General features: G+C 37.4%; 4 protein-coding genes across 4 annotated transcripts; 1 reads left to right on the top strand and 3 right to left on the bottom strand.

Annotated features, from left to right (window-relative positions):
• Positions 1-18,502: 18,502 nt before the first annotated feature.
• Positions 18,503-21,150, bottom strand: LOC110698260. The gene is made up of 2 exons (XM_021875657.1): positions 20,119-21,150; positions 18,503-19,945 (listed from the first exon to the last, which is right to left on the bottom strand). Exons 1-2 carry the CDS (start codon positions 21,148-21,150, stop codon positions 18,503-18,505), a joined length of 2,475 nt encoding a protein of 824 aa, XP_021731349.1.
• Positions 21,151-47,821: 26,671 nt separating this feature from the next.
• Positions 47,822-50,947, top strand: LOC110698104 (zinc finger CCCH domain-containing protein 48-like). The gene is made up of 8 exons (XM_021875506.1): positions 47,822-49,161; positions 49,259-49,354; positions 49,465-49,554; positions 49,671-49,772; positions 49,897-50,163; positions 50,291-50,350; positions 50,502-50,599; positions 50,694-50,947. The coding sequence occupies exons 1-8, from the start codon at positions 48,625-48,627 to the stop codon at positions 50,845-50,847; spliced, it is 1,404 nt and encodes a 467-aa protein (XP_021731198.1). The 5' UTR covers positions 47,822-48,624; the 3' UTR covers positions 50,848-50,947.
• Positions 50,948-51,798: 851 nt separating this feature from the next.
• Positions 51,799-53,512, bottom strand: LOC110698206 (CASP-like protein 4B1). The gene is made up of 3 exons (XM_021875606.1): positions 53,214-53,512; positions 52,603-52,738; positions 51,799-52,187 (listed from the first exon to the last, which is right to left on the bottom strand). Exons 1-3 carry the CDS (start codon positions 53,462-53,464, stop codon positions 51,999-52,001), a joined length of 576 nt encoding a protein of 191 aa, XP_021731298.1. The 5' UTR covers positions 53,465-53,512; the 3' UTR covers positions 51,799-51,998.
• Positions 53,513-54,071: 559 nt separating this feature from the next.
• Positions 54,072-57,886, bottom strand: LOC110698205 (CASP-like protein 4B3). The gene is made up of 3 exons (XM_021875605.1): positions 57,466-57,886; positions 56,461-56,596; positions 54,072-54,364 (listed from the first exon to the last, which is right to left on the bottom strand). Exons 1-3 carry the CDS (start codon positions 57,840-57,842, stop codon positions 54,176-54,178), a joined length of 702 nt encoding a protein of 233 aa, XP_021731297.1. The 5' UTR covers positions 57,843-57,886; the 3' UTR covers positions 54,072-54,175.
• Between the last annotated feature and the right edge of the window lie 14,203 nt (positions 57,887-72,089).

Raw genomic sequence — 72,089 nt, 5'->3', positions numbered from 1 at the left:
CTGTTGAATCGACCAGACTGCCGATCTTAGGAAGCGGATAACTGTCCTTGGGACATGCCTTGTTGAGATCTGTGTAATCAACACACATCCGCCAGGTACCATTCGACTTCTTTACATGCACAACATTCGCCACCCAGTCGGGGAAATTACATGGCCGAATGAACCCAGCATCCAACAACTTTTTTACTTCGACAGTTGCCGCCTGACTTCTTTCCTCGCTGTGATTTATTTTCTTTTGCCGGATAGGCTTCTTTTTAGGATCCACGGCGAGTTTGTGGACAGCGAGATCAGGGCTGACGCCTGGCATCTCTTTCACTTCAAAGGCAAAAATGTCTTTGAATTCTTTTAGCAGAAGGTGTAAGTCTGCACCTAACTTAGCAAAGGCAACCGTCCCAACCTTCACAGTTCACTCCGAACGGCTGTCGTCCAGAGGTATATCAATATGTTCACCAGCCGGTTGGGGACGGAGCTCATCTGACCGTTCACCGGTCAGTGATTGCTATTTTTTCTCCTTCTTCACCTCCACCAGTATAGGTGCCTTTCTTTTCTTTCCGGCTGCTGGTGGGGCTGGTGCTTGATCGGCCTCCTTGACGTTGTCAAGGTCTATTGGCTCCTGGCCGCCTGGGGCCACGGTATCTCTGACGGCTGAAAGATAGCACTCCCGGGCCGTCTTCTGATCCCCATTCAAGGAACCAACAGAGCCGTCATCCCTCTCATACTTGAGGAGCATGAGGGAAGGGATGATTACAGCCTTGGATTCGTTGAGGGTTGGCCGGCCCAAGATAATGTTGTAGGCGGTCATCTCCTCAATGACTAAAAACTTGACGACCAGATGTCGCCCTTTTCCTTTCTCACCCAGCCGGATGGGTAGATCGACTCTTCCGGCTGGGTAAACCATCCCCCCCAAACCAATTAGGGGGTGGGTGACCGAATGCAAGATGCTTTCATTATATTTCAGCTTCTGCAAGCACCGAAGGCTGATGATGTTTGATGAGCTGTCGGTATCAATAAGGATCCGTCCGACCAGTTGGTTGGCTACCTTACATTCAATGACGACCGGGTCATCATGTGGGCGGCGAACACTGCCCCTATCCTTCTCAGTTATCAGAACATCCGAGAAGGAGGAGCTTGCAGACGCCTGCCCATCATCATCTTTGTCCATCTTTCAAAGATGGCTCTTGGTGCCCCGGATGGTAGGGCCACTGCATGAGAACCCGCCTGCTATTGTGTAGACCGGCTCCTTGTCGGTATCCGAGCTACTAGCAGGCTGGGGGTAGTCTTAGAGGACTGACCCTTATTCTTCTTCTTAGCCCCGGCTGGGGACTTAGAAATATAGGACTTCAACATCTCCTTGTCAGCCAGACGGTCCAACGTCCGTTGAAGGCTGAAGCAGTCGTTGGTGTCATGGCCGACTTCCTCATGGTATTGGCAAAATTTATTTTTGTTCCTTGATTGAATGAAACTTTTCATTGAATTCGGCTTCTCTAGGGACAGCCGGTCCTTAATCTCCATGAGGATGGAGTTGCAGTCCTTGTTAAACTCGTACTTTGGGACGTACGGTTTAAATTCTTTCTTCTTCTTCTGGGACGGCTGGTCAGAATCACTTACCGCCCAAATTTCTTTTCTTTTCTTGCGATCTTCTATCTTTTTAGCCGGCTGAGCAGGCCGGTTGTCTTTCTGCTAGACTTCTTAGAGTCCGACTGGCTACCAGGCGAGTAGAGGTCGGTAGCTTGAATGTAGCTTTTCGCCTCCCTCAGGGCTGCCTGTAGGGTGAAAGCCCCTTTTTTGACTAGGTCGAACTTAAAGGTCGACCCGTCTCTCATACCTTTGAAAAAGTCTGTAAAAGCTACCTCATCAGACAGTCCCTGAATCTGAATTCTGATCAGATTGAACCGCCTGACATATGAGCACAACCCTTTTATCTCTCCCTGCTTAACAGTGCTCAAATCAAGGCTTGTTTTCTTAGCAGGGATGTTCATTGAGAAGTTGGAAGCAAACAGGAAGGCAAGCTTCCTGAAACTATCGATGGACCCGGCTGGCAGATTACCAAACCATTGTTGGGCAATGCCCTTCAATGTAGTCGGGAAGCACCGACACCAGGTGACATCATCCAACCCTTGCAGATACATGAGGTTGGTGTAAGCCATGAGGTGGTCTTCCGGATTGGTGGTACCATCATAGGTACGAACCAAACATTCTTAACCTTGGCCGGCTAGGCCGCCTCGGTTATCTCCCGGGTGAACGCAGAAGGCTGTTTACCCAGGCGCAGCAGACGAAGCTGCCAGTCCAATGGCTGGACATTTGGATATGCCGCCTGACCTCCAAAGAGAGCCGGCTGCATGAAGTGAGGAGGATACTGTCCGTAAGCCTGGGTAGGCACGTACGGTACAACTCCAATCATATGAGGGCCAGAATGGACGGTATTACCGCCTGTCTGGCTCTCATGCAAGGAGGGCTCACTCCCTGCAGAAATGTTGTTGAAACTGTCTGGAAAGTTCGACGTTGAAGCCGACTCAGACAGCGATTGGTTTCTCTTCTGGTTGATGATCTCTCGGGCATCGAGAATTGATTTTTTGCTTCCCACCGGCTGCTGAGTTCGGCGGGTGTTGTTGTTCCTCTTAGGAAGGAGAATTTTTGACCAATCAATGGTCCCGGCTGCCTTCTCCTTTGGATGAGGAGTGGGCTGCTGGTCTCTGACTGACTTCCCTTTCTCTGGAGCAGTCTTCTTCGCCGACTGACCTTTACTTGGGCCAGCCCGGCTTTGGGTGATCAGCTCTTTAATTTCACCCTTGAAACTTGTCATGAATCTCATGAGTTCGTCTCGGGTGACAGGTGCTGATCCAGCGGCCGTTTGGGTTTCCCCTTCCGGCTGCCCAGAGGGTCGGGTTGTACCCGCCTGGGAGGCACCCCGCTTCAGAGTGTCTCTGGGCCGGATGCACTTGGTTCTGAAAGAGCCGTCATCGGCTGTAAAGGTTTCGACCTGAGGATCTTCATCCTCCTGGTCTGTAAAGACTTCTGGGTCATCGCCCAAACGGTTAGGGGGTAGCACAGACTCTTGAACCATCTTCAAGGTACTCTCCCCACAGACGACGCCAAATGTTTTGGGTGTTTTTGTCCCTTGGGAGAGTTACATCACGAAGTCTGATCCGGCTGAGCTGTACCTGCAAAATAACGGAGACTCCGGGTGGTTGGAGCTCCGCCTCCGACGGTCAAGTTAGTAACTTGAAATGGAATAAAGAGAACGGAAATTTAGGTGGGTATCTGCTCGGATTCCAAGCTCAGGTCTTTTTCTGATGTAAGAAAATAAAGGTGTAATAAATGATTGAATGTGTCCCCAAAATGGAGAAATATCTCCCTATTTATAGGGTCGTTGGAGAGTGTGCCCCTACCTAGGTCACTTGACCTAGATTTTAGTGGGCTGCGCCGTTTTACGGCGCTCCTAGGAATTTGGGCCCTTAAAGGCCGCCATTTCAGAGGCATATCTGAGGGCGCCAAGTGTCAAGAGGATGTTGAGCCACATGGGCCATCCTGAGCTCGACACATGGCGACCTCTCATTAGTCCACGTGTCTAGGGTAAAAATACCCTAAACAAGAATCATTAGAGATGAATTGTATGAATTGGGGCTTCAACTAGCTCAAAACTCTAAGCGGGTGACGGGTGGTCTAACCATACTAGAGAAGAATTTGGTAGTCGTATCAGGAATACCATACACAATAAGAGATTTTGTTCCCAGATCAACCATGTTTCTTGTATATTGATTTCTCCTTCTTCTACCTCTTTGTCTTCTTGTAGTAGCTTCGATCTCAAAATCAAAAGGTGTTAAATCATCTGAACCTGAACTTCGAGTTTGCATGCAATAAAGACCTGAAACGGGAGATCAAATACACAAGGGAAAATAGTCGGAGAAACAAAATATATGCTTAGTAAAAACGAATTGAATCACGAATAACTAGAATGAACCGTTAGTCCCCGACAATGACGCTGAAATTTGATAGGCGTGTCACGTACCTAAAAAAATAACTAAACTAGTTAGGTACGCGACACGCTTAGAGCTGTCAAAAGATGACTCAACCAGAAATACCGACCCAACCCCGATTAATAACCGACCCGTCTGACACGACCTGAAACCAACCCTAAACTCGAGTATTTAAGATCCAAACCCGAACATGAACCGACCTGAAGATGACCCGGCCCGAACGTTACCCGTAAATTATTGACCTAAACCGAACCCGACCTAAACCAAAATTGACCCAAACCCGTTTTAACCTGTGAAAACCCGAATTTAACATGACATGTTCCTAACCCGACCCAAATTTAACCTGACCTATTATTAACCTAACTCGAAATTCAACCAGACCTGTTACAAACCCGACCAAAAATCAACCCGACTCGTTATTGACCCGACCTTTATTTAACCCGTCTTGTTATTGACCCGACCCGAAACTTACTGGAAATAATATGAACTTATAATGTATATATATCTAATCTAAACTTTTACTTGAACTTATTAGCTCGAATTTAAACTTCTCTGAAATTATTTCTCGTATAATAAATGAAGAATTGATAATGATTAAACGTGAACGTCATTACATGAACTGTTAACAAACCAATCCAAAAAATGTAACTGAACCCGATATTACCCGACCTGATATCTACCTTAAACCCAGATTAACCTAATGTTTTGATACACGAATCCAAACATGACCCAAATTGATTATTATAACCCACAAATTATTCCGAGAATGATAAGAGTTGGAAAGGACCGACCTGATTATAACCCAAAAATTATTGACTTGAATCGAACCCGAGAATGACTTGACTTGGAAATGACCCGACCTGATTATAACCCGCAAATTATTGACTTGCCAACTTGAACCCGAGAATGACCCGACTTGGAAATGACCCAGCCTGATTATAACCCGCAAATTATTGACTTGAACTGAAGCTGACTCAAACCCGAGAATGACCCGACCTGATTCTAACCCGCAAATTATTAATTTGAACCAAACTCGACTCGAACCCGAGATCGACCCTAACCCGTTTTAACCCTAATTAAACCCGACCTATTATTCACCCGACCCGAATGTAACCTGACCTAAACCTGACCCAAACTCGATAAGATGTAAGACTCGACGTGACCCGACTCAAGCATGACCCAACACGAACCCGACCCGCATAGGTTACGGTATTAACCCGAATTGACCTGACCCATTCTTACCCGACCCAAACCCGACCCCTTTACACGAATTGACATCTTTAGACATGCCTATCAAATTTTAGTGCGACACACCTGTTTCTAGTTAATTACTGATAATAAAACCAATAACCCTAGTAAAGAAGAATTTTAAAATAATTGAATTGGAAATTGGGAATCAAATAACACATCAATCCATATTAGGGTTCAACCTAACCCTAGATTATGAGACTACTCACACATGATGATAAATAACAAGGCAAATAATTAAAGAAAACATAATAAAAATAGAAAATTAAAGAGATTAAAGATGAAAGAGAAATACTTGAAATTGAATTAAGATGAATGCTTCAATGGATTTCGTGTTCTCTCACTAAACAACGTAGAATAGAAAAATGCTATGAAAATTATTAAATGCTTTAAAATAGAGTTAAAACCACTATTATTTATACATTCCTAAAAACAAACATTGAATAATAAAAATTAAATTATCTTTTGTACGCAGACGTACACGACCATGTGCTACCGGGTACACGACCGTGTAGCTAGCCTCTACTTGATCTCATATTTCATCATGTATGTGCACGGTCGTGTAGCTAAGGTATACATGACCGTGTAGACAGACTTCATATGGAGATGGCATCACACGACCGTGTAGCTCCTGGTACAAGACCATGTAGCAAACAGTCGTACATGGAAAATATCACATGATCGTGTAGTTAGATCGAGGTGCATGACCATGTAGTATTTTCATCATCTTCACTCTAACATACGACTTCTTATGACTTGTAAATCATCTTATGAAGTTCACCGTTCCATCTCAAAATGTCATAGCATATTCATCATCAGTCCAAATACTCTATTTCATCCTGAAATCACAACATAACAACCAAATAAACATAATAGAAGAAATCGAGTCCAACTTGAATAAAACGTACGGAAACACGAACTATATGTTGAAATTCTATGGTAAACGCATTCCAAATAACCTAAAAATAATGGTATAAGCACTAGTAGAAAAAAGTAAATGGGAAGTCCCAAATGGCAAGCGGTTTTCGAATTCTGCTTCCAAAAATACCTACAAAAATAATAATTTTGAAACAAGCAAATGGCAAGCAGTTTTGCGTGAACCGCTTGCCAAAATTATAAATGGCAAGCGGTTTGAACATTGAACCGTTTGCCATTTGCTAAAAAAACATTAAGAAATTAAACCCCCATCTCACATTCTCACGCGACGCCTCTTCTTCTCTCTCCTCTTTCCCCTCATTTTCACGATTAAGTACTCCTTCTCTCTGCTTTCATTTTCATGCTCTCTATCCCCTCCATCACGCCTCACTTCTCTCTCCTCTCTCCCCCTCCATCTCCTTCTGTTTCTTCTCTCATCTCCTTTCTCAGCCTCACCACAACAACGGCAGCGACGATTTCTCAGCCTCACCACAACAACGATGAGCGACGAGTGTGAAGAAGGCGATAGGGTTCATATCTTTCGGCTCGACGTTAGGGTTTAGATCGTTGGTTCTCAGGCCAGATCTCGCTTTAATTTCCGATATTTCAAAGTTTGTGGATCGTAATGTAGGTAAGAATTTAGATCTAATTCATTCTAATTTTGCAAAACTTTTGTTGTTTTAATTTAAGATATGAAATTAGGTCAAATATTGTTGTTTATTTTTTCAAATTATTGTTTGGATTAGTGCTCTCTTTTTTTTTTTTTTTTTAGGTGCTGTGTTGGATTCAGATTGCGGTGATGGCGTCAATCCTGGAGGTTCAAACCCTAAATGGCTGATGATGCGTCAATTTTGGAGTTTGGTTTGCTTTGGTGTGGTGGAGGTTAAGAAAGTGAGGTGAAGGATAGGGAATAGGCTGTGGAAGGGCTGATTTTATTACTTGTATTTATTTATTTTAATATTTTTTTGATGGAAATGTAATATTACAACAATAAATTAATGAAAATATTAATGTTTTTACACATGTTTTGTTTGTGTATCAATTTAAGTGTAAAAAACCCAATTTTTTTAAAAAAATTTTTATAGTCGTAATGGGCAGCGGTTTAGCGCTAAAATCGCCGCCCTTTCACTATGGCAACCGGTTCTAAACCGCTTGGCATTTAAAAGGCCAATGGCAAGCCCCCCAAGTGCATGCGGTTCAAAACCGCTTCCCATTAGGAGGTTTGAACCGCTTGCCATTTAGTATTTTCTACTAGTGAATATCGACTTATCAGAATACGTGGGAGTGGTTGTGGTTTGCTATAGCAAGAAATATGTTGTACTCTTAATACTCCGAGTTGTACTTTTTTTAAGCAGAAAGTGAAAGCCAACATTAGATGCTTCATACGAGTGTGAAATATTGGGTTTTCGAGTAATGTGTAGCACTCAAATTATCACAATCGATAGATGGAATCTAATTTAGCCTGACATAAAGCTCGGAGAGTAGTGAATGAAGCCATAACACCTCAGCGGTGGAAATTTGGGGGGTATTATCACATTTATGAACTTAAACAATATACAATGTGAAGATCCTTTTTTTCTTAAAAAAAAATAATAATAACAGTTTTAGTTTGTAGATTTTTTTTAAGAAAAAAATCAAAAATAAAAAATAATCTAGCAGTGTACTATACTTCATATTTATAATATATATTACATTAGCTAGCAAAAGTTACAAAACAGAAACTGATCAGAGATGAAGCTACTACAATTAGCTCTAGTTGAGTTTCAACACAGTTAGTTAATTATAATTACATTAGCTTAGATTCCTTGCAACGTAGGCATATGGATTGTAATTTTTTTTTTGTTTTACATTAATTTATTATTATAAAAAGAATTAAATTTTTTTATAAAAATAAATTAACTTGAATTTTAAACCTATGTTGTGACAAAAACATCAATATTGGTACTACACAATGCTATCTTTGTAACACACCCTACCAACTAATAATAATACATAAAAATTAAACGAAAATAATCCATATTTATAATTATAACAACATTGTGAAAGTATAAACCTAAATCGAAGGCATTACCATCACACTTGACAACTTGTTAAGTGTTAAGGCTTACATGCACTATCCCAATTATACACTCAATAAATCTAAGTGAGCTTCGTATACAACTTTACAAACTTGTTAAAAAACACTAGTTGAAACACTTGAGCTCCTTTAGGTACAATCGTCTGATCAACCTTGTTTAACAATTTGACTGCTAACCATTAAGGACAAATTTCAAAATATATCGTTGCAATGCCACCATAAGAAAAAGACATAACCGTAAACACATGCAGCAAAACAAGTGTAGCAAAACAAATTAAACAACACACACGTCAGCAAAAAGTTAAGTAATCACCACATATCAAAATATATGTTAAATAATAAAATAACTAATATAACCAGTACACTTAATTTAACAATGTAGTTTAAAGCTACATTACACACACATATATATGCCTCAAGGGTAAATTCAACACAATACTCAATATATAACCTTTATTATAAAGTTCAACGTACCTCAACTCATATACTCCCTATGTGTTTTAATAAGTATTATAGTTTGACCGACACATAGTTTTAGACAATTTAATTGACTTAAATAAAATAAGAGGTGAGTGGGGTAGTTGAATGTTTAAAAAAATTGTATAAGATAGGTAGTAGAGTTAATAATTTATTAAAAAGTAATGAATGTGAGAGAAAAAAATATTATAAAAAATTAGTAATGGGTTTGGGAGGGGACCATTATAGGAGAAAGATATAATATTTAAATGTAGCTTTTTGCCAAAAAAAAGTAACTTTAAACACCTAAAAATGTCTCCCCAAAACCAAACCCGATGATGAACAACCTTTCACCGTCATTATTGGTTGGGTTGAGTATTTAATCTTTGGAGTGCTTAAATCCATATTAATCCCAATACATTTCTTAAAACAACCCAATTCCTAGCCCATTTCCTCAAACCATAACTTATTTTCCTCTTTTCGTGGCTTTAAACCCAAAATAATTCATTTCGTGTCTTTTAAAATCATTCATTTTGTGTCCTTTTTATAAAAATGTTTTGAGCAGTTTATTTTGGACCATAATATTGGTCCAATTATTAAATAATTGGATGGGGCTTGAAAAGAGCTTTCCAACGATATATTATAAGCACAAATCCGAATTATAACGAATAAGTTATGGTCAAAATACTATACTGAGTCTAAACTGAACCTAAGCCCACCTTACCTACAACCCAATGATCATGCGGGGGATCTAAAGGAATTAATTCCATTCCTAAACCAATTAGGATTAATTGGAAGCTTCTATTAGTTTCTAAAAGATCTTAATTATCCTTTTTAAAAAGATAAGATTAAAGAGTTTGAATTTGAATAAAACTCCTCTTTTTGACAATCCTAATTTTACTCAAATTGAAAGACGTTCAAAGATAGTTAGATATTATTTTCGTGCCTCATATAATTTATCTAAATCTTTTATGTTTATATATCCCTTGAAATTGTCTTTCCAATGATATATTATAATGTTAATTCCGAGCTATAAAGAAAAAGATATGATTGAAATACCAAACTCTATCCAAAACTGACACCGTCTCACTATTTCAGCCATATCTTTTATTATACAAAATATTTTAATCTGATTCTAATTGGTTTAGAAATAAGACTTCAAAATCTTTCCAACGAAATATTATTTATCTTATTCCAATTTCTGGATAAAAGATATGATAAAAACAAAAACCGCAAAAACTGTTGTCTGTCGCAAGAGTTTATTCCGATTCGGATTCGATCTTTTCTTGATTCTTCGACCCTTCTTTTTCATTATAAATAGAGGTTATCACCCATTTTTCAATCATCAACAAGCTTGGTCATCAAAACATTCTCACTTCCTCTCTTATACACCAAAAATCACTCACTCTCTCTCTCTCTCTCTCCCTACACCAAAAATCATTCTCTTCTCACTCTTTAACCTAATTTCTAGCCTCCCTATTCTCTCATAATACTTCCCTTAAGCACTCCAAGGAGTCCATACTCGACCCGAAGTTCCTTCCTTAAATCAAGGTGTGAAAGGTACCAATAACTGAGGGTTTGGACCAAATCAACTCTACTATATATATTTATATAATTTAATTTCTATTTGATTTATATTTTTTTATTGAAGTGACTAACAATTTATTCATGATGTAGCAATTTAAAGGAACGCGCGGAATGTGAGTAATTAATTAATTTAATTACTTATTTTTATTCTTGTTGGTAGTATCATGATTAGGTTTATTTATATGTGATTTGACTAACCCTATTATTGTTAAATTGCTTCCGATATTAATGTTTATTCTAGTATTATTTAGTGATCACCATATTGCATGTTTAAAGGGAATATGTAATTGAAAATCCGCCTAATAAGATAATACCGGTTTAGGTTCCTTTTTAATCTTGTTATTTAATTGAAGTGATCACTAATAATTAGAATTATATGTTGCATTGATATTCAACCAATTTAGCTTAATAATAGTTTGGAGCAAATTGAATTTTTGTTTGTATACCTTTGAGATCACATGAATGCTTTTCACAATAAGAATCGAGTAGAGGCCAACAAGGGCGAAAGTGACTCCATGACTCACTTCGTATCATCATCCCCGATTCTCCTTTCATGGTTGCGAACCATATGGAGTTAGTAATCTCATGGATTATGAATGGGGTGTAACCTTCACGGGTCAATCGTTGTTCCTTCGTTGTCCCTTAATCGTGGTTGCCTTTAATGATCCGTGAACGGTTTACAAGTTCCTTAAAAACTTGTTGGCGGCTCCCTACTTTCCTTGTCCCTAATCGTAATGTCAATTCCCACTTCCTATGAGTGCCAAGCATATTCACCACATGCTTTAATGTAGGCGCACTTTAAACGACGCCTACAATTTGACGAATCCATTGGCCTTGGGAGGATTGTTGGTTATTTATCGATTTGAGTGATCGGTATTTAATTAAGATGAGTGGATGAGACTTGAAAAATTCTTGAATTGTATTCCTGCGATTTAATTGGCATTATCACATATGCATATGCATTTTAGCTTACCTATTTTACCACAATAGTACGTGTTCTACGTATGGGGCTAGCCCGGGGGATTTAAGCTCTATCAACCCGAAAACGTTCATGACAATAAGGGTTCATTCGAGTTTTTAAATCCACCCAAACCATGGAGTTGAGTTCGAAATCATCACGAACTCGTGGAGTCGCCCGTTGGCATACACCCTCAAGGGAAGCTGCCTTGCTAACGCGTCCAAACTCTTAACCATGGTATCCTTTGACACCCAAATAAGCTTGACCATAGTCGAACATAGAACTTGACTTTAGGTTGCGAACTTCATTGCATCATGCGTGACAATGTGCTTATGTGTGCATTTTTTTATTGAATTTTTTTTCCTTATATAACCCTTGTTTTATTAGAGTCGAGTCATAGGTTTTTTTTTTTTAATTTTTATTTTGAGTCAACCTGGATTTTTATTCCCGTATCCTGCATAAGAGTCAACTTGTTTTGCTCATAGCCGGAGTTCTAGAAAGAGTTACGTGTTGTTCCACCTATGGATCTGTAGCCCCAAGTTTTATATTTCATTTGGCGTTGGTTTTGTCCCAATCAGAATCACAGATACAAAGTTATAACCAATATACTACAACCTGTTCAGTTTTGGTGTCTTGTTAGTGTCTAACCTTCTTTTTTTTTTTTTTTTTTTTTGTAATTTTCTTTGTATCTTTTCGTGTCAAGCTAGTCTTAGCCAAGTCCTTTAATTCGTGTCAACTTGTTCAACATAGGATTATAATTTTTTATATATATATTTATTTATTTATTTATTTATACCCTTGAGTCCTAACTCTTCTAAAATTCCACTCGTCTTCCTAGTTTCTTGTGATTATTGTGCAAACCTTTACATGTGATCTTTGGTTGTGTTTGATCTTATTTATGACTAAAGATTGCCAATGAACCGTTTTCACCTAGTAAATAGCATAAACATTAAAATTGGACAAAATTAATCAAGTTAGTTTGTCTTTTAGTCTTCTGTGCTATTTGGTCATTGGGTCCTTTGTTTTTCACAACGTCCTCATGTGTAGCCATGCGATCATACCAAGAGTCTTAATAAACTCACCTAATCACACATGTTGAGTCGTTGCACACATTTAATCTTCGAGTAATGCACTATATTGTTTATGATCGTATACTAGGACCATGCATGCGTCGTTTTCTGTCGTAATAGGAATGAGTGGAGTATTTCTCATTGGTTTTAAAAATTCTTTCATACACTCTTCCTTTCCAATCCGAGTATTGAGTCATTGCATTAAGTGAGCTCATTTTGTTCCATAGTACTTGAGTTCAAGAATCACTAGGCAAGAGTTGGATGAATAAGGGGAACGTCATTCCTTCCTTCTTTTCTTCCAATCAAAGCATCAGCAATAGCAAACTTCTTGTCCCTCCTGGCGGTAACAAGTTATTCATAAGCAATCATGAAGACAAAGCACAAAACAAGTTTTGCATACAAGATTTCATGTTTTTTTTCTTCTTTTGTTTCTACCCTTTCCCCTAATAATTAAGTCTTGCATAGGTTCTCCTTATCCTTATGTCTATATGCCATGTTCCATCAATGATCATTCATTTCTGTTGTTTTAATGAATACTACAAGAAGGGGGGTTTGAATTGTAGTATGAGAATTTAGCCAAACTTTTTGCGGAATTAAACTTAAGTTAGCTAAAGGAACTGAGTGATTAACTAAAGGAACTAAAGAATGCAAGAGAGATTTTACGTGGAAAACTCCTTGGCCCTAACAAGGAGAAAAACCACGACCACTTGGGATTTTGAGAAAAGAATCTTCACTATAATAGGGCAAATGATCCTATTACAAGCTAAAGACTCAAACTCAAGTTCCTCTACGAACTTGAGACCCTGAGGAACAAGTCACCCAACTTGTTACTCTTCTCTTCTCTTTCTCTCTTCTCACTTCTCTGTTCTCTCTTCTCTTTCTCTTCTCTTTCTCTTCTCTCTCTCTCTTCTCTTTCTCATACACAAACTTTCACTCGAACTTCCCCATTCCCAATTACAACTTGAAAGAAAAACAAACTCTAGTATAAGAACATTTAGAACACTCTAATAGACTTGTATGGAATTGGACTCTTAACTCGAATAAAAGATGAAAACTTATGTGAGCAAAGGGGTAAGTTTTTCTATCTTAAATCAACAACTATTTATAGACCAAAATTTGTTTAGGAAAAACTTCTTTGTGCAGCAAATCCATTACGCCACTTCTCATACCCACTAAGAAGATCATGTCCCTAAAATTAAGGGACCATGAACACCTCAATGTGCAAGACCATGTCTAGAAGAAGAACATGGGAGAGTAGGCCGCAAGTTTAGAGAAAACGTGGAGATTTTATTTTGTCAAAAAATATTTTCCGAAAATCAGAAAAAGAAAATAAAATCTTTTTAATTTAAGAAAAAGATAAAATTTAAATTGCAACAGTTTTCCTAAAAACTAGCATGCACAATATTTTATCCTAAGACCAATTCCATACTGATTTTTCGAGTGTAACTAACTTTCTTATACTTACATAAATCCTAAGATATATAAAATATTTAGTCTTCATGTTTCTCTGATGAAGCTTCTACTCCGAGGCTTCTGTTCCTTGGAAGGAACTTCTCTTCTCCAGTCTTCATTTCTGAAGCGCCAGTTCCTGTGAGGGAACTATTCTCTATGGCTAGCTCTGCTTCTGGCCTTCTTGTTCCGCATGGTATTTTTACAAGACACTTCATTCTCCTAGTCTTCGTAACTGAGTACACACTTAAACAATCAAGCTCTTATTAGTTTGTAAGTAAGTGAGGTTGTGTCATCATCAAAATCATTAAGTCCAACAATATTCCCCCTTTTTGATGATGAAAAACAAACCAAACTTACTTACTAGGAAATAGAGATAAACCATTTTATTCCTAAAGAAAGGAAATGCAAAAATAAAATATAAAGCAAAATGGAAACTAAAGGTTAAGGAAATAAAAACAATGCATAAATAAATAACTTAAGAAAAACTGAAAAACTTGAAAAAAACTTGTATATACATTATACCTGCTTGTAGAGATTAGGCAGCTTTGAAGACTTCGAACAGAGACCATAGAATGATTAAGTTTCCTTGATAGTTTTCATCCTTTTCCCCCTTTTGGCATTATCAAAAATTAACACACAAGTATATAGTATACCATAACACAGCACCATCTAGTGGTTTAGTGTTAAGACAAGAAGCATGCATAGAGAGAAAACATTCACAAAGCATATAGGCAAAAGCATTATAGACATTCATCATCAAAAACCGATTTAAAAACATCGGCCAATGTACCAAATTTGCAAGTTCAACAAAAGAAATTAAAGTGCCCAAAATATTACAAACCAAATTTAAAAATTGTTTCCCAAAAGCAAATAAACAGAAGTTTCATCAACATAAAAAGGCTGCAAGGAAAGAGAGATTAGGAAGCAGTGCTCTGGTCATCATCAACAGCAAGATCCTCTAGCTTCTTGCTGATTTGAGACACAATGTCCCTCACTGTGGACTGTCTCCCTTGTTCTGAGCTCGTGACCAGTTTCTTCAGATCAGCATCAAGAGTTAGCACACTTTTCTTCAGTTCCCCTATCTTCACCTTTGTGTGCTCTTGTTCCTTCAGCACCCTCTGGAGCATCTCCTTCAACTCCTTCACATCCTCGTTGGGAACCTTAGGTGGGGAACTAAATGCTGCAAAACCTGAAGTAGATGCATACTTGCCCGAAGTAGGAGAGGTGGTAAATTTCTGCAGTTCCTCCTGTACCCCAGTTATATCAATGTAGATAGGTGCTGGGGCCTCCTTTTTCTTCATCAACCTCAAACTCTTCCTCTTCTTTCTTCCCCCTGTCTCAATAACCTCTTCCACCTGCCTTTCCTCTACCTCCTCTTGTTCCTGCAACTCCTGAACAACATTCCCTATGGCCTCTCCTGCCTGATCTTCTCCTACTTCCCCCTCAACTAGTCCACCTACTTCTCTTGGCCTCTTATCTTCCTACACAACTTCAAAATACCCATCTACAACTTTCATCTTATGGTTTTCAAGGAAAATGGGTTGTATATATTCGGTGTTTTTGAGGGGCAGGGGTTCTTTGTCAGCAAAGGAAATGCCAAAACTTTCAAACACATAAATAGGCAGGTTACCATATCCAACCTTCCAACCTTTAGGAACACAATGAGACAGGTTTTGGATCATGATAGATGGGAAATTTATTTGGATATTTTTGGCTAGACAGTAAATTAAGACAGAGTCAAGCTTGTTGGCACTATCTCTCTTTTGAGAACGAGGGATTATGTCATTGAACACAAATTTCAGCAGGATTTTGTCAAGAGGGGTTAGGTCATTGTGGTTTATGTAGGTTTCCTCCGGGTCTCCTCCTAAATACTCCACTATTTCATCAATATTAGCATCAGGAATCGGGTTCTTTATCACATTATTTTTGAAATAAATATCATATCCAGTATTAGGAACATCAAATAGTTCAGCCAGATACATAGCATCAAACTCAATAGCCTTCCCATACACACAGCAGTGAATAGTACCCTTAGAGTACTTAAAGCTTTTGCAAAAATCTCTCATAGCATCAACATACAAACTTCGATTAAAACACTCACCCAACAGATTCACCCAATTTTGAGCTTCAAACAAATCCAACAATTCATAAAGCTTAACAGATTTACACCAAGGTAAATTAAGTGCCAAACCTGTCACGAAGTGGTCACTGATTTTCTCCTGCTTCTTCATAGAGGCAGGCTTGTCTCGATAGTTGACACCCATCTCCGAAACGCTTTCCTCCTCTTCTTGCATGTCCTCGATTTTTCTTTTTCGGGAAGAATTGGACTCAGTAGGAGATTCCTTCTTTTGAGGCTCAGGATTTTGAGTTTCGGGGATGATTTCCATGGTGATTTCTGGAATAGGGTTTGTGTGTTCTTCGGATTTAGTTTGGGTTTTTGGTGAGACAGACATTGGTGAGAAATTTTGATCAGAGTGATGAGAGAGAGGGTAATTTTTGAGTGGTGTAAATTTTGGTAAGGCTGACATGTTTTTATGGTGGAGGTAACTTGAGGGAGTGAATAAGTGAGGTGTCGTTTGAGAGGTGAGGTGAATTTAGTTGATTAGACACTCCTATTTAATGCTTAGGGTAACGCAAACCGTGTTTCAAGAGAGTAATGGATGTGGGCAACTTTTTGAACAAAAGATAATGATGAATTTTGATATATTCATCTGAATTTAGTGTTTAGAGAAAAAAATGGAATTTTGAAGATCAGATAAACACAATAATTTTATCTTTTGAATTCAATAAATAAACCACTTGCAAATACAACTTGATACACGGAACAATTCAACAAGGCTCATGCAATCAATTTTGGATTTCTAATATCTATGACTTTCAAATTTACATGCCTTTAGTAAATGTTACTCTTGCTCACAACTTGCCTTAACTATGTAATTAAACATATAACACTTGTGCACAGTATACAATAGTTTAAGCATGTCAGTTTGAGTTCCATACCTGAGGGAACTTGATGCATTTTTCTTAGTATAACTTAATCATCCCAAGTTGCATTCTCATCTTCTCATGCCTTTCTCTATTCAAGGGTTTTGTTAATATATCTGCAATTTGATTGTCAGTTTAACAGAAATCTAATTTAATCAAACCCTTTTCAACATTATCCTTAAGGAAATGATGCCTTATATGAATATGCTTAACTCTTGAATGATGGACTGGATCTTTAGATATGCAAATTACACTAGTGTTATCACAGTAGATAGTAATGCAATTAAATTTAATACCAAAGTCACGTAACTGTTGTTTTATCCAGAGGACTTGAGAGCAACAAGTAGCTGCTGCTACATACTCAACCTCTGCAGTAGACAATGCAACAATATTTTGTTTCTTGGAACCCCAAGAAACTAGACAAGAGCCAAGGAACTGAACCATACCTGAGGTGCTTTTCCTATTAACTAGGTCACCTGCATAGTCAGCATCTGTGAATCCTCTAAGCATAAAGTCATCACTTCTAGGATAGAATAGACACAGGTCATCTGTTCCTTTGAGGTATCTCAAAATTCTCTTAACAGCCGTTAGATGTGATTCTTTAGGATTAGACTGAAATCTAGCACACAATCCAACACTAAAGGAAATGTCAGGCCTACTGGCTGTTAGATATAACAATGAACCAATCATACCTCTGTAAGTGGTTTGATCCACACTTGTTCCTTGTGGATCCTCATCAAGTCTTGTTGTTGTTCCCATAGGTGTATGATTTGTCTTGGCATTTTCCATGTTGTACTTCTTCAGAAGTTCCTTGACATACTTCTGTTGGTGAATCATTATTCCTTCAGCTGTTTGCTTTATTTGAAGTCCAAGGAAGAAATTCAATTCACCCATCATGCTCATCTCAAATTCACCACCCATTAGCTCAGCAAAGTACTTGCACAAACCATTGTTAGTAGCACCAAATATAATATCATCTACATAGATCTGCACAACTAACAAATCAGTTCCTCGAGATTTAAGAAAAAGAGTTTTGTCTACTTTTCCTCTTTTGAAATCATTTTTCAGTAGGAACTTTGAAAGCCTTTCATACCAGGCTCTTGGAGCTTGTTTAAGCCCGTAGAGAGCTTTATCAAGCTTAAAAACATGATTTGGAAATTTAGGATTTTCGAAACCTGGAGGTTGTTCAACAAACACCTCCTCATTTATGAAACCATTTAGAAAAGAACATTTCACATCCATTTGATAGAGTTTGAAACCCATAAAAGAAGCAAAAGCCACTAGGATTCTAATAGCTTCTAATCTAGCTACAGGAGCAAAGGTTTCATCGAAATCAATACCTTCCTGTTGGTTGTAGCCCTTCACAACCAATCTAGCCTTGTTCCTTACTATGGTGCCATGTTCATCAAGCTTGTTCCTGAACACCCATTTGAGCCCAATTACCTTCTTTCCCTTAGGCTTTGGCTCAAAGTGCCATACCTTGTTCCTTTCAAACTCATTGAGTTCCTCTTGCATGGCCACTATCCAATCAGCATCTCCTAAGGCTTCTTGATGATTTCTTGGTTCTAGAATGGACAGAAATGCATGGAATGCGCAGTAGTTCCTCATCTGTGATCTTGTTTGAGTTCCTTTTCCTATATCACTGATAATTAGATCAGTTGGATGGGAACCTCGATACCTGAATGGCCTGGGTTGGAATTCCCTTGCTGGAACTCCAATTTGAGGAGCTTTTGTTTCTGTTCCTTCTGCTTCTTTTGCTTGTTCCTCATTCACCTGTTCATCTGGTTGAGGAACCTCTCCATTTTCTTGATGATCCTCTTCTGGAGCATGCTGCTTTTATTTGGGTTTGCTTTTGGGTCTCTTCTTCATCCCTGTCTCTTATCAATCCAATTTCAAAATCATTATCATCTTCTTGTTCCTGTACACTCACAAACTGGTTAACTTCATCAAAGATTATATGAATGCTTTCCTCAACACACATTGAGCTTTTATTGTAAACTCTATAAGCTTTGCTATCAGAGGCATATCCTAGAAATATGGCCTCTTCACTTCTTTCATCAAATTTCCCTAGGTTTTTCTTACCATTGTTATGTACAAAGCACTTACAACCAAAGGCTCTAAGATGAGATATGTTTGGCTTTCTTCCCCTGAATAGTTTATAGGGAGTCTTGTTGATGATAGTTCTGATTGTTACCCTGTTAAGGATGTAACATGCTGTATTCACGGCTTCAGCCCAGAAGTTCCTTGGCAATCCACTTGCAATCAACATCGTTCTAGCCATTTCCTCAAGGGTTCGATTCTTCCTTTCTACAACTCCATTCTGTTGGGGAGTCCTTGGAGCTGAGAAGTTATGATTCATGCCATTTTCCCTGCAAAACTCATCGAATCTTGAGTTCTCAAATTCAGTTCTGTGATCTGATCTGAGATGGACTATGGAGTGACCACTAATTTTCTGTATTTTCTTGGCAAAAGCAACAAACTCGTTAAAATTTTCATCTTTACTAGCAAGAAAAATAACCCAAGTGAATCTAGAATAATCATCAACAATAACCAAAACATATTTCTTGCCACTCCTGCTTTGAATTCTCATGGGACCACACAAATCCATATGGATTAATTCCAAAGGCTTTGTATTGCTCACCATTTTCTTCAATTTAAAAGATGAGCGAACATGCTTGCCTTTCACACATGCATCACAAACTTTGTTCTGTAGGAACTTGATAACAGGAAGTCCCACAACCAAGTTCCTTGACCTTAGCTTATCCAGTAATGAAAAGCTAGCATGTCTAAAACGTTTATGCCATAGCAGGGGATCATCTTCAACAACACTCAAACATGTAAGGTTGTTCCTTGGGATTAAGTTGAGGTCAACTGTATAAGTGTTCCCTCTTCTAGTTCCTTCCAGAACAACCTTTCCTGACTTGTTGTTGATGATGTTGCAAGAGTCGGAAGTAAAACTTACAGAATTTCCTTTATCACAGAATTGTGATATACTGAGAAAATTGTGCATTAAGCCCTCGACCAGGAACACATTAACAATGGAATGAGATTTTGATCTACCAATTTTCCCTTTTCCAATGATCTCGCCCTTCTTATTATCCCCAAAGGTTACTGTTCCTCCAGGGTAGTCTTCTAGTGAGAGGAACTTTGATTTATCACCTGTCATATGCTTTGAACAACCGCTGTCGAGATACCACGAGTTGTTCCCCCTCACTAGGACCTGCAAGAAAACTAAGCATTAGGATCAGGAACCCAGGTTTCCTTGGGTTCCTTAGACGTGGATGCAATATCAGTTTTCTTGACCCACACTTGTTTTACATTTCTTTTATCAGCTTCTTCTCTTATCCTACAGTGTCCATAGAGATGTCCAGTCTTACCACAAAAAGTGCATACCTTCATGCTAGGAAGCTCAACATATTTCTTTTGCTTACCTTTCTTGGTCATATAACCAAGACCTTCAGTTCTTTTTCCTTGAGCTTCAGCTATCCACTTAGGTATGACTTTTGGGTCAATACTTCTATCCTTTCTAGCATTCAGTTTCGATTCAAGTTGATCCTTTTGGGTTTTTAAATTAGAAAGCTCGTTTTTCAAATTTTCAAAATCAACATTGAATTTAAGCAATTGATCGCCTGAGGAACTGCTAGAACTGATATCAGAATTCATGAGCTTATACTGAGTTAATTCAACATTCAGAAGAATACTTTCATTCTTAATTCTATCAGCTATCTCAGTTATGTGTTTGTATTTAAAATCAAGTTCTCTTAGTTTGCTTTGAGACTTGGCATAGGCTGTTTCCAACCAAGCACCATGTTCTTTGTAAACCTTAAGAGCTTTTTCACATTTATTCAATTTTACACATGTATCTCTAAAGAATTCTTCTTCTTCTAGACTTATATCTATCAAGACATCTTTAGAGAGAGTTTTAAGTTGTTTAGGATCAAGAAATACCTCTTTCTGGAGTTCCTCAAGGTAAGCCTTTTCATCATCTGATTTGGCCATTAAACAAAGATTGGTTGTCTCCTCTTCTGGCTGGTCATCATCATCTTCTTCACTCTCTGAGTCTCCCCAGGCTGCTATCATGGCCTTCCTCATGTCTGACTTCTGATAGTTTGCTTTGCTGAATTTTTCTCTTCCCTGTTCCTTAGCCTTTCCTTTTCCTTTATCATTTTCCCAAAGGGGACAATCTCTGATAAAGTGATCTAGGGATCCACACTTGTGGCAGCTGTAGTCAGGTTTTGGATTTGAGGTCTTTTTCCCGAAGTTCCTTGAGGTTCGGCCTTTCTTGAACATCTTTTTGAATCTTCGCACAATTAGGGTAGCCTCATCCTCGTCCACTTCTGAGTCTTCCTCCTCATCAGCCTTAAGAGCCAATCCCTTATTCCTCATGGGTTCATTGTTGACTCCAAGGTGTAGCTCATGAGTCATGAGAGAACCTGCTAGTTGTTCAATATTGAACTTGGTAAAGTCCTTCGTTTCCTGAAGGGCTGTCACCTTAGCTCTCCACCTCTCATCTTGTGGAAGACTTCTAAGAACCTTCCTAACCTACTCATCTGTAGGAATCTGTCTACCAAGGGAAACCAACTCATTTATGATGTTAGTAAAATGGGTTAGCATCTCTTGAATGGTTTCCTTAGGCTGCATTTCAAATCTTTCATACTTGGACATAAGTAGATCGATTTTTGAGCTTTTAACCTCATTAGTTCCTTCATGAGTAATCTGCAGCAAATCCCAGATTTCCTTAGCGTTCTTGCACCCCATAACACGATTGTGTTCGTGAGGTCCAAGTCCACAGTGGAGCAATTTCACAGCCATAGCATTTATTTCCATTTTATCAAAATCCACTTTTTCATATTCAGACATAGGCTTAGGGATTACCTCATTCTGAGCATTAGTTTTGGTGACTTCGAAATCACCAACCTCGATGACCCTCCAGACTTGGTAGTTCTCTGCCTTGATAAAGATCTCCATGCGGTTCTTCCAGTAAGTATAGAACTTGCCGTTGAACATAGGAGGCCTCTGTGTTGAGTATCCTTCCTCGAGCTTCTCATGAGTATTCATTTTCTCCAAGACCTTTCTTCTTCAGGGTTTCCTGATTTTCCTAGAAGTTAGGCTCTGATACCAATTGTTGTTTTAATGAATACTACAAGAAGGGGGGGGTTGAATTGTAGTATGAGAATTTAGCCAAACTTTTTGCGGAATTAAACTTAAGTTAGCTAAAGGAACTGAGAGATTAACTAAAAGAACTAAAGAATGCAAGAGAGATTTTACGTGGAAAACTCCTTGGCCCTAACAAGGAGAAAAACCACGACCATTTGGGATTTTGGGAAAAGAATCTTCACTATAATAGGGCAAATGATTCTATTACAAGCTAAAGACTCAAACTCAAGTTCCTCTACGAACTTGAGACCCTGAGGAACAAGTCACCCAACTTGTTACTCTTCTCTTCTCTTTCTCTCTTCTCACTTCTCTGTTCTCTCTTCTCTTTCTCTTCTCTCTCTCTCTCTTCTCTTTCTCATACACAAATGTTCACTCGAACTTCCCCCATTCCCAATTACAACTCGAAAGAAAAACAAACTCTAGTATAAGAACATTTAGAACACTCTAATAGACTTGTATGGAATTGGACTCTTAACTCGAATAAAAGATGAAAACTTATGTGAGCAAAGGGGTAAGTTTTTCTATCTTAAATCAACAACTATTTATAGACCAAAATTTGTTTAGGAAAAACTTCTTTATGCAGCAAATCCATTACGCCACTTCTCATACCCACTAAGAAGATCATGTCCCTAAAATTAAGGGACCATGAACACCTCAATGTGCAAGACCATGTCTAGAAGAAGAACATGGGAGAGTAGGCCGCAAGTTTAGAGAAAACGTGGAGATTTTATTTTGTCAAAAACATTTTCCGAAAACCAGAAAAAGAAAATAAAATCTTTTTAATTTAAGAAAAAGATAAAATTTAAATTGCAACAGTTTTCCTAAAAACTAGCATGCACAATATTTTATCCTAAGACCAATTCCATACTGATTTTTCGAGTGTAACTAACTTTCTTATACTTACATAAATCCTAAGATATATAAAATATTTAGTCTTCATGTTTCTCTAATGAAGCTTCTACTCCGAGGCTTCTGTTCCTTGGAAGGAACTTCTCTTCTCCAGTCTTCATTTCTGAAGCGCCCGTTCCTGTGAGGGAACTATTCTCTATGGCTAGCTCTGCTTCTGGCCTTCTTGTTCCTCATGGTATTTTTACAAGATACTTCATTCTCCTAGTCTTCGAAACTGAGTACACACTTAAACAATCAAGCTCTTATTAGTTTGTAAGTAAGTGAGGTTGTGTCATCATCAAAATCATTAAGTCCAACAATTTCCTTTGCAATCGATCATGTCATTCGTTAAAAAAAATAATAATAAATAAAAAAAAATCGTCGAACTAAACACAATGTACACTAATGATTTAAGGCACCTTTGCAACCCATTATTCCCCTTTAACGATTCAATCACATATCCATTTCTTCGTCAACTACTTTGAGCCTCGTCTAACAATTGGCCTAATTTATTCAACCCACATTCACCTAACCTTGGGATGGGAAGGTGTGCAATTTGTGTAATATCCAAAAAGCAAGTTAAAAAAAAGAATAAATAAAAAAACAATGTCAAAAGGCAAGTGTTCCAATATCTTGGATACGAACACGCCTCGAATTGCGTCTCTCATCGAGTGCTTGGTACCGTGCCTGAGAAACATGAATGCTAAGTGAGTGATGGACCGCATGATTCGAGATTTCCTACATTGATTAAAAAAAACAAAGAAAAAAGGAAAAAAAATCAACAAGAAAAAAATAAAACGTGAAAAAAGAAAACTTGCAAAGTCCAAATTTTCAAATAAACAATTGCATATCTTGGGGGCTACTCTCGGGTCTTGAGCCTTTTACGTCTTTCTTCCTTAAACCATCAGCTTAACCATATTACAACCCTTTAAAGACCTCTTTTAGGTGTACATTTACTTGTGCAAGTTCGGTTAGAGCTACGTTCGGCCTAATTCCTAACGGATACGTAGGCAACCTCACATTAAGGTGCAGCCACATTCATATTCATATCCATGCATGATCAAGTCATATCCAATGCTTATCCTTACCCATATAGAGCTAAACTTGGGGGCTTGAACCCACATCACTTAGCTTACCCAGCCTAACGAGAGTCATCATTTTTTACTCTTCTCACATCTATTCCCATCACCCTAACCTTTGCAGCTAACCTTAGTATCACTTTCACACACTTCACTCACACATACCTAGCCATATCATCCTTCCCTCAGGAACCCCTTATCATGAAATCTTGCTTCAAGAAAACATTCATTAAAATATTATATACTTGCTTAGCTTCCTGAGCAATATTCATTGTTTCACGCATCGCATGCTGTGCTTAGCTTCCTAAACTAAGCGAAATTTATCAAAGATTTGTAATTATACAAAGCATATCGTGCTTAGCTCCTTCAACTAAGCAACATTCATTATGCAATACTCACCGATCACTTCATCTATATATGTGCTTAGCTTCCAGACCTAAGCGATGTTCGTTCAAGATCACTTCTTTACATAGTATATGATGCTTAGCTCCATGACCTAAGTTTATTCATCTATCGTGTCTCATGATGTAATTGTCCTTAGCATCTTGGCCTAAGAACATGCATCATGCATACATTATCTTCAAGAAAAGCAATTCAATCCTAGCGATTCATTTCGTTTTGCTCAACGAGAAAGTTCAAAACTTCTTCCCTTTTTCATGTCTTTTTTTTTCTTTTGGGGAAGTTTAAAAACTTTTTCAAAGTTTTCATCGAGGGAAGTCGGTACCCTCCACTCATGACAAAAATGACGGAAAATTTTTGCTTTTGCATTTTCAGTTGCTTGTGTCTGCACACACACACCATATACACACAATCACAAGTCATACACATGTCATGTCATGTCAAGCTTGGTCAAGACAATCATAGTCTATACGAGTCCCTTGGAAAATTTTATTTTGCAGGCCTCATCTACAGCCCACGTTCGGGAACAAGCGAACCAACTACATCCCACGTTCGGGGACAAGCGAACCATCTACAGCTCTCGTTCGGGGACAAGCGAACTATCATCATTTTAGTGATCATCTCCCAAGCAAAGAAGATTCATAGCAGCACAAGGTTCTCATCATCAGACAATTTTTTCATCAAGCATGGAAAATTGTCGGTCGTTGCTACCTCTCCAGGCGAAGAAGTCAACGATTATATCATCTATCGACTTTCCTCAAGCATGGAAAGTATCTCAACCGGTGGGTTTCTTCAAGCAAAGAAAACTGCCAAAATCATCTGTCGACTTTCCTCAAGCATGGAAAGTATTATCCGGTGGATTTCTTCAAGCATAGAAAACTGCCAAAATCATCTGTCGACTTTCCTCAAGCATAGAAAGTATTATCCGGTGGATTTCTTCAAGCATAGAAAACTACCAAAAGCATCTGTCGGCTTTCCTCGGGCATGGAAATCATCTCAAAAAAAGTCATTTGGTGGATTTCTTCATGCATATAAAGCTACCAAACTCATTTATCACCGATACACTGGTGTCAAATACTATCTAGCATATTCGTCACCTATACACTAGTGTCAGATACGCATTCTATCCCTTTACTCTTTTATTTGTGGAACTGATATTTTTCTGCAGATATCGACGTATACAAAGTGGTTTAGGATCACAGAACATCTTAAATCATTCTCCGTCCCTATCGACTACTTTGTCTATCGTTTTTAAAACTTACGTTGCTACTGTAATACCCCTCATGATTGCTTTAAAAGGATTTGATATACTACTCATATCAACAAGATGCATCTTCCTTTTAGGTAGCCCACATGCTAAGAAATTCCATAGTTAAGTGTGCTTGGTTGGGAGTAGTCTTGGTGTGGGAGACCTCCTGGGAAGTTTTCTCGAGGTGCGCATGAGTGAGGACAAAATGCGCCGGAAGGACTTGTGTTGGTCTGTGAGGACAATTGTTGGCCCTCGATGCGCATTTAATGACAATAGGCCCCTCCCTAATTTTTTTGGGGTCGGGGTCTTACATCTACAAACTCAGTCAAAGTGGGGGCTTCAGTAGACACCTAAAAATGTCTCCCCAAAACCAAACCCGATGATGAACAACCTTTCACCGTCAATACTGGTCGGGTTGAGTATTTAATCTTTGGAGTGCTTAAATCCATATTCAATCCCAATACCTTTCTTAAACCAACCCAATTCCTAGCCCATTTCCTCAAACCATAACTTATTTTCCTCTTTTCGTGGCTTTAAACCCAAAATAATTCATTTCGTGTCCTTTAAAATCATTCATTTCGTGTCCTTTTTATAAAAACGTTTGGAGTAGTTTATTTTGTCCCACAATCTTGGTCCAATTTTTGAATAGTTGGATGGGGCTTTCCAACGATATGTTATATGCCCAAATCCGAGTTATAACGAATAAGTTATGGTCAAAATACTAAACTGAGTCCAAACTGAACCTAAGCCCACCTTACCTACGACCCAATGATCATGCGAAGGGTCTAAAGGAATTAATCCCATTCCTAAACCAATTAGGATTAATTGGAAGCTTCTATTAGTTTCTAAAAGATCTTAATTATCCTTTTTAAAAAGATAAGATTAAAGAGTTTTAATTTGAATAAAACTCCTCTTTTTGAAAATCCTAATTTTATTCAAATTGAAAGACGTTCAAAGATAGTCAGATATTATTTTCGTGCCCCATATCTTTTATCTAAATCTTATATGTTTATATATCCCTTGAAATTGTCTTTCCAATGATATATTATAATGTTTATTCCGAGCTATAACGAAAAAGATATGATTGAAATACCAAACTCTATCCAAAACTGACACCGTCTCACTATTTCAGCCATATATTTTATTATACAAAATATTTTAATCTGATTCTAATTGGTTTAGAAAGTAGACTTCAAAAGCTTTCCAACGACATATTATTTATCTTATTCCAATTTCTGGATAAAAGATATGATAAAAACAAAAACCGCAAAAACTGTTGTCTATCGCAAGAGTTTATTCCGATTCGGATTCGATCTTTTCTTGATTGTTCGACCCTTCTTTTTCATTATAAATATAGGTCATATCACCCATTTTTCAATCATCAACAAGCTTGGTCATCAAAACATTCTCACTTCCTCTCTTATGCACCAAAAATCACTCTCTCTCCCTACACCAAAAATCATTCTCTTCTCACTCTTTAACCTAATTTCTAGCCTCCCTATTCTCTCATAATACTTCCCTTAAGCATTCCAAGGAGTCTATACTCTACCCGAGGTTCCGTCCTTAAATCAAGGCGTGAAAGGTACCAATAACTGAGGGTTTGGACCAAATCAACTCTACTATATATATTTATATAATTTAATTTCTATTTGATTTATATTTTTTTTTATTGAAGTTACTAACAATTTATTCATGATGTAGCAATTTAAAGGAACGCGTGGAATGTGAGTAGTTAATTAATTTAATTACTTATTTTTATTCCTGTTGGTAGTATCATGATTAGGTTTATTTATATGTGATTTGACTAACCCTATTATTGTTAAATTGCTTCCGATATTAATGTTTATTCTAGTATTATTTATTGATCACCATATTGCATGTTTAAAGGGAATATGTAATTGAAAATCACGCCTAATAAGATAATACCGGTTTAGGTTCCATTTTAATCTTGTTATTTAATTGAAGTGATCACTAATAATTAGAATTATATGTTGCATTGATATTCAACCAATTTAGCTTAATAATAGTTTGGAGCAAATTGAATTTTTGGTTGTATGCCTTTGAGATCCCCGATAATAGCTTACTAACAATACGGCCGAATGTGACTCCATGACTCACTTCGTACCATAATCCATGATCCTCCTTTTGTGGTTCCGAACCATATGTAGTTAGTAATCTCATGGATTATGAATAGAGTGTAACCTTCAAAGGTCAATCGTTGTTGCCTTCGTTGTCCCTTAATCGTGGTTTTCTTTTATAATCCGTGAACGGTATACAAGTTCCTTTAAAACTTGTTGGAAACTCCCTATTTTCCTTGTCCCTAATCGTAATGTCAATTCACACTTCCTATGAGTTGCAAGCATATTCACCACATGCTTTAATGTAGGCGCACTTAAAACGACGCCTACAGTAAAACTTATTAAAACACGGCCGGATTTGGTAAGTATAATACCTATTAAAACACGGAGGGAGTATAATAATACAATCTTTTGTTTGATTAACTCATCTAACAAATATTTGAGTGATTATTTATTTATTTATTTATTTATTTATATATAGTCTTGGACATGTGTAATTCAAAAAAATAAACCAACAATTATAAAAAAAATTGAATAATTCAAATAAAACAAATCAACATGTATAGCTGTAGACACCCATTTGTGTCTCCCTAAAAGCAAACCCGGTGATGAGTACCTTTCACGTCGAATCATAATCGAATGAAGCGAAAGTGTGGAAAGTCTAGTGTTGCGGAAAGTTTTATTTTCTTTTCTCTTCTTTCTATTTTTGAAAACTTATTTTAAGAAAACAGACAATCAAGTTTGCTTGGTCCATTATATGGGTCCAATAGTAGTGTAGTTGGATGGGGCTTGCAAATACCTTTCCAACGATATATTATAAGCCCAATTCCGATAAATATTGAGGAATTTATGGCCAATTTACTAAACTGGGCCCGGTTTGAGCTTTATATGCGGCCCAATGATGTAGGGGAGGGCCTAATAAGATTTATCATTCCTAATGCAATTAGGAATGGTTTTAGTCTTCTAGATTCTTCTATAAGGTTCTTTTCATTCCTAATTCAATTAGCATTGATAAATTGACTTTTGTTGACTTTTCAGAGTTTTAATCAAAATCAAATAGCATTTTTGAGGAAATTATATGATTTTATCCTCCAGTACAGCAAACTTATCTGATTTTCGAAAATGCGTTAAAATTAGGCTTGGCGCCTAACCCCAGGCCTTGGCGCCTAGCGCTAGCCATAGGCGCCTGACGCTAGCCACAGGCGCCTGTCGCTAGTGTTGGTGTCTGGCGCCAGCTAGCCAGGGTTGGCGCCAGCTCTGTTTTTTGTGCGTCAGAATATGTTTTGTTTAATTTCTCTTTTTAACTGATTTTCTCTACAAATATCGTATTAAAAACTCCGTTTTCAATCATCAAGAATGACCGACAATCAGTTTTCATTCGCAATTCTCATCTACATTCATCTACAATCAATTTTAATTAGCATTAATCAATTCTTTATTTCTTTCTCTAAACTTTGCTTTTCATACAAAATTCCGCATTCACAAGATCTAGAAACACCTAGCGTTGTTCGAAGTTGCCTTCGCCCTAGACGTGAAAGGTTTTAATTTCTGAGGGTTTGGTCCCAAATCTCTCTTTCAATTATTTAATTTGATTGTTTTGATTATTATTTTCCTTGAAGTTACTAACGTGTGTATTTTGTTATTAAAAAGAGGTACGAGGCATCAAAGTAAGTACTTTAATTGATTAATTGATGTTGTGATGTAGAAATCATGTTTAAATTGTTATTATGATATTCCTAGTATCATGTCTAGGGTAATTTTAATATTAAATATGATTGTTACGATGCTTCCTATATTCTTCCTAATATTTATGATTGTTAGTATCATGTTATGGTTAAAGATTTGATTTTTATTGCTTAGTGACATGCTAGGGTTTGTTATTAATCTTGTTTGTATCATGCCTAGGATCTTGGTATTATTATTATGCTTTAATATTAACATGAACATGATTATGATTATAATTGTTATAATTTATGATGATTATGAATATTGTTATTACTATTATTTTGATGATGATTATTTTATTTATAATTATTATTCATGATATTGTTTATTATTTATTATGTTGCTTGATATTTATTGCTTGATCACACCTTTTATGCATGTTTAAAGGGAATATGCACTTGTAACCACGCTTAATAAGATAAGTAATAATCTTGCTTAGGTTTAATTTGATTATAATTCAAGTGATCGCCAATAATAGATTTATTTGTGCATTAATATTCAACCAACATAGATTAAACGGGTTTAGGGTTAACCTATTGATTGCATGTTAATCAGAAAGCGCACATGAATACGATCAGAATAAAGTAGAGGCCTATTATTAGGGCAGGTTCAATCTCTTTTAGGTTGGATTTGTACCTTCATCCCCGAACCCTTATTTGGTTCTAGACCTATGGAGTTGACGATCTCTTGGATCGTTAAGGGGTGTAGCCTTCACCTCGTGAACGGTTTACAAGTTCCTAAAAAAAACTTGTTGGCGACTCTTTTGCTCTATCTTCTTCCCTTTTGGACGCCACCGTACTTTAGTGTATGATCACAGTGGGGTTCAAGCTAGTGGGATTTAAAAGCTTGAAATATATTCCCTACAGTTTTTGGCGACTCCACTGGGGTGGATTTCTATTTTAATTCCTGAATTTGTTTCGGCAATGATTTAGAATGAGTGGATGAGACTCGAAAAGTTCTAAGTATTTCATGTGCGTAATTTTGATTAACATTATTGGCATATGCATAAAAAAGATCTCATTGGAAAGACCATCCGTAATGAGTTAAAAACATAGGATTTTACACGTAGGAAATTTGAGAAACGTCTTTCACAACTAGGACTGAAATAACACCGCGCGAAACTGGAAAATTTTATCGAGCACAGAAAGCTGCAGAGGCATGTGGGAAGTAGCGTCAGGGGCCAGAGCTTGGTGCCAGTGTTTTAGTTGTAGCGCCAGACGCCAGTATTGGCGCCAGGCGCTATAGTTAAAAACTGGTGCCAGTCTCTGTTTGCTGGCGCCAATTTCCCCCAATACCGAGCCAGAAATATGCGTTCTAATTTCGACCGGTTTTTCGTATTGTTTGCTCGATCCTACTTCCTGATTGAATTTTTTCTCACTTTTCTGAAACCCATATGTGTTCTACATATGGACATAACCCTCTGGGAATTCATGCTCCATCTACTTGATTGAACGCTCCGTGCAACAAAGGGTACATCCGAGATGTTGAATTCACCAAACAATGGAAGCGAGTTTTTTCTAATGTTCGCGATGTCCCATCCACTTGCTCCAACCCTTCACGGTTAGGCTTCCGCGCGGTGCATCCGGACAATTAACCATGGACCCTCTTTGACTAAACCATATCCCGAACTTTAGAGAACTAGAGCCATGGTTAGGTTGCAAACGCATTGCATCATATTGTGCCTACTTGACTAAGTGTGCATTATTTGTTGTGCATATATATTATGTGTTTTTCTTAACCGTTTGTTGACTTGTGTTAAGACTAAAAAAATTAATGACTTAAAGAACTTTGCCTATTTAATTAATTAATTAATTAATTTGAGTCATAAAGTCTAATATTTTAATCGGAATTGACCTAGTACGACTTTAGGCATACCCTAATTGACTGATAACACCGAAAACAGTCCCAGATCGAAGCTCTAATATTGGCGCCAAGGTCTGAGCTGTAGCGCCACATTATGGAGTGTAGCGCCTGAAGACAGCTCTGTCGTCTGGCGCCAAGCTCTACGATGTGACGCCAGTCCTGTCGCTTGGACGACAGTTCGGATTATTGGTCGAGTCATCACCTAGAGTCTAATTAATCAGTTTTCTGTTTAATTCGGCTAATTTTTTGCTGTCAATAGTATTTAATTGAGTCAATGATCGAGTTTAGAACTAAGTCCCATGGTCTTACACAAGAGTCTCAACATGTCACCTACACTCACTAGTCTTAGCACACACTTTGAGTATATGTCACCTTGACCATGTCTTAGGTTCATGCATTAGTCGGTCTTTCCGTCATTTGAGTTGGGGGTACATTATACTCCTAATTCTTCATATCCCTCCATCTAAATCTTCTTCACATTCTATTCCAATCTTTCTTCACTTCCTCCATCCATTGCATGTTGAATAAAGTTTGAGTCAAATAATTAACAATAAGTATCCCCAAATTCTTTTTCCACAGTACTTGGTCAAGGAGAGAAGGGCGATTAATCAAGGACAACCTCTTTATTCAGGTCTCCCTTTTTGATAAACCGATTCGTCAAAAATGGAAGGCTAAGAAGATAATGGCAACTCAAGATAAAGTCAATGATCTTAAGAACCAACTGGCTACCGTGACTGAGACACTGAAGCTTCTCGCACTCAAAATCGATGACCCCGTGAAGCAACAACAGATGGACCTCATGCAAGAGAGCCTAAGCAAGTTGTCTAGCGATTACAAGTTTCAAGAGCTTACATCATAAGGGGTCTCGGTGGACAAATATCTTCTTCCGAAGAAGTTCAATGCCAACGACATCCCAAAATTCAAGGCAACGGATAATCCTTACTTTCATCTAAGAGCTTTTGAAACCATAATGAGTATTAAGGGTATCGATAAGAAGGTTTTTCCCTCTCTGTTCTCACTATCTCTTGAAACCGTTTGCCAACAATGGTACTTCTCCCTTGACAAGGAAAAAACCTCTACCTGGGAATCGATAGTAAATGCTTTCGTTGATAGGTACAAGTGCAATATTCAAGTTGAAACCGACCATAGACAACTTGAGATGCTAAGACAAAAAGAGAATGAAGGCTTTTCTTCTTTCTTTAATAAATGGAGAGAAACTTCCGCCAAGATGATTGAAATCCCCACCGAAAAGGAATCTGTGAGGATGTTTATCAAGAATCTCCAAGAGAAGTATTCGAAGCATTTGAAATATCAACACAATTTGAATACTTTCAAAGCCGTTTATGACATAGGAATTGAAATTGAAGATGACCTCGCAAAGCAAAAAGCTACTAACAATAGTAACCACGGTGGCTGGAAAGGAAAGAAGAACGACAATTCTTCTTCTTCCGAAAACGCCCACTCTAGTAATAATGTTAGTACCTTTGACCATAGTGGTGTCTTAGCCATGGACAATCAAGGATCTAAAAGGAAACCCAGGCGAGAGTTTACACCCATTGGAGTGACCTACGATGCTGCTTTCGATCGTCTCTACGATCGAGGATTAATCAAACCTATTGGCCCTACCAAGGATCCAACACCAGAAAATCGATCTTCGAGATGGAATCCAAACTCCTATTGCAAGTACCATCGAGGAAACGGTCATACTACCGATGAATGCTACAGGTTTCAAAATCTCATTCAAGATCTCATAGAAGCAAACAAGGTCCCATTGCCTCTAGCTAGCGAGAAGACTGGGTGATGATGAAGCGAATGACACCAGACAAGAGGCGAGCTTCAACGACGAGATTTAGTGACCTATTTTTTCTATTTCTTTTTTATTTACTCTTTCCCCAATAAGTCTAGCATAGGCACCTTTTCTTTTCCCTTAGATTAATTTTGTACATTCTTTATTTTCTTTTAATAAAAATGAGCATTTATTTCCTTGCATATGATCATCGCATTGCATTGCATAAAAAAAATGCAATATACGCGTGCTCGACGGTGTAAGATACGCGTTTCTTAACTCTTTTATCTGTTTAACTAATGCTAGTTTTGCAGGTATCGGCGTTACAAGAGTGATTTAGGATCGCAGAACGTTCTGAATCATTCTCCGTCCCTATCGATACTTTGACTTTTGTCTTCGAAACTCGCGTTTCTCCAAACTCAGTCAAAGTGGGGGCTTCTGTAGACACCCATTTGTGTCTCCCTAAAACCAAACCCGGTGATGAGTACCTTTCACGTCGAATCATAATCGAATGAAGCGAAAGTGTGGAAAGTCTAGTGTTGCGGAAAGTTTTATTTTCTTTTCTCTTCTTTCTGTTTCTGAAAACTTATTTTAAGAAGACAGCCAATCCAGTTTGGTTAGTCCATAATATGGGTCCAATAGTAGTGTTTTTGGATGGGGCTTGCAATGACCTTTTCAACGATATATTATAAGCCCAATTCCGATGAACATTGAGGAAGTTATGGCCAATTTACTAAACTGGGCCCGGTTTCAGCTTTATATGCGGCCCAATGATCTAGGGGAGGGCCTAATATGATTTATCATTCCTAATGCAATTAGGAATGGTTTTAGTCTTCTAGATTCTTCTATAAGGTTCTTTTCATTCGTAATTCAATTAGCATTGATAAATAGACTTTTGTTGACTTTTCAGAGTTTTAATCAAAATCAAATAGCATTTTTGAGGAAATTATATGATTTTATCCTCCAGTACGGCAAACTTATCTGATTTTCGAAAATGCGTTAAAATTAGGCTTGGCGCCTAACCCTAGGCCTTGGCGCCTGGCGCTAGCCATAGGCGCCTGGAGCTAGTGTTGGTGCCTGGCGCCAGCTAGCCAGGGTTGGCGCCAGCTCTGTTTTTTGTGCGTCAGAATATGTTTTGTTTAATTTATCTTTTTAGCTGATTTTCTCTATAAATATCGTATTAAAAACTCCATTTTCAATCATCAAGAATGACCGACAATCAGTTTTCATTCGCAATTCTCATCTACATTCATCTACAATCAGTTTTAATTAGCATTAATCAATTCTTTATTTCTTTCTCTAAACTTTGCTTTTCATACAAAATTCCGCATTCACAAGATCTAGAAACACCTAGCGTTGTTCAAAGTTGCCTTCGCACTAGACGTGAAAGGTTTTAATTTCTGAGGGTTTGGTCCCAAATCTCTCTTTCAATTATTTAATTTGATTGTTTTGATTATTATTTTCCTTGAAGTTACTAACGTGTGTATTTCGTTATTAAAAAGAGGTACGAGGCATCAAAGTAAGTACTTTAATTGATTAATTGATGTTATGATGTAGAAATCATGTTTAAATTGTTATTATGATATTCCTAGTATCATGTCTAGGGTAATTTTAATATTAAATATGATTGTTACGATGCTTCCTATATTCTTCCTAATATTTATGATTGTTAGTATCATGTTATGGTTAAAGATTTGATTTTTATTGCTTAGTGACATGCTAGGGTTTGTTATTAATCTTGTTTGTATCATGCCTAGGATCTTGGTATTATTATTATGCTTTAATATTAACATGAACATGATTATGATTATAATTGTTATAATTTATGATGATTATGAATATTGTTATTACTATTATTTTGATGATGATTATTTTATTTATAATTATTATTCATGATATTGTTTATTATTTATTATGTTGCTTGATATTTATTGCTTGATCACACCTTTTATGCATGTTTAAAGGGAATGTGCACTTGTAACCACGCTTAATAAGATAAGTAATAATCTTGCTTAGGTTTAATTTGATTATAATTCAAGTGATCGCCAATAATAGATTTATTTGTGCATTAATATTCAACCAACATAGATTAAACGGGTTTAGGGTTAACCTATTGATTGCATGTTAATCAGAAAGCGCACATGAATACGATCAGAATAAAGTAGAGGCCTATTATTAGGGCAGGTTCAATCTCTTTTAGGTTGGATTTGTACCTTCATCCCCGAACCCTTATTTGGTTCTAGACCTATGGAGTTGACGATCTCTTGGATCGTTAAGGGGTGTAGCCTTCACCTCGTGAACGGTTTACAAGTTCCTAAAAAAAACTTGTTGGCGACTCTTTTGCTCTATCTTCTTCCCTTTTGGACGCCACCGTACTTTAGTGTATGATCACAGTGGGGTTCAAGCTAGTGGGATTTAAAAGCTTGAAATATATTCCCTACAATAGCCATCTGAAAAGACAGTTTACTAATTTAAAAAAAACTTTAATACTCTCAATACAGGAAAAATACCTTGAACTATGATCACATACGAGTCAAATCCCACTATAGAAGACCATAAAAAATATAAATAATAAAGATTGTTTCTCAATCTTAACTAAGGATTATAATTATCATCTACTTACAAACATGCCAAGGTGTTAGAATCCAACTCCTTTTGATGTATTAGATTCCATTTAAGTGCTTTCCTAGAGTTTAGGTTATGTTTTCTTAGCTTGAGGTCCCATTATTGTGTTACTGTCAGATCAGTGTTCACTAGGGATTCTCCTTGTATGTCATTTAAAGCTCTTTAGAGGGCGAATGATTAATGAAATCTTAAAGCCTTCTACCAAGTGTTGCCTTGCTTTTATGCTTGTTTGTTGTTAGACCTTTATAGATATTGTGTCTTACTTGCATATTAGCTCCCCTCCAACCCAACTTGATGTGCTAAGGACTCGTGGTTCGGACCCGCTTGTGCCCGCTTTGAAGTATCGGCCGTCACAAGCCCCGACCACCCGCACTCCGTCGCCCAGATAGACGTGAGTGCTCCTGAGATTCTATTGCCCGCTTGTGTTGCTTTGTGCTCACAAGCCCCTCTTCCGCTCAAGGCTAGCGTTCTTGCCGCCAAAAGGCTGGAGCGCGCTGCACGTTTTGGGGTCCAAACTCCCGGACCGTGACAGTTGGTATCAGAGCCGAGGCTCAAACCTCGTCGCAAGCAACCCGTGTAGGCACCAAGGAGGGCTACACGAAGATGGAATTCGTAGAAGAAAGGCTCGCTTGGCTCGAGGAGAAGGCGGACAAATGGGCCGAGCTCCAAGTCATTGTACACGAGCAAGCCGAGCAAATTGTGAAATTGATGGCTGACAGAGATGCCCTCCGCGAACAATTGCAATTTGTTCAAGGAATAGCCCACGAAGCACTTGAGAAATGTGCTACCTTAACGCGCGTTGTGGGCAGAGACGCACTAGGTGTTGGTGCGGCAAAGATAAAGCCGCCCAAACCTCGCGACTACAGTGGCGCTAGAGATGCGAAAGAAGTTGATAACTTCCTCTTCGACATGGAGCAGTACTTCCGAATATGTCAACTAAGTGACGATCAGAAGGTGGATACTGCCATCATGTACTTGTCCGAAGATGCTAAGCTGTGGTGGCGCACCAAGCACGCAGACGTCGAAGCAGGAAGGATCAAGATTGATACATGGGCGGAGTTCAAAGAGGAACTCAAAGAACAATTTTACCCCGTCAACACAGCGTTTGTTGCACGGATGAAGTTGCAAGAGTGCCGCCAGAAGGGTTCTCTTCGCAACTATGTTAAGGAATACTCGGCGATAATGTTGGACATCACAGACATGAATGAGAAAGATCGTGTGTTCAGCTTTGTCAACGTGCTAAAGGAATGGGCACAGCGAGAGATTTTGAGGCAGAATATTGATACCCTCGCTGCTGCTATGTGTGCTGTTGAGAGATTGATGGACTACTCAGTCGGGAAGGGTCGTCAATCCGAGAAGGATTCAAGTGGGACATCAACACGCTCTAACAGTCCGTCTCCAAGATCTCCAAAGGGTACAGAGAACGGCTCACGAGTATCGTCCAACACCATTAATACATATCATAGAAGAAGTGGAGGAGGTGATGCCCAGAGACAAACATCTACCCCCTCCCACAACTCAGGAAACTCGAGGGCCGGCGCATCCTCGGAAAACACAAGGGCAATAAACTGCATACTTTGTCGAGGTCCACACAAATGGTGGGATTGCGAGCATAAAGAAGAACTTGACAAGATCCAAAAGAGATTGTCATCCATGTCCGTTCAGGAGGCCACAAAAGAGACTAGCAGCGATGAGGAGCCCACATATAGGATGGGTTCCATACGACGCTTGAGTGCTATGAGAATGATAGCACCTCAAGAAGAACCAGAAGTCCGATATCTTTCGGCAATGCGAGTGATGGAGCCTGAGAAGAAGGCAACATCGAAGAAACAAGCTCGCACCAGAAACCCAGAGAAGCGGGAGATGAAGCCCATGGAGTTGGCAACATCCAAGATACACACCCGCAAAAACCAGAATCAGTCACAAGGTTCGAAGCAAAGAGCGACGAGCCCAGAGACACCAAAGAAGAACCTCCCAAGAGGGAGGAAAAACAGTGGTTGAGCAAACAACGCAGGGCACGTGCAAGGGATTACAAAGAAAATGGTCACCCAAGAGGCACCAGCCACAACTTGAAGCTCTCCACCACAGTCTCAAGGAAGCAGCTCCCCAACAGATGATGGTGGAAGCAGCTGTCCCCCTTAATTCAACAGATTCCACTCCCAGGAGGAAATTTAGAGATGAAGCTCTCAACAAGATGTTCGAGTCGAGCGACTCCAGAGACAAGCTCCTCGTCAACAAAGAAGATCCAGCTCAAGAGTCAGATAAGGTTCCAGAAGATAGCCGCACCAACGGCGCATCCAAAACTTGAGATAGTTTAGGGTTTTCTAATTTTGGATTGTAACTTTTGTAAGTCGACGAGGTCGTCGACAGCTTAAGTAGGGGAGGATGTTAGAATCCAACTCCTTTTGATGTATTAGATTCCATTTAAGTGCTTTCCTAGAGTTTAGGTTATGTTTTCTTAGCTTGAGGTCCCATTATTGTGTTGCTGTCAGATCAGTGTTCACTAGGGATTCTCCTTGTATGTCATTTAAAGCTCTTTAGAGGGCGAATGATTAATGAAATCTTAAAGCCTTCTACCAAGTGTTGCTTTTATTCTTGTTTGTTGTTAGACCTTTATAGATATTGTGTCTTACTTGCATATTAGCTCCCCTCCAACCCAACTTGATGCGCTAAGGACTCGTGGTTCGGACCCGCTTGTGCCCGCTTTGAAGTATCGGCCGTCACAAGCCCCGACCACCCGCACTCCGTCGCCCAGATAGACGTGAGTGCTCCTGAGATTCTATTGCCCGCTTGTGTTGCTTTGTGCTCACAAGCCCCTCTTCCGCTCAAGGCTAGCGTTCTTGCCGCCAAAAGGCTGGAGCGCGCCACACGTTTTTGGGTCCAAACTCCCGGACCGTGACACAAGGACTAACTCATAATAATAATCAGGGAATGTAGGGAATAAATTTCAAGCCTTAAATCCCACTAGCTTGAACCCCACTGTGATCATACACTAAAGTACGGTGGCGTCCAAAAGGGAAGAAGATAGAGCAAAAGAGTCGCCAACAAGTTTTAGGAACTTGTAAACCGTTCACAAGGTGAAGGTTACACCCCTTAACGATCCAAGAGATCGTCAACTCCATAAGGTCTTGAACCAAATAAGGGTTCGGGGATGAAGCTACAAATCCAACCTAAAAGAGATTAAACCTTCCCTAATAATAAGCCTCTACTTTATTCTGATCGTATTCATGTGCGCTTTTTAATTAACATGCAATCAATAGGATTAACCCTAAACCTGTTTATCTATGTTGGTTGAACATTAATGCACAAATAAATCTATTATTGGCGATCACTTGAAATTAATAATCATATTAACCCTAACAAGATTATTAAATATCTTATTAAGCGTGATTACAAGTACAGATTGCCTTTAAACATGCAATAAAAGGTGTGATTAAGCAATAAAAATAAATATCATCAAGCAACATAATAAAATAATAATAATAATATTCATAATCATCATAAATCATAACAATTATAATCATAATCATATTCATGTTAATATTAAAGCATAATAATAGCAAGATCCTAGGCATGATACTAACAAGATTAAGAACAAACCCTAACATGTCACTAAGCAATAAAAATCAAATCTTTAACCCTAACATGATACTAACAATCATAAATATTAGGAAGAACATACTTAATCATATTTGATATTAAAATTACACTAGACATGATACTAGGAATATCATAAGAACAATGTAAACATGATTTCTACATCATTATATCAATAAATCAATTAAAGCACTTACTTTGATGGCTCTTACCTCTTTCTAATAACAAAATACACACGTTAGTAACTTCAAGGAAAATAATAAATAAACAATTAAATTAAATAATTGAAAGAGAGATTTGGGACCAAACCCTCAGAAATTAAAACCTTTCACGTCTAGGGAAAAGGCAACTTCGAATATGGCTAGGTGTTTCTAGATCTTGTGAATGCGGAATTTTGTATGTGAAAACAAAGTAAGAATTAAGAGAGAATTGAGAGAGAATTAGAAAACTGATTGTCTGTGAATAATCGTGAGAATTGGTGAATGATGGTGAATGAAGATGATCGAAAACGGAGTTTTTAATACGATATTTATAGAGAAAATCAGCCAAAAAGATAAATTAAACAAAACAGAGTCTGACGCACAAAAAACAGAGCTGGCGCCAATGGCTAGCGCCAGGCGCCAGGCCTGGTTCCAAACGCCAAAGCCTGGGTCAGGCGCCAAGCCTATTTTCAACGCGTTTTTGAAAATCAGATAAGTTTGTCGTACTGGAGGATAAAATCATATAATTTCCTCGAAAATGCTATTTGATTTTGATTAAAACTCTGAAAAGTCAAAAGTCAATTTATCAATGCTAATTGAATTAGGAATGAAAAGAACCTTCTAGAAGAATCTAGAAGACTAAAACCATTCCTAATTGCATTAGGAATGATAAATCATATTAGGCCCTCCCCTAGATCATTGGGCCGTATATAAAGCTCAAACCGGGCCCAGTTTAGTAAATTGGCCATAACTTCCTCAATATTCATCGGAATTGGGCTTATAATATATCGTTGGAAAGTTCTTTGCAAGCCCCATCCAACTACACTACCATTCGACCCATATCATGGACCAACCAAACTATATTGGCTGTTTTCTTAAAATAAGTTTTCAAAAACGGAGAGAAGAGGAAAGAATTAAAACTATCCGCAACACTAGACTTTCCACACTTTCGCTTCATTCGATTATGATTCAACGTGAAAGGTACTCATCACTGGGTTTGGTTTTGGGGAGACACAAATGGGTGTCTACAGGGAAATTCTCAACGGTAACCCCCAACTTTTGCTACGCACTAATGGCAACCTCAGCTCCCCGTTTTTTATTATACAAAATGACCCCAATTAACAACTTTATTTCACTTATGACATTAATGAGAGTTAATTTAAAAAAACTAACTATGGTTAGCTTTACAAAAAAAAAAAAAAAAAAAAAAAAAAAAAAAAAAAACCCACCAACCCCACCACCACCACCCTCATCCCCACCAAATCTAGCCAGCACCACCTCCACCCTCATCGGAGCCACCTCCTACCCAACCCCCTCATCTGAAACACCGACCTCACACCCAAACCGCCAAAACCTAGCGCAACAACTACCTCGCACATCAGCCCACAACCAACCCACCTCAGCTCCCTACTTCCACCTTCAACCCATCGTCGCACAACTCCTTCACACAGCAGCCCGCAACCAACCAACGACCGATTCCCATGAGACAACCACCGTTAGCCGCCGAATTAACCACCATCACCTCCAATTCGACCGCAACATCCACCATCGCACTCAGTCCACATCAGAGCCACCACAAGACCCTTCGGAGCGAGCGCTCATTCCATTGAAGCGGTCGCTCCTAGTTCAATCTACAAAATCCAAATCGTGTTTGGGTTCAGCGGTGTGGGGGTGGTCGGGGTTCCGAGATCGGCAATCTAGTGGTGGACGGGTGGTGACGGTGAGAAGGAGGACAGGGAAGGAGGGTTGTGGCCGGGGATTTGAGAGTCTAGCTTGGTGGTGTTTGAGGTGGATTTGGCACATCATCACTGGCGTTCGGGGGAGTCTGGGTAGCATCGCCGGTGATCGGAGGAATTTGGGGTGGTGTGCCGGAAGGGAGATGGTGGTTGGGCAGGTAGTGGCTGGGCAATTGGTGGCTGGTTTTTGGTGGTTACAATTAATTTTTTAATTTTTCTTTTTTTTTAAATATAAATCTAACTATGGTTAATATTTAATGAAATTAGGTTATGAGTGAGATGAAATTTTTAACTAAGGTCATTTTTTATAATAAAAAAGGGGAGGTTACTATTGGTGCGTAGCAAAAGTTGGGAGTTACTGTTGAGAATTTTAATAATAATAATACTCAATAATGGCACATGTTCCCAAATGATAATACTCAAACCAACAACAAAATAATAATAGTCAACTATTATATCTTATAATTTGATCAAATGATAACCATTTATAGACTAATAAATAATATCCTAATAATGAGTTATGTTCTTGTAGACACCCATTTGTGTCTCCCCAAAACCAAACCCAGTGATGAGTACCTTTCACGTCGAATCATAATCGAATGAAGTAAAAGTGTGGAAAGTTTAGTGTTGCGGATAGTTTAAATTTCTTTTCTCTTCTCTGAAAACTTATTTTAAGAAAACAGCCAATCCAGTTTGGTTGGTCAATGATATGGGTCCAATAGTAGTGTAGTTGGATGAGGCTTGCAAAGACCCTTCCAATATATTATAAGCCCAATTCCGATGAATATTGAGGATGTTATGGCCAATTTACTAAACTGGGCCCGGTTTAAGCTTTATATTCGGCCCAATGATCTAGGGGAGTGCCTAATATGATTTATCATTCCTAATGCAATTAGAAATGGTTTTAGTCTTCTAGATTCTTCTAGAAGATTCTTCTAGAAGATTCTTTTCATTCCTAATTCAATTAGCATTGATAAATTGACTTTTGTTGACTTTTCAGAGTTTTAATCAAAATCAAATAGCATTTTCAAGGAAATTATATGATTTTATCATCCAGTACGTCAAACTAATCTGATTTTTGAAAACGCGTTAAAATCAGGCTTGGCGCCTGACCCCAGGCTTTGGCGCCTAGAACCAGGCCTGGCGCCTGGCGCTAGCCATTGGCGCCTGGCGCTAGTGTTGGTGCCTGGCGCCAGTTAGCCAGGGTTTGCGCCAGCTCTATTTTTTGTGCGTCAGACTCTGTTTTGTTTATTTTATCTTTTTGGCTGATTTTCTCTATAAATAACGTATTAAAAACTCCGTTTTCATGCACCAATTCTCACGATCATTCATCTACAATCAGTTTTCTAATCTCTCTCTTTCCTCAATTCTTTCTTCTAAACTTTGCTTTTTACATACAAAATTCCGCATTCACAAGATCTAGAAACATCTAGCCATATTCGAAGTTGCCTTCGCCCTAGACGTGAAAGATTTTAATTTCTGAGGGTTTGGTCCCAAATCTCTATTTCAATTATTTAATTTAATTGTTTTGATTATTATTTTCCTTGAAGTTACTAACGTGTGTGTTTTGTTATTAGACAGAGGTACGAGGCATCAAAGTAAGTAATTTAATTGTTTTATTGATGTAGAAATCATGTTTATATTGTTATTATGATATTCCTAGTATCATGTTTAGGGGAAAAGTTATAATATCAAATATGCTTATTATGATTCCTGCGATGCTTCCTATGTTCTTCCTAATATTTATGATTGTTAGTATCATGTTAGGGTTAAAGATTTGATCTTTATTGCTTAGTGACATGTTAGGATTTGCTATTAATCTTGTTAGTATCATGTCTAGGATCTTGTTATTATTATTATGCTTTAATATTAACATGAATATGATTATGATTATAATTGTTATAATTTATGATGATTATTAATATTATTATTATTATTATTATTTTGATGATGATTATTTTATCTATGATGATTATTATTATGATTATAATTTTATTGTCATGATTATTATTTTATGATTATGTTGCTTGATTATTTTTATTGTTATTGCTTGATCACACCTTTTTATTGCATGTTTAAAGGGAATTTGGTACTTGTAATCACGCTTAATAAGATATTTAATAATCTTGTTAGGGTTAATTTGATTATGTTTCAAGTGATCGCCAATAATACTTTATTTGTGCATTAATATTCAACCAACATAGATAAACGGGTTTAGGATTAATCCTATTGATTGCATGTTAATCAGAAAGCGCGCATGTATACGATCAGAATAAAGTAGAAACTATTATTAGGGCAGGTTCAATCTCTTTTAGGTTGGATTTGTACCTTCATCCCCGAACCCTTATTTGGTTCTAGACCTTATGGAGTTGACGATCTCTTGGATCGTTAAGGGGTGTAACCTTCACCTCGTGAACGGTTTACAAGTTCCTTAAAAAACTTGTTGGCGACTCATTTGCTCTATCTTCTTCCCTTTTGGACGCCATCGTAATTTAGTGTATGATCACAGTAGGGTTCAAACTATGAGTTTAACGCTTGAAATATTCCCCACAGTTCCCAAATAATATAACATGACTAACTCGATCCAATCATAGAATATCTCAACACTTGCTAACAATACTAGTATAAAAAATCAGTCTTCTCAAGTACCCAGACTAAAATTAATATTAGTAACCCTAATACCACAATAGAAATACTTTCTAGAGCAACAATTTTAAAATCCCTACTCCGTATAACGTAACACAATCATCAGTTATTACAACAAAAATGATACGACAATTAAAACCATATAATACCACACGCACGCACTATTCATGTATATATGTAAATCTTGATCATACAAATATATAACAAATCATAAAATATACACATGATGATACGAAGTACAATCAATACAAACAACATGTTAGTGGACCATCTCATTCAAACTGATGGTTGAGATCCATTAATATTTTTATACACTATCATTCTCCCTCACATGAAATTTCCTTTGGGCTTGAAATGTGGATGCAGCATAGATCCTCTCATACCCGACACGAATTAATGTCACTTTTGAAGGAGGGGTGGATGAGATTCGAGCCCGTGACCTCTATGTCACGCTGATTCTGATACCTTGTTAATGGATCATCTCAACTAAAAACTTGAGTTGATGGTTGAGACCCATGAATATGTTTTATACTCTCTCATATATAATCAAACAACTCCAAGAATTAAGATCGTGTGATTAACTTCGACATATAAACATATTACAATCAAACTACAATTTGGTCAAGGCAAGAAATAGATCGAGTTGCAATTTGCGGATGGCTTCTCTATTGACCACATGATATAAATCATCATTTACATCAATAGTCACGATAATGCTACAAAGTGTACAAGGGTAGCAAATCCGGTGTATGCTGATCTGAAGCGCTAGCAGTTCGATATGGCATCCACATTGCCCGTTGCTTTGGTTATTCGCATTTTTGGCTTTGCTTGAAAGTGATGCTGCAAATGTGAATAAGGCTATTAACAGCAATGCTGCAGGCTTTTCACCTCTATACTTGGTGTATGATGATGATGTTAGATATCATAGTGCTATGTGACTATGTGCGATGAATGATGATGTATTGTTCACCCATGGGCTTGACATCGTTGCTCACCATGTAGCTAAGTGGGATATGTGTAGTAATCTTGAGCACATTTGTATCACATATAATGCCCCATAGTATCACATATAATGCCCCATAGTATCACATATAAAAAAAATATAAGGATTTTTCTAACAAAATAGTTGTTATAAATGATTTTTTTTAACAAAATTTCCTAGTTTATATAGGATTAAAAAATAGAGTCCTACTTAAAAGATAAGAAAAATAAGCTCGTAAAATAATCTAAAAATACCAAATTAATCTCATAAAGTTTTCGGGTATCACAATTTTCATCTAATAAATTGATTAGGTTTGTATCACGCCTTAGACATGGTCGAAACTAGTTGTTGCCAAAAATAATCATGCACTTGATGCCTCTAGGGTAGAGAATTTTACGAATATGGAATACTTGTTTTTAGATGCAAGTGGTGAGTTGGAATAATTAGAGGTTTGTTTTTAACCAAACTAATGAATTGATAAAAGTAAAGAATACACACGTAATATTTAGAACATAAAAATTCACTTGACAATTTTAATTACTTGGTACATATAATAATTTCCTTATGCATAATACGAGTAACGCACAATAAACACATAATATTTAGAACATAAAAATTCACTTGACAATTATAATTACTTCGTAACGCACACCGCCTTGTTATATATGTACTTGTTGTCTTGACTTAGTCAATTGTAGAAGTGAATTTGCACGGGAGTGGAGCATCAACCATACTCCCTGTATATGCATTATTTGCAACTCTAACCCGAATTCTATCGCAAAAGACTGTAATACTGTACCTTTGATTATCGCCTTTTAAAGACCACAAGTTCCCTCGAACAATAACAGTACTACTAAATTCTTCTTTTGAGAAATAATCGCGAAAGACAACAGAGTCGTTTGTGATTGAGACAACCGCACCTATATGCATTGCTTTCTTCTGGTTATGACCCCCATAATAAAATGGTTCGATCTGGGTCGTGGCGAGATCATTCGAATCGTTGTCGTTCCTAGTGCCCGCTACTACCACCGATAGTGAATCCAACAGCGTTGCCTCCTTGTTCTCCACGGATAAGGTTAGGGCTACGTTCAAGTCCGAACTGTTTTTTGTTGACGTGTTATTTTCGGACTTGAACTCTAAAGAATCGATCTCGAATTTCAAGTGAGGATCAAAATGTTTGCTGTGGATGATTGCCCAAATATAGTAAACGCTACCTACTATTGTGACTGACACCGAAAGCACGAACAATATCCACACCCAGAGCCACCACAACCTCGTCAGGAAACGTTTGAAACAATCTTCGTCGTGATGGTAAATTGCCATTTAAAAAAAAAAAAAAAACTCTCAATTACAATTCATTCAATTAAGAGGATTTATATATATATATAATAAGATTATTATGTAATAGAATTTTGAATTTATAATATGGTGCCTAGCTAGAATCCTACCATATCATGGATTTCTTATTTTATCATGATTAGAAATTTAGAACTCTCATGTGTCAGGTGTCACCACCATAATTGGTATACATATATGGAAAGTTATATTAGGATAAATATTTATTTATGTTAATATATACCTCCTAGTCAAAATACTATAGTAGGATATTTTTTTTTTTTTTTTGTATTTATGTTAATTAATAATCGTAATAAATAAACTACCTAAGCTACCACTTCTCAAATGAGTAAAACTAAACGACCTTAATCTATACATAAGGGAAATAATCTTTGTAGTCGTTCTTTTAATGTTTGTAGGAGTACTCCTCTTATTGCAGAAGTTACAATCCTTTGTAATGGTCTTCTTTTGACGAAGACCCATAATATTTCAAAAGTATGTATTGAAGGTGATAATTTGCTTATTATTAATATTTTACAAGGAAAGGCTCAATGTCCGTGGAAAATTCATCTATTGATGCAAAACATCTAGGAGCTGATTCAAAATTTAACCTATGTTGATTCAAGCCACATTTAAAGAGAGGGTAATAGAGCAGCATACTATGTTTCTTCTTTGGGCCATTTTATGCAAGCTCACCAAGATAACGATCCGTTCATATATAGTAAATTTTCTTTTATTTATTTATTTATTTATTCTGATAAGTAAAGCCGTAAAGGTATAGTCGTCTTAAAAGTAGACTATCCTAACTTCTTGTTTACCTTTCCTTATTAAAAAAAACCCAAACCCTAACTTCTTCTTAAATTTGCAAATTGCAGCTATTTAAAACTTGTATTTTGTAAATTGCAGTCATTTAAAAAAAATTGCAAATTGCAACCCAAAAGTTGTTATATATTATAAATTGCAACCCACTTCAATTTATTCATCGGTTTGAGTGTCGAAAAATGTTCTGTTAAGGTTTTAGAGGCTATTTTAGCTCTTAAGGGCTCAAATTGAGCTAGAAATTGGCAAAAAATTAACGTAAGTGCCTCATTTTTACTAGGAAAAAAATAATTGTCCACAAATCTATACATTTTTGTTACGCACAACGAGACACTTACGTTATTTTTTGCCAATTCTGAGCTAAATTTGGATCTTTAAGGACTAAATGACCCCTAAAACCTTAAACGGGCATTTTTCAACACGCAAATCAATGAAAAAATTGAATTAGGCTGCAATTTACAATTTATAACAACTTTTGGCTGCAATTTACAATTTATAACAACTTTTGGCTGCAATTTGCAATTTATTTTTTAAATGACTGCAATTTACTAAATACAAGTTTTTAATGACTACAATTTGTAAATTTTCCTTTAATTCACTTAAAAATATCGTTTAACACCAATCCCTTGTTTAGGTTGACCCTTTGACCCAACCCTAAATCTTTGCAATCAAGGAAAAGGAATACTCCCTCCGTCCAAAAAGAACGACTCATTTGGGTTGATTACGCGGGTATTAAGGAAGTTTAGTAAAAAGAAGTAAAAGTATATTGGAAAGATAAATTTACATGGGATTTGTAAAAAAAAACAGAGAGAAAGTAATAAAGTAACATGGAAAATCAAATTTTTATATGGGGAAGCTAATTTTGCACAAATATTGTAGCAAATTAGTGGGTGTTTTAATGCAAATGGGTCATTCTTTTGCTGAGAATAACATCTGTTTCACCGTCTTTCTCACTCTAACCTGTGATCGCAAAACTAACATCCTTAAAATTCTCAATTCAATTTTTCTCATAATCATCAATCGATCAGTCCCTTTTCTCATAATTACCAATCGATCAATCCCTTCAAATCGTGGTTTTTCAGGTTTGCTAACTTTACAATCGCAATAACTCGCTTATTACTCGTATTTCTTCTGCTGTATTCTTTAAATTAGGGTTTACGATTATGGGATTGTTCTCTGCGATTACGACAATTTCGATGCTGAATTTTGATTTCTGGTTTTGGTTCTGGCTGTATCTAGGGTATCGATTTCTAGGGTTACGTTATTGGGGATTTTTATGGCTACTTCCATGTTTAGATTTTTAGTTTTAATTTCTAGGGTTCTATTGTTTCAATTGCAAAAAGGGGGTTTTTGATTTTATTCGATTATTGTTACTTGGTTTTGGATACGAATCATTGGTTGGTTACAAGATCTGATATTGCATCTCTGATTGGTGGATCGATCAATTTATAAGATGTATTGTATAGATTTGTTCGATTGATAACACACCCAGAAGAGAATTGTTGATACAATATGCTTGTATTGTGTCGAATGTGAAATTCGGATCGTTTCGGGTTTTATTCAATTTGCTGAGAAATTGCTGGTGGTTTCGGTTGATTTCTTGGACAAGGGTTTTTGCTGTTACTCTCTATATCATCAGAAGAGGGGAATTCATATCAAAGACGCACCTTTATAGTTGCTGAAACGGATTATAGTTGCGCGCGATTAGTCATGTTTATGTATTTTGTTGTTTAGAATGATGGAAACGATCACAAGAAGAGTCTCACAGAGACAGAACAGGGCTTTATTCAGCTGGCACCGTCAACCTGCCACTGCTCCTTCCAATAACAAAGTCTGCAAGTTTTGGTTGGCTGGAAACTGCAGAAAGAAATCGTGTCGTTATTTGCACCCAGAGGTCACTCCTGCACCCATCAAGCGCGTTTTGAAACTGAATCGCTCTAGTTTTAAAGAGTCCCATGAGCCAAAAAAGCCGTTGAATGTTAGTTGTAAGAGACAGAATGAAGATAGCACTGATGAGGTTAAAAGGAAACAGAATATGTCCTCTAAGAACGAGGTTGCCCAAAGTGATCCTGCAAAGATTGGGAAAAATGATCATTCATGTCAGGCTGCTTCTAATGCTACAAATGGACATGTTAAGAGTGCCCCGCGTACTATAATATGCGAGTATTGGATAAAAGATAGCTGTGTTTATGGTGATAAGTGCAAAAACTTGCATTCTTGGTGTTATGGTGATGGATTTTCCTTGGTGGCTCAACTTCAGGGGCATAAGAAGGTATATAACCTGAAAATTGCTCGATTATTAATGTGTATCAACTTTGTATTTGTTCTGACTATCAGTTTTCTGATTTTGCTCACATGAAATTTCTTAGGCTATCACTGGAATTACTCTTCCATCAGGCTCTGATAAGCTTTTCAGCTCTAGTAAAGATGGGACTGTTAGAGCTTGGAATTGCCATACTGGTGAGGTAGATATCATCAATTCTTTCTCTATACTAAACATATATACAGTGTACTTATGACTTAGTTTAGGGCGAGGATAGATCATTAAACCATTTGATTATTTTGGTCAATGCAGTGTATAGGTGTTGTTGATATGGGTGTTCCGGTTGAATGTCTGATAAGTGAAGGACCATGGGTGCTTGCTGGTTTAACTGATGCTATCAAGGTAATTTGATGAAACATTGTGATGGTCTCAAATTATGTGGCTTTCTTTATCTTTGTTTTGAACTGAGTTGTCGATCCATAACTGATTTGTTCTGGTTTTATTTGGTATTGTTTTAGGTTTGGAACATTCAGATGAATGCTGAATTTACTTTAAGTGGACCAGCTGGACAAGTATATGCTATGGTTGCAGTAGATGGATTGCTCTTTGCCGGAGTTAATGTAAATACTTATCTGCTTTAAACTCGGGACTTTAATTTGGGTTCATTTTCTTCTGTTTGCAGCTGTCTATCTATTAAATTCCTGTTATTCGTGTTTTACTGATTTAGTTGGTTCTGTATTGTAGGATGGCTCAATATTGGTGTGGAAATCTAATTCTGAAGCTACTATGTTTGAAGCTGTAGCACCACTGAAGGGTCATACTCTAGCCGTGGTTTCATTGATTTATGGGGCTAAAAGACTTTATTCTGGTTCAATGGATAACACAGTAAAGGTTTGGGACCTGGAGACTATGCAATGCATCCACACCCTCTCTAAGCACTCTGAGGTTGTGATGTCCGTGCTTTGTTGGGAGCAATTTCTGCTTTCCTGCTCTTTGGACCAGACATTAAAGGTAGAGGATATACTTCACTCTAGCTCTTAGGTTTTAGTAAAGTAATCTGTAAATATGACAGTTCTTGTAGCATTTTAAGTTTTTTTCTTTGCATTCTAAGCAATTCTGTACACCTTTCAATATGCAGGTTTGGGCTGCCACTGAAGCAGGAGAACTAGAGGTCACTTATGAACACAAGGAGAAGCATGTAAGTCGTCTCTAGACAATTTTCTGCATGTTTTCTGATGTGTCTAATAATTAACTTAACAATTCAATTTTAGAGTTGCCCCTCATTTGTTTCATTTTACTTTTGATGATTCTGTCAACAAACATCTTACCCAACTGCATCTTCCTTGCAGGGTATTCTCTGTTTGCGTGGTATGCATGATCCAGCAAATAAACCAATTTTGCTTTCCTCGTGCAATGACAACACTGTTCGTCTATATGACCTGCCATCGTGAGTATCTACACTAGATTGATTTTTTATTTTATTTTTCATTCCAAGTGATACCTTGCTTATTGCTCACAATTTCTGGGTGCCATTGCTGCAGCTTTGCTGAGAGAGGCAAGATATTTGCGAAACAAGAAGTCAGGGCTATTGAGATCGGCCCTGGAGGGCTTTTCTTCTCTGGTGATGGAACCGGTTTGTTGTCAGTTTGGAAATGCTCAAGTGACTCAACTGCAACACCTACTGAAGCTTCTTAATTTGAGCAGTTTAGTTTATAATTATGCAAATCAATTTTGAAAATAGAAGTAATTGTGTATTCTTCCCACTTGAATGTAACACATTTGTTACAGACCTCTCTCTCTCTCTCTCTCTCTCTCTCTCTCTCTCTCTCTCTCTCTCTCTCTCTCTCTCTCTATATATATATATATATATATATATATATATATATATATATATATATATATATATATATATATATATATATATATATATATGAAATTCTGTTTTTAACAAACTACGGAGTACAAGACTACAGCAGGTACAAATCCAGTGAGGTTGCCAATTTGAAAGAGTAATATCTAGAGCTAGAGTTAAGTGGCACATCTTACTGTCTTACCTATATATTATGCGAGACCCATGAATTAAAGAGAGTTAAGTTTTACATCTCGCATATCTATTTAAGAGGTATTGCTGGTAAAAAATATGTTTAGCAAGGTACTCTCTCCGTTTCAGGATGATGTTCTTGTTTCGTAAATTGTGAAACGAAGAAAGTAGTAATGTTGGTTATGTATATATGTGTTCCTCTTTGTAGGAAACAAAGATTCACGTTAATATTATTCTTTATTAAGCAGTATATATTCAAGAATAATAAATAGAAAGTGTTGTATGTGATCATTATCTAACGTGTATCGTTGATTGTAATTGTAAATGTATCCGTCATAACCATGTTATCAAATTTGGTTAGTAACGTAAATTATACGCTTAACTATCCATGCACCTTAATTATGAACATATAAGGGAATAAAGAGGTTATATTTTAACCATAACTACTTTTATTGTGGTATGAAACTTCGTACTATTAATGCATAATATAATATTAATCGAGGTCAAGTAATTTGTTAAAGTGGGTCAAGTGAGTATATATATACTACTATATATGAAAGCAATAGACGAAGCTGCGAATAAAGTAGACAATAATTGTACGTAGTATAACATAGGCACATAAAAGTTACAGATTGATCAACCCTACAAAGAAAAACATGTTTTCTATTTAAAAAAATTAATTAGAACAAATGGAAAAGCACAATTCGAAGATATAATGATTAATGAAAGCATGAAATAACCATTGATGTAAAACCTTGATCGATCAATATTTTCTTATTTAGTTGAGAAAGAGTTATGAACGAGTTTAAAGATTAGCGAATAAACGATACGAAGATAAGAGTGCCGCAGGTGCCAAAAAAATAAATGCCAAAACAGACATGCTAACGGATGCTGCCACAAGTTGTAAGCCTGAGTTTGTGTAAAAATCATTGCTTAATGAGATGGACATTGTTGCCCCTGCTGATCCTGATGAAAATATCATGTATGCTAAAAACTGCAAAATTACCAAACCAAATATAAATAGCCATCCATTATAAACATTAAACAAAAATTACTACACCTAACAATGTTTTATCAACAAATATTTGCTAGGAAGGTCTAAATATTATATACTTAATTTGTATATCATGACAAATTTATAACAAATACATAGCTACCTTATTGCCACATAATACGAAGTACTTCAATTGTAAATTAGTAATATAATAGTATCACATTTTTAGTTAAATTATAGTTTCGACATGGTATGAATTTGTTATTTTGTAGGAAGCAATGTGCTTATTATGAATACAATACTCAAATTACCTCAATTTTTCTACTTCAATATTAAATGATCTTTTAAAGAAATAACAAAATTGTGTTTGTGATTATTAATTCTGCAAAAGAAAAAGAAAAAGGATAATATTGACCTGATCTCCACAAAAGTCAATCCAAATTGCAATCTTGGGTGAAATCACATCTTTTTTGGTGCGAAGTTCATGCCCTTTTATCCCAACTTGCACGGCTGTATATACCATCACAATAATAGCTATTCCAAGCACATAACTGCAACACAAAATTAAAAATAGGTTTCATATCCATCAACACCATATATAGTATAATACGTGGTATACATGTGATCAAGATCAACTATATATCTTGCACAAAGTCTTATATGTGGCTGGCCACACGGTGTGCTCATCTATCATGAGGGTTACTTCGTCAGTGTTATAGGGGTCACTTGTTCAATTTTACAGGGGTTACTTAATTTGACAGTGTTAATGTTATGATGAGAATTACTCGGTCAATATTATAGGGTTACCCGATCAATGTTATAGGGGTTACTTTGTTCTTTTTAAAGTGGCCACATGGTGTGACCAACCACATACAAGACGCAAAGCTATATATATATATAAGTTAAGGCATGAGAGTATAGAGGAAGGTAATTAAGAGAATTGAACTAACTCCCCACTCTGAAGCACAAATAAATGACTATAGCAGTACGTACTAAAAGTTTGACTTGAGAAACAAGTTAAAATACCTGAACCCTGAATATAAATAGAAGTCAGTGACAGCAACCATAAGAATGAAAGAGAGTAGAGAAACGGCCAAAGCACATGCCCTAAAAATGAATGCCCATAACTTTAGCCGATCACCCTTCATTTTCTTCCCATCTGAAGATCCCGCCGGCCCGGTGTTTGCTTCCGGCCTCACTCTAGCTCCGCCCTCGACGTCATTTCCCGGAGGCCGTGGAAGGGTTCCAGCCGCTTCTTTCTCTGGTTGTTGTTGCATTTTGTACAAAAATAAAACAAGTGGTTTGGAGAGAAATGTGATATTATGTTCAAGCAATTCTACGTACACTATTTTTCTTATATAGTACTAAGTATATATTGTATGTATTCAACTATTTTATATGGTTAACACATAATAAAATTATTGTCAATGAAACTAAGCTATGAAATTCATTGACTAATCATCAATTAATGGTGCAAAAAGGCTGTCTTTAAGTATCTAAGCACGTGAATAGTGGTAAATATGTAAATCTTGATGATTACGGACGACTTTAAATGTAGACTTGATTAATTTATAAAGCTTAATTGTGAAGGTACGATATATCTAGAATTCTTTGACAATTATATTGTACATAGTGTGGTATAATCTATTTATTTATTTGTAAGGTTGTTAGTTCGTTGAATTTATTATATTATGGTGTATATTTAAATGAACAATAGAATGTCAAGCATTAACAACTCATGCTCATACATATTGCATAGCGATTAATCTAAAAAAAACCTACTTGTCTATACTTTTTCTCAATATAAAATCATAAAACGAGTCAAAACCATTTATGTGAATAGTGCATAGTACAAAGTCAAACTATATCATCTAATTTGGAACATAGGAAGTAAATGCTTATAAATTAAAGTACATAAAATTAGTTAACATACAGAAGAGTAATTAAGATAATGCTTATAAAGTTCATACAAGTATAGGAGATTACATTTATATGTTAGCGAATAAACAATATGAAGATATGAGTGCCGCAAATGCTAGAAAAATACATGTCAAAACAGACATGCTGACGGATGCTGCCACAAGTTGTAGGCCTACAGTCATGTAAACTCCACTGCTGAGAATGATGGACAATGTTGCCCCTGTTGAACTTGATGAAAATAACACGTACGCCAAAAACTGCAATTCATAATTACCAAGCAAAAAATGATTACTTGTCCATTTATTGATATTTAAGACAAAAGTTATAAACCAGTAATCTACGTTTGAGGTGAGCATTGTTCTCACTAGGGTGGAGTGGCTCAAATTTATACTCTATATGTACTTAGTATATTATAACATAAAAATAATTCCCCGGTATTTTAATTAGTCTTCACTTTTCATTTTAGGCCGTAATTTAAAAAGTATTCCATTTCTATTTTTGAAAATTAAAACAATGTTTTACTATTATCTACCCCATTAATAGTCCCCCTATATCACATCCCTATATCATACTTTAAAATTTGTTAGATTCTCTCTCATCCCCACTTATACCCACTTTTTTTTACATAGTTTATTTAGAGAAAATTGATTATAATAATCCCACATTTATTTTGTCTGTAGTTGTTAATAATCCTACCTTTTGATTATTATATCTAATGATCCTACACCTTTATTACTTGATCATTCACTCTCTACTAGTCCCTTGTGGTCGGTTACCCGTATGTTAAGTAAGTTTTAGATTTTATTTTATTTTTTTCCATTCTCTTACATTCTCTCTCATCCTCTCCATAGCAATTCAACCCACCTTCTCTTTCCTCCCTTTCTCTCCATGCACCTCCCCTCTAGCCACCACCCTTTCCCTATCTAGCTTCTTTTCCTTGTCTCCCCTTCCCGACCACCTTATTACCCACCTCAATGCAACCATCCCATGACCACCACACCTACTCAAATCCACCCCCCCCCCCCTCCCAAAAAAAAAACACCCGAATTACTTTTTTTTTTCTATGTTTGGGGTGGTGGAGGTATTCAAGGGTGGGTAGGTTCAATTTGGGATTTTAAGTGGTTGGGGAGGGATTTCGAGGGTTGGGGTAGTTTCATTGGTGTGAATCTGTTGAGCCTATGAGAAAACTCACATGTGAGTGGTGTGTTGTCCTACATTAAAGAGTGTAGAAAGTGTTGGAAAGTGCATCCCACATTGAAGTAATAATAAGAAAGTTGTGTCCACTTCATAAGGCTAAGGGGCTACTCTCTTTATTGCCATATGGTTTTGAGGTGAAACCTCCTTGGTCATGTAAAATGGATACTTGTGACGGGTGCGGCCCAGACCCGTTTATCAGGATTGCTGATGATAGAGGATTAAGGGGGATGTTGTTGCTTGTGTGGTTTGAATTGATAGATGGTGGTGGATTGAGAGGAATATATGAAGTTGATAGTAGTGGTGGTGGGTTGAGGGGGGTGCATGGTCGCTTGTGGGTGCTGCGTTATAAGAGCAACTCCAATGGTTGCTTTCAAGGACTAGCTTGCAATTTTAATAATTTTCAAGCTAATAGCCCAACCATTGGAGTATATTTAATAATTAGCTTGGTCAAGCTAATGCCAAGCAAATTAGCTTTGCTAAGCTAATTATCTTAGAAATTTATTGTCTCTAATAAAATACTAATTATTTAAAAAATAAAGCTGAAAAATCTAAATATTAATTAGCCTAACCATTGTGGTATGAATTAGCTAGAAGGAATAATAACTTTGCAATCTTAGGTGGCATGGCAAGCTAATTTGACAATTAGCTTGCCATTGGAGTTGCTCTAAGGTCACTGGCGGTGGGTTGAGGGGGTTGGTGGTGGTTTTCCAGCCATAGGTTAAGGTGGCTCGGCGGGTAGGGGTGGCCGATTTTAGGGAATTGAAAATTAAAAGGAGCGAGATAGAAATGTTAAAGGGGGGAGGAGTGGAGATTGGATGGCTAGTCGTGAATGGGGGGTGGCTGATTTTTTGGGAGGAGGTGACTCGGTGGCATGGTGGAGGGAGAAAAGGTGGCTCGGTGGTCAGAAATTAATGGAGGGAGAGGGGAATGGAAAACAAAAGAGGAAAAGAGAAATATATTATAAAAAAATTATATAATTGAAAAATATACGTAGTATATATTTGGACGAATTATAGAGTGACAAGTATGTAAACCTATCATACTAGATGTCAAAAAATCAAGGACCAATAGAAGATATTGTGATAGATACGGTACAATAAGTTATTGTGATAGACAAATACAATTGCAAAAGAGTAAAACATGGAGTAATGTTGACCTGATCCCCACAAAAGTCGATCCAAATTGCAGCCTTGGGTGGAATCACATCCTCTTTGGTGCGAAGTTCGTGACCCTTTATCCCAACTTGCACTGTTGTATACACCACCACAATAATAGCTATACCTAGCACATAACTGTGTCGCAAAACAAAAAAAAAAAAAAAAAAAAAAAAATCAAAATATATATACATAGATCTGATACGAGATATGCACTCCAAATTTGTGGTGAACCAACCGATTTTTCAAACTGTGTCGGAAAATATATGTAGACCTCATATGAGACATGTACTTCAAATTAGTAGTGTGAACCATTTTTCAAGTGAATTCAAATCAATAAAAACTACTTTGTATTATTTAGGTGTCTATGTATGTCAAGATTATTTAAAATGATAGGAATAAAAGAGTTTAAACGAAAAAAAAAAAAAAATCAACTAAAAAGCAAAAGAAATACAAGGGGAGAAATTTCGGAAAATCGACGCTGCTAGTCCTAACTATGAACATTTTTCTTTGAAATATCACCACAACAATTAATTAACTCCTGGTGATCTCAACTTTAGAGGGTTTCTTCTTAGTATATTTCCCAAACTTATTTTGATCGAGTAAATTAATTAACATGTGATCACGTGTTGAGTTTTTAGTGGTCGGTTAAAAAAAAATGAAGATGATATACAGGGAAGGGGTACGTGATTAAGTGGTAGAGGATTAACTTTTTGTAACTAACCTAACGAAAACAAGACATGTGTTATTATTAACCAGTCAAACCAGTTGAAAATATATAATGACCATTTTAAGAATGATGGCTCCTAAAGTTAAGACCGCCCTGGTATTCATTAACAATTGTAAAGACACTTTAATTTATAGTTAAATGATAATTAAGGATATTATTGCTTAAAATTTTGCATCGGCATACGTAATATGTCATTATGGGGCACTTAAAAAACGGAGGGAGAAGTAAATGAGTGTAGTATTGCTAGAAGTTTGACGTAAGAAACAAGTTAGTATACCTTAACCCTGGAAATACATGAAAGTCAGAGACGGAAACCATAAGAACAGAAGAGAGGAAAGAAACGACCATAGCACATATCCTAAAAATGAAACCCCATAGCTTCAACCGTTCACCCTTCAATAACTTCTGCCCATCTGAATTCGAAGCTCCCGACGACACGGTGTTTACTTGTTCCGGCCTCACTCTAGCACTGCCCTCGGATTGTTCCGGCCTCACACTAGCACTGTCCTCGGATTGTTCCGGCCTCATTCTAGCACCTCCCTGGGATTGTTCCGGCCTCACTCTAGCACCGCCTTCGATGTCTTCCAGCCTCACTCTAGCACCGCCGCCCACGACATCGTTTCCGTGAGGTCGTGGAATATCTCGTTGCTGCATTTTGTTACAAAATGAAACAAGAGGTTTAGCCTTTAGGAATAACAGAGAAATTAATGTGATGTTTTGTTCAAGAACTTTTCGTACAGTATTTTTCTTATATACTCCATAATCCGTATGAATTGTATTAAACTATATTTTATGGCTACAAAAATAATGGTCAATGTAATTAGTTATATACTTCGAATATATATATATATCCTATGTTTTTTTTTATTATTGTTGTAACACTGTTCTAAAATGAAAATGTGACAATAGTTGCAACACACTATAGAAAGAAGGTTTTATGTTGAAGATTGTACTATTATCTTTATTTAAAGCTTATGACCCACTTCATTATACTCCTAACAACCTCTTAACTCTATTTTAAGTGTATTATAACATATGTGAGATCCTCTTTTTAAATATCGTGATAAAGTGTGTGTACTGTTGCAACTATAAAGAAACAGAGGAAGTATAAAATTTTAGTTCATAAAATAATCATCCATTGAAGGAGCTAAATATAAAGGATGTCTTCAAGTGGTAATTAATAAATAATTAATGGTGTATATATAAATAGATAAAAGAATGTCAAGTATTAAGAACTCATGCTCAACATGACATAAATCGTGCATAACGATTTGCCTTCGTTCTTGCTTGCAACTAAGCTAGTAGATGTAATTAAATTACTAAACAAAAAATTCAAAGGGCGATTGTCCTGGCAATTGGTGCATAAAATTAATGATATTTAATTATTTATACATAGTTGTAGCTGTTTAAGACATTTACCTTGAAAAGTCAAAGTCAAGGAGAACTCTTATTACACAAAGAAATCAAATTCAAACTAATTCCTCGTTCAATTTTCATCTAAGCGTCTTTTAAGGTTGTCATGTTAAAAGACCAACTCAACAAAAAAAAAAAATTAATCTGTTGACTGAAACCCATAATCGGTTTATACACTCTATCAATTAACATTATTAGGTAGCATATACATCAAGCTATTTGGTGTTGACGAATACTATTTGGTCTTATGTCACAACTTTAGCGGTTGATGATAGCAGGAAAAATACGTAAACAGATTTTTTTAGAGCAAAGTTATCTTCAAGTAATGCAACTCGATCATAAGGGTGCATCTAAAAACAATTAAATCCTTTTTGTTTACATATTTTCTTTTCTATATATTAATTTACCTTAACTAATTACCTTAAATAAAATAAATTAAAATTTTATATTAATTTTCTTTTCTACATATTCACCTTAACTAATTATTTACATATATTTACCCTTAATTAACAATCTAATATATATATTTAATATAAAATTTTAATTTAGGGTTATGTTATATGCAACCTAATCATAAGGGTGCATCTAAAAACAATTAAATTTATCTCCAAAAATGATATGAATTTGAGAATTTTTGAAGAAATAAAACACATATAACGGTACAATTAATACTTGAAGAATCTTAACCTTTTATTTCCTTTCAAAATTTTTTAAGGAAAGATTAGGAGAATATCTTTACTTATCATATATTATTGTTTCCTTAATTATAGGCTTAATTGACTCAAGATAAATATGTAGAATATCTTGTGATGTTATCTTAGGAAACGATGTACTCTATTTATATGATATGAAATCAATGAGAAGCTGTCAAGCTTTGAGCTCTAATTACTTTGACATGGTATCAGTCGCAAGGTAATTTAATCATTAAAAAAAAAACAACGAAACAGGAACCATAAACACTCGACACCATGGCTGGTGATGATACACCACTGCCTCCACCACCGCGAATAGACATTACTTCCCCGTATTATCTAGGTTCGCATGACAGACCTGGTGACTTCATTACTCCGACCAGACTTTGTGGCAAAAATTATGATGAATGGGCAGGGGATATACAAACCGCGTTGGAGACTTGGAGGAACGTCGGAAATTTGTCTTTCTTGATGGAACCATCACCACTCCTTCCTCTCCGTGTACTCAAACGGATTGGAACACAATTCATGCCATGTTAATTTCATGGCTGATGAACACCATAGACCCCGAGGTGAAGAGCACTCTTTTGAAGTACAAGGATGCGAAACGATTATGGGACACTCTAAAGATGCGTTTTGCAGTTGTTAATGGCCCGAGGATTCAACAATTAAAGTCCTCAATTGCACGATGTGAGCAGTCAAAGGCTATGTCCGTGGCTTCGTATTTCGGAAAATTGACAGCGTTGTGGGAAGAATTGAACAACCACGAACCTCTTATCACATGCTCTTGCTGTGTTAACTGTACAACAGGCATCGAGCATGAGAAGCGTCGGGATACTGCTCGCCTTCATGAGTTTTTGATGGGGTTGTGCACCGATTTTTATGCTTCAACACGCACCAACATTCTGTCCCAAGAACCTTTGCCTACTCTAGATTGGGCATATCAATTGGTCACGCAAGACGAACGAATTTGCACATCCGCCCAAGTTCTAGACAAACAAACACCTGATGTGGTGGGTTTCGCTCTCTGAACGAATCAAGGGAAGCCGAAACAAGATGCTTCCGATGACAAACCTGACAGGGCTTCTATGCTCTGTTCTTACTGCAAGAAAAATGGGCATCTCGCCTCGGGTTGCTTTGAATTGAAGGGCTTTCCGGAGTGGTGGCCAAATCCTTCGAAGCGGGGGAAGCCAAGGACCAAGGGTCGTGGGCAGCCTTGAGCCAATGCAACTGCTGCAGGGTCTACATCTCAGTCAACCAATGCGGATATTGTTGCCACTTCTTCGCAAACGTTCACCGCGGATCAATGGAAGGCAATTGCCGGGTTTATTGGTTACACAAAAGTTCCCGATGACCGTTTGAATGGTGAGTTTGATAATGCATTGTGGATAGTGGATACCGGTGCTTCTAGACATGTAACTTGTTGTGACAAGTGGCTTTTTGGTACTCGACCCATCTCTAATTGCCCGGTTTGTCTTCCGAATGGCAAAACTGTTTGTTCCACAAAGGAAGGCTCGGTTCGATTATCATCAAAAATCATTCTTACTCATGTGCTATTTGTCCCTGATTTACGTTGCAATTTAATTTCGGTATCACAATTAATTGATGATACAAATTATACTGTCCAATTTAACTCAAATATGTGTGCTATACAGGACCAGTCGAGGGAGCTTATTGGAATGAGTGTTAGGCGAGATGGACTATTTTACTTCGAAGGAAGGGCTTCCGTGCAACATGTGGCTACTTCTGAGTCGTCTGAATTGCTAGAACTGTGGCACAAGCGTTTGGGTCATCCTTCGGAAAAAGTTGTTAAGCTTCTCTCTCCCGTTCAAAATAGTAAGGGTCATTTACATAAAGAATGTGAAGTTTGTTTTCGTGCTAAGCACCCTAGAGATAGTTTTCCAATTAGTGAGAATAAAACTACTAGAATTTTTGAAAAAATACATTGTGATTTGTGGGGTTCTTATAGGCATGCATTGTCTTGTGGTGCTCGTTATTTCTTGACAATTGTGGATGATTTTTCACGTGCTGTTTGGATATATCTGCTTATTGATAAAACTGAGGTGTTTCGTATGTTTATGTCTTTTGTGGCAATGGTTGATAGACAGTTCTCTCAAACAATTAAAATTGTTCAAAGTGATAATGGCGTAGAATTTAATTGTTTGCGTGAGTTTTTTAATGCAACCGGCATATTATTTCATACCTCGTGTGTTGGAACCCCGCAACAAAATGGTAGGGTAGAGAGGAAACATAAACACATTCTCAATGTAGGGAGGGCTTTACGCTTTCAGGCTAATTTGCCGATTTATTTTTGGGGGGAGAGTGTTTTAGCTGCTGCCCATTTAATGAATCGTACTCCATCTCCTCTTTTACAAAATAAAACCCCCTACGAAATTTTATTTGGCACTCCTCCCTCTTACTCTACTATTCGTACATTTGGGTGTCTTTGTTTTGCCCATAATAAAAAAACTAAGGGAGACAAATTTTCCAGCCGGAGTCGTAAGTGTGTGTTTGTGGGTTATCCCTTTGGGAAGAAAGGTTGGAATTTAATTGATCTTGAATCGAAAGAATTTTTTGTGTCGCGAGATGTTAAATTTTTCGAGGATGTTTTTCCGTTTCTTGATCCGACATCATCCAACATTATACCAGAAAAAATAGTACCCATGAATGTTGCCGTAGATTATGATTTTGTTGAGGTGACTTTCGAAAATCAAGTTGAATATAGTTTGGGTAATGAGGTGCATGCTGACAGTGGCGTCACCAGGATTTTCGAACTGTGGGTTCGAAACTTCCGAAATTTGAATGCAGAAGGAAATCAATGAATGAACGAAATAGCATATGATAAATGCAGAAGGAAATCAATGAATGAACGAAATAGCATATGAAATTATGAAAACTAGAAGGCAGAATAGCCGGGCTAATGCTGTGACTTCTCCTGGCTCTTATAGAAGTGTACTTATACCTCTATAGCTCTACCTTATGTAGAGGAGTTGTATTATCACGTTTAATTCTTAGTCGGTACAAGACTAATTATAATCATCTAAATAAAATCATACCAATCCAAGCAATAACATCAACCACTCTAGCTAATTAGAAGGTAGAAATTAGATTGTTTATTATTCTTGATCAACAAATAGTTAGAATGTTTACGATAAGATATTGAGCAAGGTGAGGCCATATGTTGAAACTTTTCAAGAGAATGTTTTTATGCTACGAGGTAATTAACAAAGTCTAGCCCATTCAACATTCTTACAACTTTTCAGAGGTAATTAACAAAGTCAAGCCAATTTAACACTCTTACAATTTTTCAAGAGAATATTTATACTTGAAATATAAGATAATTATAACCAAATTTCAGCAATTTACAAAAAATTCTGCAATTTGTAATGTATATTAGCAATTTAGCATATGAATTTCAATTATTAGCATAATAGCATATGTATATGTATATTAGCAATTTAGCATATGAATTTCAATTTTCAAGTATTAGCATATGTATATGTATATTACTATATTAGCAATTTAGCATATGTATATTAGCAAAAAATCCCCAAATTCACTTACCCCTACATACGGTGGGTCTGCTCCGCCACGGCGCCACTCAGGGGCGGAGCTACGGTGGTCAGCTGAGTGGCTGACTAGTGACTACTGGCCTACTGCCGACCTGCCATGCTGCGGTGCTGGCTGAGTGCCTGAGTGGCTGCTGCGGACTTCTGCGGTGCTGCGCCCGTGCGCCGGGAAGAGAAGGAGCCAAGGAGGAAGAACGGGAAGAGAAGGAGCCAAGGAGGAAGAACGGGAAGAGATTAAGAGAAGGAGGAAGAAGTTAGGGTTTTGCAATTTGGGGGAATGAGGAAGAGGAAAGCTGGAAGCAGGGGATTAGGGGAAGCAGGATGAAAGGAAACAAAATGAAAAAATAAAAGTGTGAGTTATGGGTTTCGAACCCTGAACCCACAAACTCTTGTATCATTGTATGATGAGAGGTAAAAATAACCACTGGGCTACAACTTTACTTGTTTCCATATAATACACAAATATTCTATTTAAACCTATTTTGATTTTTTTTTTTTTTTTAAAAAAAAGTTTTTAATTTTTTTCAAAAAATCAGTGGGTTCAATGAACCCACTTGAACCCACCGTGGCTCCGCCCCTGCATGCTGAAAATATACCTACATTAATTAATGGGGAAGAGCAAATAGTGCACTCACCGCAAGAAAACAAGGAGTCAGATTACTCCGCAAGCTTTCCGCGGCAAACTGATGCTCACCGCAGGGAGGCCGCGGAGCTTACTGCTCCTCCCACGCAGCAGCTCCGTGATCCTGTTGTCCCTTCCCAACCGCAGCAGCCTTCTGTCGACCCACCAGCAGCTTCGGAACATTACACAAGCGACACAACTCCATTAATTCATCCCTGATCAACAGCCTAAGAGGAACAATTGGGTAGGGGTATGCGTGAGAAATTTCCCAATGTTCGACACCGGGATTATGTAGCTCACACGGTCTTCACAAATGGTTCATCGCCTCCATCTCCTAACACTTCGTCTCCAAAGTATCCCTCAGGTACTCCTTATCCTATAGCGCACTATATTAATTGTGACAGTTTTTCTTCGTATTATCGAAATTTTATTGCAGTTATTACTTCTGGCAAAGAGTCAAGGTCTTTTAAGGAGGCTATGAAGGATGTAGGTTGGAGAAAATCAATGCAAAGCGATATTTAGGCTCTTGAAAAAAATGGCACATGGACAATGGAAGATCTTCCACCTAGCATGCGGCCTTTAGGGAGTCAATGGGTGTACAAGATAAAATATGATTCCGATGGGAGTATTGAACGTTTGAAATCCATATTGGTCGTCTTTGGCAATCATCAAAAGGAGGGCATTGACTACACCGAAACATTTGCCCCTGTGGCTAAAATGGTCACTGTTCAAGCTTTTCTTGCTATTGCAGCTTCTAAAATTAGGAGCTTCATCAGATGGACGTCCACAATGCTTTCCTCCATGGTGATCTTGAAGAGGAAGTGTACATGAAACTCCCTCCGGGTTTTGATTCATCGCACCCGAATAAGGTATGTCGTCTTAGAAAATCCATTTATGGTCTAAAACAGGCTCCTCGGTGCTGGTTTGCCAAACTTACTTCTGCTTTGAAGGCATATGGTTTCTTGCAGTCATACTCAGATTATTCTTTGTTTACTTACACTAACCGTGGCACACAAATTAATGTGCTGGTGTATGTTGATGATTTAATTATTTCTGGGAATAATTCCGCTGCTCTAAGGGCATTCAAGGCATATCTCAGTGACTGTTTTCATATGAAGGATCTTGGAACTTTGAAATATTTTTTGGGAATAGAAGTTGCCCATAGTTCTTCAAGGTTGTTCTTGTGTCAGAGAAAATATACTCTTGACATTATTTCAGAGGCAAGATTATTAGGTTCCAAGCCGGCCAATTTTCCTATGGTACAAAACCACAAGCTTGGTCTAGCAAGTGGTCCTGTACTTTCTGATCCTGAATCTAATCGCAGACTTGTCGGCAGGTTGATCTACCTTGCAGTCACTAGGCCAGATTTGGCTTATTCGGTCCATATTTTATCTCAGTTCATGCAGGAACCAAGAAAAGAACACTAGGAAGCAGCTCTACGAGTTGTTAGGTATCTGAAAGGTACTCCGGGTCAAGGGATTTTATTACGATCTGATAATGAACTCACTCTGCAGGGCTGGTGTAATTCAGACTGGGCTGCTTGTCCCTTAACACGCAGATCTGTGACAGGTTGGCTGGTGTTCTTAGGCTACTCGCCTATTTCTTGGAAGACCAAAAAGCAACCAACTGTTGCTACTAGTTCGACAGATGCAGAATATCGCTCTATGTATGCCATTACTTGTGAATTAAAGTGGTTGAAGGGTCTTCTTCTGAGCTTAGGTGTCCATCATCCCAAAGCTATTAAACTGTTCTGCGATAGTCAGTCTGCGTTGCACATTGCAAAAAATCCGGTGTTTCACGAACAAACAAAGCATATTGAAGTTGACAGTCACTTTGTTCGAGATGCTAGCTCAAATGGTCTCATTGATCCCTCCTATGTTCCTACTCATGTCCAATTGGCCGATATCTTCACCAAACCATTGGGCAAATCGCAATTTGAACATCTACTTCCCAAGTTAGGCGTCTATAGTCCACCCGCTCCAACTTAAGGGAGGGTGTTAGGAAAGATTAGGAGAATATCTTTACTTATCATATATTATTGTTTCCTTAATTATGGGCTTAATTGACTCAAGATAAATATGTAGAATATCTTGTGATGTTATCTTAGGAAATGACGTACTCTATTTATATGATATGAAATCAATGAGAAGCTCTCAAGATTTGAGCTCTAATTACTTTGACAAAATTCTTATATGAAACCTTATCATTTTCCTCAAATTTAAATAACCGCTATTTTTATTTAATTTTGAAAAAATAATCTGTATTTTACACGGCTTTTAATTTAGCAAATAACGCGTGCTCTAGGCGATGCCCTAAGTTGTTAGTTTGAACAATTGTTTGATAGTTTAATTTATTCTTTTCTTGTGCTTTATATTTTCCTATTTAATTTGTTTATATTAGTTTTTCATAAAAGCTGGCCTAGCTATGAATATATTAGTTTGATTGTTTGTGAATTGTATGGTTTTGAGTATTTTTCTTATTCCTTTTTTTTAATGTTTTTATATTTATTTATGTTATGATTCAAGTACGTTCAATTATGTATACGGACTAACTGCTAATAAGCATGATTTATTTTCTATTGATATACTGAATTGAAATAAATACATAATTATATTATCAAATATTTAAACAACTAAAGTTATTTTATAACAATATGTTATCCGCATTGCAACTTATTATCTTATAGTAATAGGAATGCTCTCCAATCCATTGCAAACATAATAGCTGGCATATATCTATATATTTATGTAATTCATATTTTAATAAACAGTATATAGATTAAACACGTACAGACGTACAGTAATGCATGCAGTGTAACATCCAAACTCCCTTTTTCAATATATGAGTTTGAAGACTTAGAAAGATAATTGCTTGCCTTCTCATTAATCGCAATTGGGAATATATAATCGTTACAAATTCCTAGTCCTCGTATCAAAAGATAACGTAGGATCTTAGGTAATTAACTAAAATAAACTAGATAAATATATGGAAAATATGCTAAATATTCTACCAAATCACACGAAGATATGATATATCTCAATACCCCCCCTCAAGTTGAAGCGCTTGGATCATAAGCGCCCAACTTGGAAAGAAGATAATCAAATTGTGCTTTCCCAAGTGCTTTTATTTGTAAAAATATCCGCAAGCTGTGAAGAAGTCGTAACATGAGATGTAGATATCCACCCCTCAGTAATTGCATCACGAACAAAGTGACAATCAATCTCAATATGTTTTGTCCTTTCATGAAAAACCGGATTCTATGCAATGTGCAGAGTTGCCTCATTATCACAAAATAACTTAATTGCCTTTGGATGTTGCACGCCAAGACTCAATAACAAAACCTTAACCCATTTTAGCTCTTTAGAACACGAAGACATGGACCTATACTCGGCCTCCGAAGAAGAGAAAGAAACAGTTGGTGCTTCTTAGTTTTCCATGAAATAGGAGATTTTCCAAGGAAAACTATCCAACCAGATAAAGAACGACGAGTAAGAGGACAAGCAGCCCAATTTGAATCACACCAACTGACAGGGTAAAGTCGTATCCCCAAATCAAAAGTAATTCCTAAATCCTCTAACTAATGTAGATAGGGAAGTAGGGTCGAATCCACAGAGAAACGAATCTTTCTATTCCTAATTAACTAATATAATCTAGATTATGAGGTAACCAATATTTATATTTGAATAATGAACTAACTACGGAGATCAAGAATAAGGATAAAAACAATAATAAGAAGGCCTAGGGTCACAGGTTCACGAATAATTAATATTCCGGGATAAAACATAATAATTAATAATTAACATTGCAAAAATAACATGATTAACAGGCTCTCGCAATTTATTAATCAACATAGATCTAACAAGCTCTCGCAATTTACTAGATCTAAGTTCCTAATAAAAATAGCCTTTAATATTAAATTAACATCTGCTCGATTCATCAATTCAATATTGCTAAACATTCACAATCAAATTACATCTGCTCGATTCATAATCTAATTGCAAAGAATTAAAACAATTCAATAAGAAATTATCATGCAATACCAATAATCAATAATAACAAATTATCCCTTCATATTAATTATGGATCCTCATAAACCCTAGAATTAAACTACTCACACATAATAGAAACTAAACTAAACAAAGTAATTAAACAAGACATGAGAAAAGGAATGAAATAAACAACTAAGATTAAGAGAAGAGAAATCGTTACCAAAATAAATCTGGAATTAAGAGTAGATTAAGAACAAAGGTTTTAGAGAAATAAATCTAAGAAAACAATTAAGAGAGTAAAGTGAGAGTAAAGAAAGAGAGAGAGATAGTAAAAACGTATTACGGGGGAGTAGTTATACTCCGTACAAATCCTAAACTAAAACAAACTAAAACGACGCTAATCGTCTCCTAATAATTACACGCGCCCGATCGGGCGAGGCACCGCCCGATCGGGCGCGCCTTTTTGTTCTTCAAGTGAAATCTCGCGCCCGGCCGGGCGCGTCACCGGGCGCCGACCTTAGCTTCTTCCGCCCGGTCAGGCGCGCCTCCGGGCGCCAGCCTCTTTGGTCGGGCGGCTCTCTTGGGCCACTATTTGGACTACAATTGACTCCAACTCTTCGGGCCAAACTGGGTTTCCTCTTTCGGTCTTGAATACTCGGTCCAAATGCCCCGGTATCACAAATACCGAGCCCTTAATCACCGGTTCGATGACTCTAACCGACCCTGGACTATAAAAACTGGTCATGCTTCTCCAATGCTCGTGATTGCTCCAAAATATGTCTGGAAAATACTCCAAAAGCGTAAATACCTGCAAAAGTCAACCAAATCTACGAAAACACTAGAAAACACCAATTAGTAATAAAAGTGGCTCTAAAGAGCCAAAAACACTACTAATTATGACCATGGGACGGGGGTAAAATACTATATAAAATAGACACATCACCAACCCTGCAGAGTCAAATCACAATCAGAGCTCAATAAAATACCTTGTCCAAGAGTCCTTTTCAAGTATCGAACCACCCTCATTGCAGCATCCCAGTGTTCACTACGAGGTTGCTGCATAAACTAAGACAAAATATGAACCGAATACGCAAAGTCAGGGCGTGTGACAGTAAGATAAATCAGGTGACCAACAAGCCGTCTATAAGACTCTAGATCAGAAAGAAATTCGCCGGTGGCCAATCCCAATTTGTGATTTTGCTCCATTGGAAAATTAAACCACTAGGCTTTGCGCCTAATAAACCTGTCTCAGAAATAATATCCAGAGTATATTTTTGCTGACATAAGAATAAACCTACAGAGCTACGAGCCACTTCAATCCCCAAAAAATATTTCAAAGGACCTAGATCCTTCGTCTTAAAACAGTCACATAAATAGGCCTTAAAAACAGTCAATGCAGTGGAATCGTTCCCAGAAATAATCAAATCATCTACATACACTAAAACTGTAATATGAGTATCACGAGTAGTATGAGTGAATAAAGAATAATCAGAGTAAGATTGTTTGAAACCATACTGTTTTAAGGCTGTGGTAAGTTTAGCAAACCAACACCGAGGTGCTTGATACAAACCATAGAGTGACTTCTTCAATCTGTAAACCAATGAAAGATCCGAACTCTGAAAACCGGGAGGTAATTTCATGTAGACTTTTTCATCTAAGTCACCATGAAGAAATGCATTGTGAACGTCCATTTGATGAATTTCCCAATTCTTGTCGGCCGCAATAGCAAGAATAGTACGAACGGTTGTCATCTTAACAACCAAAGAAAATGTCTCATCATAATCTACACCTTTTATTGGATGATTCCCATATACCACCAAACAAGATTTGAGGCGCTCAACCTCTCCATTAGAAAGAAACTTGGTCTTATAGACCTATTGACTTCCTAGAGCCTTTTTACCCGGGGGAAGAGGCTCCAAAGTCCATGTACCATTGTTATCTAAGGCCTGAATTTCTTCATTCATTGACTTACTCCATCCTTCAGGTTGCATAGCTTCTTTGAAACTTGTCGGATCTTTGGTTTGAACAACCGCTGAAATAAACTTTCGATAACTCATAGAAAAATTGTCACAATGTATATAATGTGCTAAGGGATACTGAGTACCTGAAGACTGATTGGAATACGGATACGGACTATTGGCGAAAACCGAGTGTGTGACATAATCTCGGAGCAAAACAGACGGGATTTTGTCCCGAAATCCACGCCCCAAAGGCTGCTTCTGGAGTGCGTGAGGAGTGGTGCTAGGAGCATCAGTGTGAGGCTGTGGCTCGGTGCTGCTGCACTGATCTGTGTGTTGTTGTGGCTAGGCATTGCTTGAAGCCGAGGCAGCGTCAAGTCAGCAGCAGCTGTTGTGGTGCGTGCGCATCATGGCCAGTAGTTTGCTACTGCTGTGGTGCATGCGCATCATGGCCAGCAGTTTGCTGCTGTTGTGATGCGTGCTGGGCAGGGGACTCTGCAGCCTCCCTCTGGCCAGCATCATCATGCCACAAGGGGGTTGCGGAGTTAGCTGCCTCATCGTCTTCATACACTTCTTCACCCACAAAAAATGCCGCAGAATCACTATGAACATCTTCCGACATATCATGCATACTCACATCAATATTAATGTCATTCGGACACCCAAAAGGAAACACATCTTCCACAAATTTGACATCACGAGACACAAAAAATTCTCTAGTGTCAAGATCATATAATCGCCAACCCTTCTTTCCAAACAGATACCCCAAAAATACACACTTGCGATTTCTACTAGCAAATTTATCCCCCTTAGTCTTTTGATTATGGGCAAAACACAAGCATCCAAAGGTTCGAATAGCATCAAAAGAAGGAGGTTTATGAATTGAAAAGGATTTCGAATGGGGTTTTATTTTGAATACTAGGTGTAGGGGTTTGGTTTATTAAGTGAGCGGCGGCCAACACACATTCACCCCAAAAAGAAATAGGCAATTTGGCTTGAAATCTCAAGGCTCTCCCGACATTAAGAATATGTTTATGTTTTCGTTCAACTCTCCTATATTGTTGAGGGGTTCCCACACAAGAGGTTTGGAAAATAATGGCAGTAGCAATAAAAAAATCAATTAAGCAATTAAATTCGGTTCCATTATTACTTTGAACAATTTTAATTGTTTGATTAAATTTCCTTTCAACCATAGCAACAAAAGCCATAAACATCTAAAAAACCTCGGTTTTATCAATCAATAAATAAATCCACACAGCTCTTGAATAACCATCAACAATGGTTAAAAATTAACGAGCTCCACACGACGAAACATGTCGATATGGACCCCATAGATCACAATGTACTTTCTCAAAAATTCTAGAAGTTTTATTTTCACTCAAGGGAAATTTGTCTCTAGGTTGTTTAGCACGAAAACACACTTCACAACCTTTATTTAAACTACTCTTATTATTGCTAATATGCAGAAGCAACTTAACTAGTTTTTTCGAAGGATGCCCCATTCGTCTTTGCCAAAGCTCCAAATCTGACGACGCTTCAACCACAGACACACGTTGCACCACATCCGGTTTGCCAAAGAAATTATATAGTCCGTCTCGCCTAGCTAATTCCCGTTCCAATCAGCTGCTTCAGTCGGTCTTGTATAGCACACATATATGAGTTAAATTGAACAACAACATTTAATTGATCACTAAGTTGAGTTACAGAAAGCAAATTGCAATTAAGATACGGCACATAAAGAACTCTAGTTATAGTAATTTGATCGGATGATTTGACCGATCCTTCCAAAGTAGCAAGCACACTTTCATCGTTTGGCAATCTAACGGGACATTCAATATAATGAGTGTCAAATAACCAAGATTGATTACCGGTAACGTGATGAGTCGCTCCGGTATCAATAATCCAACAAGAATAATCAAACTTACCATGGAGGCGATTATCAGGAATATTAGCATTACCAATAAAGCCTGAAAGAGCGTTCCATTGCTCGGCGGTGAAAGCTTGAGACGAGGAAGGAGCTGCGGAAGACTCCACTACTGCTTCTACATTGGCGCGCACCCCCCCCCCCCTTGCCTTGACCAGCCTAGCCTTCTCTCGGCCCTGCTGTCCAGCCCGGAGGATACCCGACCACTTCAAAGCACCGATTCGGTTCATACCCCTTTTTCTTGCAATGAGGACATGGAGCCTTAAATCGACAATTAGAAAATTCATGCCCCTGCTTTTTACAGTGAGAGCAAACAGAGCCACGCCTTCCACCTGAATTTGCCCGAAGTGCGAAACCGACTGCCTCGGTGGGAGTGGCCTCCTGCTCCTTCCTAGCATTGCGCACCCGTTCATCTTGCACCACAAGTTGATACGCTCTGTCAAGGCTGGGTAAGGGGTCTTGGTACAAAATATTTGATCGGAGAGAAGCATAATAATCCGAATACAAACCCATCAGAAAATCGTGTAAACGGGATTGATCGCGGCATTGTTCATGAAGCCTACCTGCCATACAATTGGAGCAACATGAGCAGGAAATCAGAGGTTCATGACGATCGAGTTCTTTCCATAGGGCGTGTAATTTGTCGTAGTATACCGAAACTGCCATAGTCTTGCTCTGTTCACACTTCGCGATTGAGGACCGAAGCTGCTGAATTCGGGGTCCGTTTGTCTGAG

The sequence above is a fragment of the Chenopodium quinoa genome, unplaced genomic scaffold (assembly GCF_001683475.1).
Source record: "Chenopodium quinoa cultivar QQ74 unplaced genomic scaffold, ASM168347v1, whole genome shotgun sequence".
Lineage (NCBI taxonomy): Eukaryota > Viridiplantae > Streptophyta > Magnoliopsida > Caryophyllales > Amaranthaceae > Chenopodium > Chenopodium quinoa.
This window is presented reverse-complemented; position numbering and strand designations above follow the sequence as displayed.

Bases quoted from the DNA above. Each gene is read 5' to 3' on its own strand.
- LOC110698260 (XM_021875657.1), bottom strand. From the start codon at position 21,150: ATGACTCATGAGCTACACCTTGGAGTCAACAATGAACCCATGAGGAAT. The intron at 19,946-20,118 runs GTATGCACTTTT...GTTTTCTTGCAG, and splicing joins TTGAGCTTCCTAGCATGAAG to GTCCTAGTGAGGGGGAACAA.
- LOC110698104 (XM_021875506.1), top strand. From the start codon at position 48,625: ATGATGGAAACGATCACAAGAAGAGTCTCACAGAGACAGAACAGGGCT. The intron at 49,355-49,464 runs GTAGATATCATC...TGGTCAATGCAG, and splicing joins GGAATTGCCATACTGGTGAG to TGTATAGGTGTTGTTGATAT. The intron at 49,773-49,896 runs GTAAATACTTAT...TCTGTATTGTAG, and splicing joins TGCTCTTTGCCGGAGTTAAT to GATGGCTCAATATTGGTGTG.
- LOC110698206 (XM_021875606.1), bottom strand. From the start codon at position 53,464: ATGCAACAACAACCAGAGAAAGAAGCGGCTGGAACCCTTCCACGGCCT. The intron at 52,739-53,213 runs GTATTTTAACTT...TTTGTGTTGCAG, and splicing joins TATTTATATTCAGGGTTCAG to TTATGTGCTTGGAATAGCTA. The intron at 52,188-52,602 runs GTCAATATTATC...GTAATTTTGCAG, and splicing joins TTGACTTTTGTGGAGATCAG to TTTTTAGCATACATGATATT.
- LOC110698205 (XM_021875605.1), bottom strand. From the start codon at position 57,842: ATGCAGCAACGAGATATTCCACGACCTCACGGAAACGATGTCGTGGGC. The intron at 56,597-57,465 runs GTATACTAACTT...TTTGCGACACAG, and splicing joins CATGTATTTCCAGGGTTAAG to TTATGTGCTAGGTATAGCTA. The intron at 54,365-56,460 runs GTCAACATTACT...TATGAATTGCAG, and splicing joins TCGACTTTTGTGGGGATCAG to TTTTTGGCGTACGTGTTATT.